Genomic DNA, 72,089 nt, shown 5'->3' with positions numbered 1-72,089 from the left:
GATCTTATCTCCAAGCTGTTCTAAATGAATGCTACTTTTGATTCCACCAATGCGGCGATGTAAGAATTTATGTAATTCCGCACTATCTGTACTCTGATATTACATTGTATGGATGTGATATTCGACTGGAATTTGGGTAATATGATCTACAATGGTCTTATTACACTTTGACTCTATGGATTTTCCTTTGTGAAAATCAGGTCATTTCAATCATTGCACTCATTACAAAGATTCAACTCAAGCATTATCATAAAGACAATTCAATCTAGCACTAAAGGTTCACAAGCCACACATAAGGACTATTGACTTGACTCAACTTTGACACTAGCACTTTTATTCCATAGGGACACAAACTCCCAATTCTTAAGAATGGCATGATTATAGGGACATCTGGGTAACATATCTTGCAATGGAGTGACACATCATCCACTACATCAATTTCATCATGGGCTTCCTTTGTATTGTGTGTCACTATCACTTGCTAGTGGTAGTCCTGTATTGACCTGACTCTGGCTACCTCCATGGTATAATGGTTGATTCTTCCATGGACAAGATTTAACATAATGTCCTTCCTATGGGCAATGATGACACCTTCTCTTAGCTGGATCTTTTGTGATGTCATACTCGACGGAATTGTTGCTTGGTGTTGTGTTAGCTTTCTGACTTGAAGATTCATCTTGGTTTGACTGATTTGTTTTCTAGCTTGCTTGCTCTTTCGAGGTTGAAACTCCTTATAGGTGATAGTTCACCCATCTATGCATACCTCATGTGAAGTAGTTTTAGCTTGAGAAGCTTCTAACTCTTTATAGTTTAGATTCGTCTGACTAGGGATCAGAGCTAGATGTGATGAATCCAAATGTTGATTGCTTCCCAATATTTGCTCTAGTGAATTTGCCTTCCTCTTTTTATCCACATTGGTCTCACAGCTTGGGTTCACCTCAACTTTTCCTTGATTTGGCTTGTTTTGAAGATAGGGAAAACCATAGTGCATGCAACATTGACATTGATACTGACTTCCAAGAGTCTCACTACCAGCACCTTCATTGGACTTCATTTTCTTCCAAGCTTCTGCCACTTGTCTCTTCACTGGTCCTTTTGGTATGTTGGTTTGACCTTGTGGCAAGCACTGTTGAGAACTCCCACATTGAGTCATTCCTTCAAGTACTTGTTGCATAGCTACAAGCTTCTCCTTGTCAAATGCAATCAAAGACAACATAGCTTGGTCCTCCTGACCTCTGATGCTAGTGGTCTCCTCATTATGACCCATCTATTTAGATGAAGAGAGAAGATTCAGAATAGAGACAAGGTTTTCATAACAGAACAGAGGCTGAAGTGAGCATAACTTTTCACAAATAACAAGGTTAGAGAGAAAGCAAGAACTAAGCAAAGATGAAAGCATGCTAAAATGTCTAGTTATATCTAGGCTTGCGTCTTACAGTTAGCATTGCTCTGATACCACTTTGTAGCACCCGGTTTTAAAGATAAAACTAGATACACACTATATGTGAGCCTAGGAAGTCAAATCTCACATATAGCCACAAATAAGGGTAATATCAAAATACAATACTTATTACATAATGTATTAGTATAAGAAATATAACCTGAAAGTATAGATAGCGGAAACACAAATCTGATCTTCAGGCAAAGACTCCAAATCTACAGGGACAACTGACTAGTTGACCACAAGTCTAACTCCTCCAGACTAGCAATCTGGTACCCATCTAGGACTTTTATCCTAAGTATAGAAAAGTAAAGCAAGCGTAAGTACATATCATACTCAGTAATATAATATGGGGTTCATGAGGCTCAAAAGGTTAACACTGATTTACTGCGATTAGCTTTTAATAGGTCATCGTTTTAAGAAATTGAGTAGCAACGAATTTATCATAAGCCCATAAATACATGATCAGGTAAATATGAATAATGAATAGCATAAACAATTAACCATTAGTGATCATCTCTATTCCATAAGGGTTCCAAGGCCACTCGTGTCCGTGAGCACGGCTAATATATCAGTTTTACACTCTACAGAGGTTGTATAGTTTTACTATGAGTCATGATTTACCCTTTCGCCCAAGGTGATCAGCCTCTTGACCCACTACCAAGAAAGGTCAACAGGGTTTACTATGAAGCCTTTCAAAGGTTCCTCTAACAAGTTAGGGCCGCTAAGGTTTCCCCATCAATAAGCATGAACCCCCCATCCAAGGAGTGAGTAACAAAAGTGCACCCTCTTGGCAGGCCAAGATCATACCTGTCGGAGCCCCTCTTCTGCCATAAAGGTAACCACTAACAAGCTAGAAAAGGTCCTCATACTGAGCTAAAGCTAGAGCCATATAGCCCTCATAGCTGTACTATAAGTCCTGGATGATCACTTACAGATAAGTCCTTAGGGAGAGGAATCTATAGCATTTAGAAAGTAGCTAAACACTCTAGCCCCCTATTTCCATGTTGCTAAAAAGTCATGTTTTAATGTTTATTGCATATACCATTAGTCAAGTTACAAGATCATGGTTTTGGTTGAGCACTAGCAAAAACTACCCAATGCAATAACCCAAAGGTATCAAGGAATCTAGGATATCAATTAGCTAGGGAAATTACTATAGTTGCCAAGGTAGACACATACAACCTGAATTAAATGATTAAAGGTGACAAGGTATCAAGGATGGTACTATGCTATACTTGCCTTAAACTCAGATTAGATCTTCTTCTGGTCCAAATCTTCCAAGAACTACTTCTGGACTCACCACGTATAGCTCACCGACTGGACTTGATCATAGAACACCACACAAGCATCCAAACATACATACATAGCCATATTCGAACAATACACCAACTAGGGAACCTCTATGAAGCTACATCAGGCATTTCTCGGAAACAAGGAACACCATCCCCAACATTGGGGATAGTGAGGCCATCTTTGCTTTCACAAGAGGACTCCATCACCATCAGGAGCTGCGCTCCAAACTTTGCCGTAAGAGACCCCAGACCATCGGTGAACTCCTCAAGGTGGCAAACTCGTACGTAGACTCCAAATAAGTTGATCAGCACCTCAAGGATGATGTTGCTCATGCTTCCCCCTCAAATCACCACCCATGTTGTGATGATGATTGCCGTGAAGAATGGCATGATGAAGATTGTGGCAGGCGCTATGACGATTGCGAATGCTGTCATAATGATTGGATAGAGGGATCGAGGGCTACACAACCACGTCGTCGCTGACCACAAAATTTCATCAATAATGTAGAGCAGCCACATGCAAAGCGTAATTTCAATGTTGCCTATGAAAAGCTCCTCGACAGTTCGTGCCCAATTCACAAGAATAGCAAGCACACCATGCGGTAATGCTATGGCATGGCCAAAGCTTTCCGCGATGAGGAACAGAAATGGCAGATGCGTAAGGACGATGAGTCAAATGACGGTAAGGGGAGGAGCATCCTAAGGATACATGACCTGCTTTCCAAGATGCCAACAAGACTATCGCCACAATCTTTGGAGGGTACGCCGCCTCCAAGAGCAAACGCTAGCAGAAGCTCGCTGCTAGGCAGGTCATGTCGATCACCAAGTATGACACGGTCGCCGATCCCAAATATCTGGACTAGTCGAAACATCCTATCACATTCAGTAGGGTCGACCAGCGGGTGGATATCCCATACCTAGGGCATTTCCCACTTGTGCTGGATCCAATCATCAGCAACATGTAGTTAAAGAAGGTCCTCATTGATGGCAGGAGTGTCCTCAATCTCCTTTTCGCCGAAGCCCTAACTGAGTTGGGCCTCACAAAGGACGATCTTGTCCCTATTGACTCTCCATTCTGGGGGATTGTACCTGGCAGAGCGTCCTAACCTTTGGGGCAGATCACCTTGCCAGTCTAGTTTGGCACCGTCGACCACTTTCGTACTAAGTACGTGAACTTCTTCGTGGCAGACTTCGACACTGCCTACCACGCTATCCTTGGCCAACCAGCTCTCGCTAAGTTCATGGTCGTACCCCATTATGTCTACCTGGTGTTGAAGATCCTGATGGAATAGGGTGTTCTCACCCTGCCTGCCAATGTCTCCACCAACTATGATTGCGAAAGAGAAGGACTCGCCACCATCGAAATAATGGACATCTGAGCCAAAATGGTGACTTGCATCGCTGACTCTAAGAAGGTCCATACATCATCAAGGTTGTGACCCAACCAGGGTCACATAGGTTTTCTGATCAAGATGGCATAGACATCCCTAACTCCTGGCATATCAAACACCTCAAGCGTTTCTATCCTTGAGACGTCCTACTAAGATATGTACCCCTTATGTATTTATGCATTTCAATAATGATTTTCTCCATGATGTTTTCTCTATTTGTTGTTTTCTCCACAATTTTCCTCCAATTATCTTTTGTTTTTCTCCATGATAAACATCATTAAGATGATGCAAACTATCACCATTCAAATTGGACTATGGCCTTGCCTCAGTCGGACACGCTCAAGGGTTTCACCTCCCTACGCAAATTGACTCTATCAGGCTCTGATTACGCCCGTTTGCCTACGACTCTATGAGCCACCCAAGCCGCCTTGCTGCCATACCGCCATGCCACCGAGCCACCGAGCCACCGCGCCACCAAGCTGTCGAGCCACTTGAGCCACCATGCCACTGTGCCGCCAAGACACCATGTTGTCGTGCCACCGTGCTGCTCGAGCCACTGGGCCACCGAGCTACTCGAGCAGCCGAGCCACCAACCGAGCTGCTAAGCGAGCAGCCTGAGTCATAATCAAGCCACGTTGGTCTCCAAATTTTGTCACAGTCTCCATATTTCGCCACGGTCTCCATATTTTGCCACGGTCTCCATATTTTGCCACGGTCTCCATATTTTGCCATGGTCTCCAAATTTCGCCATGGTCTCCATATTTCGCCATGGTCTCCAAATTTTGCCACGGTCTCCATATTTCGCCACGGTCTCCATATTTCACCACGGTCTTCATATTTTGCCACGGTCTCCAAATTTCACCACGGTCTCCATATTTTTCCACGCTCTCAAAATTTTGCCACGGTCTCCAAATTTTGCCATGGTCTCCATATTTCGCCATTGTTCTTCATGTTCTCCAATGTTCGCCACCGTATAGTGCTAAGCACTCTCCACATTTTACTCCAAAGTCTAGTGCTAAGCATGGGGATTTCATTCATTTTACAAAAATGAACAAACTCCAAATAAACATAAACTACTCTGTAGGATATAAAATTCACTGATATATCGCTCCTGATAAACTCCGCTCTGCTTTCTTCATCACTATGTTCATATATTCTGTTATCATCCAACATATTTGTATTGCAGGATTATCGAGTAGATGGTCGCACCACCTAGCCTTCGGATTTATCCACCGATCAACTGGTCAGACCGCTAGGTTCATGACCTTCGTCGCCAACTAGTTGGTTGGACTGTTTGGCATTCAAATCTACTCGACATCACTTTGCCTTCGACCAATTGTTTGGGCTGCTCGGTACTGGATTCTTCTCCAACCAACTAGTCGGATTGTCCATCCCTTCATCATTAGTGATGCTAGGGGGCTGCCTGCTAGGCTAGGGACTCTTTGGTGTTAGGATTCTTCATGCAAGCGTCGCCAGCTAAGCTAGAGACTCCCCGAGCGATTGGATTTTGCTATGTCTCGACTGTCGATTCGCCTTTTGGCTCGCTACATTTTGCAAAGGTTGCATGTCATATGTGCTATCAAGGTGCTCCATGCTATCCAGATCAGGGTGCTAATCCTAGGTGGCACTTCAGGAGCCTTGATAAGTACATCTATCATAGCAACCTAGTGCTAAGTACTTTCTGTTTTCTCCATGTTTTACTTCTTGGTGTTATCGAATTTTACTACCCAATGCTAAGCATGGGGACTTCGTCCTTCACACTAAATTCTTCGATCCTGCTACAAGATGTTTCTCTCTCTTACAGCAGGCTCAAGGACTAAGTGTGTACACTTCACCTTGTGGTGACTGTACTATTATTCCTTCTTACTAATTTTCAGCTAAGCTGGGGGCTAGCTATGTGCTCGGCTACACTGGGAGTTGATTATCCTGATTTAGTGATTGTTGTAATTGTTTGATCCTAACACCAGATGATGATCATCTGACTTCGCCAATGAAGCATAAGTGTGTACACTTCACCTAAGGTCGATGTCTCTGGCAAGCTCCGCCGCTGCTTTCTCCACCAATCAACTAGTTGGACCGCTAGGTTCATGACCTTCATCGCCAACCAGCTGGTTGGACTGTTTGGCACTCACTTCTACTTGGCACTCACTTCATCGCCGACCAGTTGGTTGGGTTGATCGGTTTTCGTTTCTTTGCCAACCAACTAGTTGGATTGTTGGTCGCTTCATCGTCAGTTATGCTGGGGGCTCGCCAGCTAAGCAGGGGATTCCTTGGCATTTGGTTTGTTTGTCGCTTCATCGCTAGCTAAGCCGAGGATTCCCTTGGTGGCCAGATCTTACTACGTCCCATCGGTGTGCCATCAGCTCGCACCATGCTATTTGGATCAGGCTGCTGATCTTGGGCAGCATATCTAGGTCTTGATACGCACATATCAAATGATGTAGCAAGCTTTTAGATTTATTTTCTTTGACCCTGCTACAAGATTCATTCTTCATCTTCTAGCATGCTCGGGGACTAAGTGGCTACACTTCACCTAGTGATGAATGTAGTACACTTTTCTTGATTTACCCTCCTATTTGACTAAGTCATAGATGATTCCTCGCAAACAGAGTCTAAGTGGCTACACTTTGCCTAAGGTGGAGAATTTTCAAATTTTTATCTTGAGCCCCTTACATCCTTCTGGCAAGCCTTACCTGGCTAAGTCCGAGATCTGCCTACCAGTTAAATAGGCCGGCTTCGATTTTCACCACTCAGTTCACCAGTTAAACTGGTCGGCTTCAACTTTCACCGCTCGGATCACCGGTTAAATTGATCAGCTTCATGTCAAACTGCTCGGAGTTGCTCAAGACGATGTTGCTCAGCGGATACAAGGCGCTCGAGGACTAGGTGTGGGTATAACCCCAGATACCCACAACAATGTACATGGGCCATAGCACCAGGGGTGGTCCAGCCCATAAGAAGAAGGCGTGTGATGCAAGACACTAATCGGCATGCATCACACAGTTTTAGGAAGGAATCTTGAAGATATAGAAGGATATGTTCAGATATGATAGATATCGTATTCCTTGTAAATACTTACCATATACCCAAATAGATCTAGATCTAACCGACTTGTAACCCTACCCCCAGACTATATGAGGCGAGCAGGGACCCCCTCGAATTTATCTCATATATAATACAATACACCAAAGACAAAGAACGTAGGGTATTACATCGATCAGACGGCACAAACCTATCTAAATCGATGTCTCTGCACCTGTGTCACCATCCGGTTCCTATTACGCGCACCTCTACCAATTCATCTACTACCGTGGGCATACCCCTTGGTAGATTGCCGACCATATTTCATCGACAGAAACATGGAACTAAAAAAAGTTGGACACATGAAGGTCCAAGTAAAAAACAAAAAAAAATGGGCACATGAAGGTCCAAGTATATTATAATAAATATTTGTATAAAAAATAATAATAACTCCATGATCTCAAATGTTATCTTGTGGGGGTCAATCATAAGGAGATCCACTCACCACATTGCTTTGGTATGATGAATTGCACATATCACATACTATTCAATGTGAGTTTATTTACTCCTTTTCCATCATATATCATTTCTTCCAATGATTAGCTTGAGAAGTGTCACAACTTTCACTAGGACCATTTGTTTAACATAACAATATACATGGCATAGGTATGTTTCTACTTCAACTTGATTTCCCCTTTGGCATGACAAATGTTTAGGCGCTCTTCTTTCATTTCTAATCATGCTATGCGCCTCTATTGCTTTTCAATAAGAGGAGTGAAGTTTTTGGTTCACTAGTACATTTGTACTAGTAGAACCCTATTGCTTTCACACTTTGTGTCTTTGAATAAGCACAAATGCCGAAGGAACAGGTGTGGGGGTTGGGCAATCCAACCCCAACTTAAGCAACTTCTCCTCCAATGAAAAAAAATAGCGAGCCTACACACAGAAGCACTACACGCATCAACATCAACTCACTAGACTTCATCTCAATATAAGATGCTGGTTTGAATCTCGATACCCCTCTCCTACATTTATCTCCCTTAAAATGAATGCTTAAAAAGGCCAATTTTTTCATGTTATTAAAACTTGATCAACTCTAAAACATGACCCCAAGATTTGATCATGACTTATCTTGTGAAATTGGTTTGCATAATCTTTATTCCTTGTCTTTCACTTAATGCTTGTGGGAACCTTACTCATTTAGGATAACTTTACCTAAGTTGTTGTGAAGTGTGATATAGTGATGAGAAGACTAGTCCCTCTTTCTAATCAAGTGTTTTAGAGACTTTTGTTTTGAACAAAATCTAAAACCATGGCTTCATAACTCCTCTATGGTATAACTATCCTACTAGATCCATATCCAATATCTTTACAACCCATAGATTCTTGCTGCTTAGATTTTGTTTTGAGTTTTATCAAATTGTGTGACCCTAGTGAGTGATGCACCATGCTTACATGATCAAGATCACGTACATTGCACCATATATGCTTTACTCTTACACTGAGAGTAAGCAAAAACATGATTTCCACACTTAGCTATGCTCTTACACTGAGAGCTAGCATAGATATGGTTTTTTACCTCGCCACAAACATGCTTTTACACCTCTCCACAAAATAAAGACTCCATGTATCCAAGATCTCTCTCCATTTTCCATACAAGTCTGAAAAGGGACATGGGCTATATGTTATGAAGAAAGAGAGAGTTAAAAAAGAGAGTTAGAAAAGATGATAAAAAAAGAGATGATGAAAAAAGTGTCGAGCAAAAAAAAAGAGGATGAGCCTCAAAGATAGCCCATGATCTCAATCATCTAGATTTGGAGAGAGAATCTTTAAGGAGTCAAACTTCCACTCATATCCACACACTTACACTCTTGATCATGTTTGTATGTTGTTTTCCTTCATGGATCCATGCTTTGATTTTACAATATAAACATTCTAAGTTTGCCTTTCAAGTTCTCCTACCCAAAACTCCACATAAGCCATAGTTGTAGGGCCTTAAGGCAATAGCAAAAGATCTTGGTGAGGATGCATACACAAATATCATTGAGGGATTTGAGAGAACCATATGAGGAGTAACATGAACTATGATTTGTTTTGAAAAATACTTTCAAAAACTCTAATCTTACTTGAGAAGGAGAAAGGATCTATGTCTTCAAGTTAGAACTATTCCATTTCTCAACTGCCCAAGGTGATGTTCTAGCCACTTCAAAACCCACAAGTATGAGTATGTGACTTGGAATATCTTTTATGCTTGCATCATACCTTAAGAAAGTTGTGTATCAAATCCACCTGAATCTTTGCTTAGTACTCTTTCTTGTTCGAATCCTTTACTCGAGACGAGCAAAGGTTCAGTGTGGGGGAGCTTGTTGATGGTCACTAACACCCCATTTTAGGCCATCAACTATGCCTAAATTGCTGATGTAAATACATAAAATCAATCAAAAAGCAACATTTTATGTTTAGATTTCATTTGGTTCCACTTGTACTTGGAGAATTGTGCTTGCAGGGTAAAACATGGCAAGATTAAGCAAAAGGAGGCCTTCTAGAAGCAATCCAAGTGGCTAGGAGGGCCAAGGGCCACCAAGTGGCGTCGCTCGATGCCACATGGAGTCAGCCAAGGGCCAACCTAGCCCTTCCACATCACTGATTCATGGGAGACCCAGGTGGCACCCCTAGGAGTGCCCATCCACCGTTGGTTTGAGTCGGTTTGATCCAAAGGTGGAGGTGGAGCTCCCTTGGATCCCTAGGTCCACTGTCATCCACTTGGAGGCCTCCATCGACTTACTTACCACCTTCTTGACCAATAAAACCCACGTGACACTCCTACAACCACCTTGGGAAGTCAACCAAGGCCCTACAATCAAGAAACGGTGAAATCTAACATTGACCGACACCATCCCTCATCGCCTGACGGTCCAAGTGCACCAAACCACCTCAAACTTTCATAGATGCAAACTATCATATTTTGGAGCACATCCACGCATTGGTTGTGGTGGTTCAAGGTCGGTTGCATCCATGGGTGGAGAAGGATGGTCATGTGGATCGCTGACGTGGTGCTGGAGTAGCCCCTACTCCACCTCAAGCTATAAATAAGACCCCTCTCCCTCATTTGTAAATACACCATCTCACTCCAAGTGAGAGTAGTAGCTATGCTTTGTAGTTCTACTACTTAGAAGTAGAAGATAGGGAGAGAGTGAGGAGAAGCTTGGAGAAGGGCCAGGGTTGTCGGTATCCTCTCCACTTATGCTTCGATGGATGAAGCTCTTCGTTGAGTGAAGTCCAACATCTTCTATGGTAACTCTATTCTTTTGCATCACTTAAGTACTATTTATATTATTGTGTTTACTAGTTTCATTACTTGATTAGAGTGCTCTAGTCTCATTTCATTGTGTACAAGATTAGAGTAGTAAGTTTATAGATTAAGCGTGGTGCTTAGGCTATATCTTACCTGTGTTTACGGCTAGGCCCTAGATAGATTGTGGTAGTTGGCAAGAGGTGAAAGCCCTATCCATCCTCTATATTCCAACACGTTAGGCCTAGTTATTTAAACATAGGGTTCATTGTGCTTTGTGCCTAATCAAGCCTTTGGGTGAGGTTAGGGCAGGTACGCCCCGTAGTAAACAACTGTGATATAGTATTCTTTAGTCTTGCCTTAGTTCATACGAACCACATATATCCTCTCTACCCATTATTATCTTTACCCTTGCTCTATCCTTGGACAACTTAGTTCTTACCCTAGTTCACTTCGTGTTCCTCGTGAAAATTCGATACCCTAGAATACTCCTGGGTGAAAGCTACATTGACATCCATGCGCTTGCGGATTTATCTATTTGTCATATCTACTGTCAACAGCATTGGGTTAATGCATCAGCCGACACTTATGAATTCCTCATCACCATGAGATTGCAGCACTGATTGATGGTGACCAAATGCTCATCACTGCCGAAGTGTAATTCTGGTCGGCGGCGACCAAATGCATATCACCGTCGGATCATGCTGTAAACCGAAAGTGATTATAGGATTATCAACACCGGATAAAACTTTGAACTAACAGTGATCATGCCATTATAATAGCCAGATCGAACACCAAACCGGTGGCGATGGCGTATTATCACCACAGGTTTTGAACCGGCGGTGATGACCATGGCCATCACCATTGACATTTCACTACCAAGGCCCAAAACTAACGATCATGGGGATTTTGACCCAACGGCGATGACCTTTCTATAGTAGTGCTCTAATTATAGAGTGGAGGGGAATGGGAGTGTAGGCCCATCAATTCTTGAGAAGACCACCTCCCCACCATTAGATCAAACCGCCATTCCACAGACATGTAGGATTAAAGGAAATTTTGTTAGTTTGCATGGGGTCGAAGGGCCTTGTGAAGACCACCTACTCCCTTGGCTTTGGCCGACCTCCATTGAGGGGTGGGCCTCCCCCTTCAGTGTGGCTATACCTCAGGTCGTACATGTCACCGGTATGAAGTTTCATCGAAGTTGGAGCATCGATGTTCTAGATGTGGGTCCAAGGATCCTTGTATGCATCCATTCAGACTATAGATTGTGAACGGACCTTCAATCAACAATGGATAGCATCAAGGGTTGTTCTTCTTTGGAGTGGACCTATTGGGAGGCCTCCTAGGGGCCCATGGCCCAGATCGGACGACCCTAGGGAGGTTTGGATGACCCCCTTGTGGGCCTACTTTGGCCCATATTTTGCTCATTGCCTCCTGTAAAGGTTAATTCTCTGAATATTGAAAGGGAGTGACTACTCATCACCCGGTTGATAAATAATACAGTTATCATCCACTTTTCAAGCCAATCATAATTGAGCACGTCATCTGTAGAGTGGGGTTAAGGCGAGCATATGAGCGACTAGAACTCAGGTAGATCTCAAAGAAGCATCCCTCGCACCCGCACACGGCCTGTTCCTGCAACATGCTATGGATGATTGACGCGTGTCCGCATGGCAAAAATCCTAGTTGTTCGCTTCCGTCAATAGCAGCTGGAGTCGTGCGGCTCTTGCATCGAGTGCTTGTTTGCATGCATCACAGAGACACGTGTCAATCCTTTATAGGATGTCGCAGGGGTGTGATGTGCTGCACCATCACATAAAATAGACAATCAGGCCTTTCATGAGGCGCGGGATGGCACTAACGCCACATGCGAGCTCGAGTGGAGGGAGCCACAGACTAAAACTGACTGAATTTTCTCTCAACGTGACATACAAATGGGCCACAACAACTAATGAAATTGAGCCCACAATACACAAACAACAACCAACTAATGGTGGATGAAAACAGAAAAATCCATCACTCAGATGATGGATAGAAATTCTAATATTGAAATTTGAACTTTATTTGAATATAAAATGTCATGAGCATGTTATATCATTCACATATTTCTGAGATATTGATGGTCGAAATTAGGGTTTAATGACCATCAACACCAAGTCATGCTCTAATGGGTACCAATCGATGTATTCTTGGATGCCTTCCCAAGTCATGCTTCATTGGATACGAGTCGGTGAATTCTTGGATGCCTTGCCAACTAGAGTTCTAATGGAAAATAGTTGGTGAACTCTTGCATGTCTCACCAACTCATTTTTAAACAAACATTGGTAGGTGAATTCCTACATGCCTTGCAAACTCATGTTTTTGTTGGTTGGTGAATTTTGCATGCATTTCCAGCTCATACTCTAATGGACATTAGCTAGTGAATTGTTGTATGTTCCATCAATTCATTTTTCAATGGACAATAGTTGGTAAATTCTCGCACACAATGTAGAATCATGTTTTATTGGATACCAGTGAATGGATTCTTGTATGCCTTGCCAACTCATGCTCTAGTGGATCTTAGTAGGTGAATTCATGTATGGCTTGCCAACTCATCCTTTAATGGACAGTGGTTAATAAATTCTTTAATCCCTTGCCAACTCATGTTGCAATGGGTATAGTTAGTCTCACCAACCCATGCTAACGGACACTAGCTGTGAAAATATTATTCCATATCCTCACCAACTCATCCTCCAACTACTACAATTGTTATGCATTAAGGCACAACTTGGCATTAGGTCATTGCATGCATGAGCCTGATAGGTGGTGTGTTGCATGAGCATGGCCCCTTTACCCTATGGAATGAATACACCATGGTATGAGGGTATCCGAGGCTCGAAGCCTATAAATGAGACCCTTGACCACAACTTCATAGGGAACAATCCATATACTAGGTAAGAGGGACAAAGAAATTTGTGCTCATGGAGGCCTCCTCAAGATTAGAGCTTCAACAAGCGCATGCTGAGCTTTGGAACCTCACCTTTAGCTACCTTAAGTCCATGGCACTTGAGTGTGCGGTTCAACTCAACATCCCCAATGTTATTCACAACTTTGGTGGCAGTAGCTCTCTACCCAATATTCTCTCTGCCATCCCAGTTCCTGAACATAGGAGGCCCTATCTTCTACGCCTCATGAGGTTCCTTGTTGTATCAGGCATTCTTTCCTTTGATTCTCCCACCTCAGGTGAGGGTATGTATCAACTCACCCCATTATCACGCCTTCTCGTGGATGACACCCACATCAATGGGTGTGGGAGCCTTGGGTCATTTGTGCTCTCCCAAACCACAAAGTACCATGTCTCATCAGCCACATACTTGTCTGAGTGGTTCAAGGGTGAGGACGGGGTGGGGCCTATGGCTGTGGAGATGCCATTCAAGATGGCTCATGGCACAGGGCCATGGGGTGCCCTGGGGCGTGACCCACAATTCAACAAAGTCTTTAATGCTGGGTTGGGATCTAATAGTCAGCTTGTGCTAGACTTTGTTGTGGCCCAACATGGTGATGTATTTGATGGCATAACCTCACTGCTCGATGTTGGAGGAGGGGATGGTAGCACAGCAAGGACCATAGCAAAAGCTTTCTCACATGTCAAGTGCTCAGTGTTGGACCTCCCAATTGTTATTGCTGACATACAGCAGGGTGATGGCATGGTTGACTATATTGCAGGTTATATGTTTAGCTCAATCCCACCAATTGATGCTATTATGCTTAAGGTATGTATTTATAATGACTCATCACAATTGGAATCTGGTCAGGCTCTATTTTTTTAATGTTAACCTAAGTACCTAATTGGTTGATTCTTACTCTTACCACAGTATGTGCTGCATGACTGGAATGATGATGACTGTGTCAAGATCCTAGATCAATGCAAAAAGGCTATACGTTCTCGCAAACCAGCCCGAGGAAAAGTGATAATCATAGATGCAGTCGTTGGATCTCCTTCGAAAGAGATGTTCGAAGCACAAGTCACGTCCGATTTGTTGATGATGGTGATAGCTGGAGGTAAGGAGCGTGATAAGCAAGAGTGGAACAAGATATTCATGGAGTCAGGATTCAAAGACTACAAGATAAGGCCAGTTCTGGGATATCTGTCAATCATCGAGTTGTGCCTGTAGAAAGAAAAATAAGCGTTATTAGCTAGGGACAAACATATCTCGAACAAGGGCCCTGTGATCCATTTGCTTGCAAATGCCCACCTATTCAGTCTGTTTCACAAATTAAGTTATATGTATGCCTCAGTGGTTTATTGCCAAATAATAAGGACCTAGTTGCATGGCCACAGATTTGAGAAACTAAATATGGTGTCGAAATTATTCTATTTTCTTAAGTTATTTTCTCTTTGAGCCAACATTGATCGATCACGCATAACAATAGCTCGAGGTAGTTTTTTTTTGTGACTAAAAAAAGCTCGAGGTAGTTGACAATGGGCTCGGCACTGCACAAGCCCAAATTGAGCCTGACCCATTGCCGATCTATCCATAGAGGCAATGCCAACTCCCTAATCCATGAAAAAAAATGTTTCTCAAAAAAGATCTCACTAATCCATTTTGGAGCGTCTCATTTCATGGCTGTAACTAAGAGATATTCTAAATTTCACACTCTATATCTTCGTTTGGCTAGCCACTTCATAAAAATTCTCTCTATATAATTCATCACACGCGCACGCATCACGTGCACGCATCACCAAGCAGAGAAATGATGTCGGCTCCACGTGCGCGCCTCACCCAGGAACGATAGCGGTGCCATCGACGAACCAGGTCACCTAGTGCAGCAGCTCTCCATATGCCATGATCCCTCGTGCACTTGTCTCACTGATTCAGGTCTGGCTCGGTGGAGGCGCATCTCCATGTAGGCGAGCGGAGGCAGGTCAGCAGACAGCAGGACATTGTGGCCATGGCATTCCATGGCCGCATCGACATTCGGGAATGAGTCCCATAACCTTGGTCTGTTGTTCTCACTTCTTTAGTCCATTCTTCAAACCCGTGTCAGATTTGCTGTGTTGAGGGCCGAACACGACATTGTTGTAGTCATACACCAGCAGCGTGGAGACTGGGAACTCGTGGCTGGTGCTGCCACTTGGCGTCATCCATCGTTCCGAGGATGTCTAATTTCTAGGAGAGGATTATTTGTGCAGTCAGATTAAACGACAATAGGATGCTGTTTCATCATTCATTAGTTTTGGTCATACTGTTGTAGCACTCACCATGCCCAGGACTAAAATAAAACAACAAATTGGGCACTTGGTGTTTCATTGTCAATTTGAAATTTCCCACTGAGCAAGGACATATGATTGCATTTTTCCCATAAGAAGACATGTTCGGTTTTCAAGTGTGAGTGAGAAAAATAGCATTTTGCCAGAGTTTAAAGAGTCTGCCCAATTCTTCTGTGAACAAACTGAATTATATAGTTTTTGTATCGTTGTACAAGATGACTGTTATGCTTTTGTGGATAGGAGGCTGTAATTTCCTATGAACTTGTTGATCAAGGATAGGAGGCTGTAATTTCGTCCACCCATTTGTTTTGGTCATACAACTATAGCATTTGATTTTGGTGCCTTTTTCTTAGTTGCTAGACGAGTTGGCCTCTGGGTGGCATCTTCCATGACCAGAGTTCAAATCCTTAGTCAGATGAATTTCTGGTTCGTGGCATGAAAAAAAAATTCCCTCACCTATCCCATGTTCCCAAAACTTAGGTAAAATGGACCAGCTCTCTCACCGGGTAATGGGTCCGTGTGTGCGGACGTGACATGGAGAAATCCTCTACCTTAAGCTATAATAGTTCGCGATGTCTACCCCTACAGCTCGAGTTTTTTTTAGTTGTGCTTTTGTTTTTTTTTTTTTGTTAAGGATTATTTGCGGGAAGTCAAATCAAATAAGTATAGGTCCAACTGTGGTGGGACTAACAGCCAGACCTTAGATAACCAAACAAACCATTTTACTATGGTTCGTGACCCAATTATTGTACCAGCAAAGGTGCACCAACAGAAAATGCCAAAGGTCCAACTATATTCAGGCCCTATTTAGATTCTAAAAATTTTTACCTCAAAGTGTCACATCGAATTTTGCGGCACATGCATGAAGTACTAAATGTAGACGAAAAACAAAACTAATTGGATAGTTAGGTGAGAAATCGCGAGACAAAACTTTCAAATCTAATTAATCTATAATTAGACACTAATTGCCAAATACAAACAAAAATGCTACGGTAGCCAAAACCAAAAATTTTTACCAACTAATCGCGCCCTCGGAACACAGATGCGGTGAAATGCTCTGACCTTTGTTCTGACATGTGACTCTGCAATCCGGCCTGACAGGTGGCTTTGCGATGGAGGTACGGGGGACCGGAAGCGCCCAGAGAGGTCCTGTGTCTTCCCTGGCTACTGTGAGCGCCATGCGGATGCACCTCTCCTCCACTTCCTCGTCGGCGGCGGGGGCGGCCACTGCTAATGCAGTGCGCATCATTTCGCCCGCTCACCGCGCGACATCTAGTCGGAATTTAGGGAGGCTGTCTTCCCTTTTGAAATAACACTCCAGAAATATGCATTTCTTTGGAGGTTTTTAGCAACCGTCAAGGTTATATATATATATCCTTAGGGAAATTGGTGACCCTCAAGGGTATTCTATTTTGTGGTAGTGAATTAAACCCTATGGCTTATTTGATCCTTTGTGTTCTCCTTTTTGATTCGTCCCAATAACAAGCATGTATTCATGATGATCATTACACATTTAGCACATTTAAATGATTGTCATTAGATACATAAGTGTAGAATATACATAGAAGATAAATTTGAAACACATACGAACCAACTATACATAACAAGGTGTAAAAGCATCGATTTATTTCATCCTTATGTATGAACTTGAGGCATCTGAAGGTCTGCCTACTCAGTGGGGTAGGAAGGCTCCATGGCCAGGCCACACATGCCTCTCTTGTCTGAAATATCTTTCTCCATCCTCAGATAACCATTCTCTCCCCATGTGGTGCCCCATGAGTTCTTCATCAACCAATACTTGGTGCCATCACTGGTCTTTCCATAACCAATGGCGGCAATCCCATGGTCCAAGTCAGTACCGCAGGAGCCAGTCATCACACCGCCAGAGTAGAACTGAAATGTCATGTCTCCACCATCGACGGCCACCGACACGGGCTGGTTCGCCACTGCCTTCATCAGAGCTGCCTCATCATTTGCTGGTACATCCTCATAGCCTTTGATGGTTGCAGCACTATTTGATCCGCTCTTGCACTTGCCATCGGCAGCTGTGTAAGGATAGCTGGACTCTGTGGTTAGTCCACCATTCTTGATGATGAACTTGAAGGCGTCATCCATCAAACCACCCTCACAGCCCTGGTCCTCACCATGGACATCACAATCTACCAACTCTTGTTCCGAGAGTGAGGTGAGCTTGCCGGTGCTGATTTTCACAATGCCCTCTGTGGCAGCCACAGCTGAGAATGCCCAGCAGCAGCCTACAATTGATTAGGTTTGAACATATGTCATCATTACACAAAATATATAGTTGCTCAAAAGTATTGTTAGCTACAATATATACTTACCACATTGCCCTTGATCCTTGATGGGAGTGACGGCACCCTTGGTCCTCCAGTCGACCGTTGCCGGAAGCGCATCGACGCTAACATTCTCGTATCTAAATCCAGTAGGGACCTTCACCGGGCTAGGTTTGAAGCCCTTGTCAGTCTTGGTAGCCCTGAACTCGTCATTGGTGAGGTCCGCGAATTGGTTAATGCCGAGCCGGAACTTGCGGTTCCCGGCAGCGTTGAACGACTCGATGAACTTGACATTTGCCTTGAACACCTCAAACCTCTGCGCCTTCTCGGTGGCATCTTTGTAAACGCGGCTGTACCGTGCCATCCACTGATCATGCCTCTCCATCATTGCTGAGTCGTCGTCGTTCAGGTCGCGAGCAGCGAGTGCTGCACTGCACAAGAAGGAGCCGATGAGGATTGCAAAGATCAATGCCTTGGGGGTAGCCATGGTCGATCAGGCCTGTCAATTGCTTGCTGCTACGGCTTTTGATTTGGTGACCGGAACTGGGCGTAGCATGGGTATATATAGCTGCCGATCTCTCTGTATTCTTGGAAGTACGTACGAAGATACGGTGCTTCTACGTTATATCGTGCGGAAAGGGACAGGTCCGTGGCCGTGAAGCTTTATGTTTTCCGACGGTATAAAATACTTCCAGACGTGAATTTGCTGCTCTGCTGTGGATGGCCTTTGTGGCTTTGTTTATGCTTTGCGTTCCCACAAAGAATTAATATAAGCCCCACCTTTGTTCGCTGGCATTCAACATATATCAAATAAAAATTGGAAAAATACCAAACTTGTTGGGGGCTTGGGGCTGGAGCAAATGTGATTTCGACGCAATATTATTGTATTGGCAGCAGTTTGCTACGGAGTTCTTTGGACGACGTACTCTGGTTCTGCTATGGTAATTCTAAATCCGATTTCACACTGTGTGAACAGAATTGGAAATAGTTGACATACTGCTTGATAGCACCCTGAATTTTGAAAAAAAAAGCATCCTGAACGCTTAAAAGATTGTTAATTCAATAAAATCTTTCAGGTTCAGAACTAAACTTCACATGCTATGTAATTGAAACTTTCTAATTCAGGTGTATTTTTTCTCTTATCTTTGAACCATGCCGCTCATGTTAGGCTTTCCAGTTCTGCGGTTACTCCTTGCTGTCTAGCCATGGTTGTGCCCCAAGCTTTGGTGTCGCTCGGCGGGTCGTCGTGTTTCTTCAGTACTTGTCAGTGGTTAGTTGGGTCGATTCGATCAAATTGGAGCTTATTGTGGCGTGAGTTTTGATAGTTGTCCGGTTGTATCAAAGTTGACGAGTGAAACACTCTTTTCAGCTATATGGTTTTGGGCTTAGTTTTCATTCAAAAAACTGGACGAGCACTTGCCTTTTTTCTTCCTTCGTCTAATAGAAATCGCGGCAAAGCTTTTGCCGTCCTTTCTAAAAAAACATTTTTTAATGCAAGCTCTTTTAATCTGACTCAGCACAAAATTCTTCTACAGAACTGAAGTTTGTTAATGGGCCATTGCTGTTACTTAAGCAATAAAAATTTTCACTATGGGTTCATATGAATGAAAAAGCTAATAACAGTCCTTTTTCTTTGGAAAAATATAATAATAGCACTAATAATTTGTCAGTTGCCTCTCTCTCCTCTGTACCACACACCGTCGCCCTTCTTGTCCCTCCAAATAGGTGGGATATCCTGGCGGGATGGCGGTGGGTACCCAGCTGATATACTCCCTCCATATCGTAATTAGAAGTTGTTTAGGACATGAATGTGACTACCAAAGAGTCATTAATTAGAGAGTATTTTTTCCTGTCTGCCCCTATTAAATACACCTATGGGTGCATTGTATATGAGAACGAATCAGAGTTGGAGTGACTATCGCAATGCTGTTAGTGCCCCAAGGTCCTAGGTTCGATTTCTGGTGGGTGCACATATTTTTAGATTTCGCTATTTTGCATGGCTATTTTGCATGCTACTGTGCGGAACGAGTCTGCCGTGCGCGCTCGCGCCTGGGCGCGCGTTTGCTTCCTGTTTTGGCGCGGTACCATCGAGTTTGGGCGCTCGTGCCATTCAATTTTTCATTTTTTTCGGCCTGGCGCTCGTGCATGCGATGTTTGGGATACCTGCAGACAGCTTAATAAAGTGCCGCAGTCCTTCAGTTCATCACGCCACATCTATTCTTCATGCCACTTCGTTTGAGTAGTACTGAGCCATATCTTTAGCTTAGCATGGCTGATTTGTGGACTGGGTTCGATCTGAATGAGCCCGGCGCTGAAGATGACGACGACGCCGCTACGTTCGACCTCGACGAGCACGAAGATGGCGACGGCAACGCTGCGTTTCATCTCGACGAGCCTCAAGATGACGACGACGCCGCTGCGTTCGACCTCGACGAGCACGACGCCGCTGCGTTCGATCTCAACATGCCTCTGATGGAGGATCAGAATAACAATGGTAATGGTCTTTCCTTTTATGATATTCACAGCAGCCATGCAAAAGTACTCCGTGCCTATTAGACAGGGTTTGATTTGAACTATAATTGGAGTTGTTGAATTGGATCAGAATATGGAGCTATTGATTTTGATTATTTACAGAACCATGCTGGTACGTACTACAAGTGCTTGTTAGCACAATCTTTTGAATAGAATATGTCGTCTGTAAGTTGCATGATTGTGCTTGTTTTAACAGATCATGCTGCGGGAACTAATAAACGTGCTTGTTTTAACAGAACATGCTGTTGTGGAGAACCCCACCGTGGAAGAACAAGTTCAACGGACTCACCAAAGGAAAGAAATGTCTGGACACCTCCGAAAACAAGTTTATCAAGCTTTGTTGGCTAGGAGCAACAATGGGAAACTAGACAAGAATGACACTGCAGCGGTTGCCGAGCAATTTGGGCTTAATATTAAGTCAGTTCAGAGGGTATGGCGGAGAGGTAAAATACAACTTGCAAACTCAGTTCCAGTTGTGGTTTCTAGTCTAAAGAAGGGTAGAGTAGGCCGTAAGCACATCCCTGTGGATTTAGAAGCATTGAGAAACATTCCTTGTGGACGAGACCACATCTAGGGCATGGATAGAACCACGAGTGCGCACGGTTCCATGCTTCGCGATCCTCATGGACGAGACCACAGCGACCGCATACAAACGCCCCCGGCGGCAAGGAATCCGACACCACCTCCATGGAGTCCAGCAACTCCGGCGTGATGGAGTCCGGCGGCATCTATGACTCCGGCACCGCCTCGTCCAGCTCCTGTGAGTCCAGCGCCACGGCGTCCGCGGGGACCAGCACGTTGCCCTCATCCGGCTCCTGCGAGTCCAGCGCCACGCCGTCCACGGCGACCTCCTGCGAATCCGGCACGACGCCGTCCGCGGTGAGCAGCACGATGACCTCGTCTGGCTCCTGCAAATCCAGCGCGACGGACAACAGCAGGTCGGAGTCCACGGACAGCAGCGGGTCGACGACGTCCTCTGCGGCGACCTCCTCCGACTCTAGCCCGGTGTCCTCCGCGGCGAGCACCTCCGACTCTAGCCCGACGCCGTCCGTGGCGACCAGCACGCGCGCGCCGCCGGTCTCCATAGCGACGAAACGAACCGAACAGTACTAAACCCTAGCCGCCGGAATCCACAGGCGAGCGTGAGGGAGATGAAGTAGGCGTGCGGACAGGCGGCGAGCGTGCTGTGGGCGGTCTGTGTGCTGAGGCGATCTCTTCAATCGAGGAGTCCGCGATTAATGACGAGGAGACCATGCGAACGGGCGGCCATGCGAACGGGCGGCGCGCGCGCCTAGCTAGGGGTAATCGCGTCTAAAATCGCCCTCGTTATCGTGAACGACTTCTTTTGCCGCAACCGGCCTGGCCTCCGGAACGACACCTAAATACGATATGGAGGGAGTACTTTACAAGAAACTAGTGACCAAATTAATGTTATGATTCCGAGAATGTACTGTTGTTTAAAACATTAAGTATTCATGACTAGTCTAGGAAGGAGCGCTTGCTCTCCAACATCAAACAAGAAATACAGGAACAACTGAAAAGCAAAGAGGCAAACTTATGACAATGTACTGAGCAATAGGCAAAATCTGCTGGTTTTTCAAGTTGCTGGTGCTGGAGTATTATTTGATCAATGTAACCATATAGTCAATATGATATGTTCAAGTCCTTTACTATCAGATATAATCACGCCGACATCGTTACCACACCTGAGCCGCCCCTGCCATGCTGCCAACCTCATCCACTATTGCGACTCCAGCCATTCACACTTGCTGCTCTTTTTTCTCTGCAAGATTGGTTTTGCCCCGGTGTGTACGGGTGTAGAGGTGCAGAATCATGCTGTCCTTGTCGCAGCCATGGACGCCGCACAGGTCGCACGAGAGCCTGCCATTCTCCTGCTGCATCACTGTGAACACCTTACCCTGCTGGTTCCTTGGCTTGGGGCACACGAGACCTGGATCTTGATTGGCTTGACAGGGGTACTGGTGTAATTAGTGTTAGAATTGATCTCATTCGTCTTGACCCAACGGTCGAGACGGACTCCTTGACCGCGTCCTGATCGGGGACGTCCAGCCATCTCGTGGCTAGTGGGGCTCCGTCGCACAGTGCCTATAAAGAGGAGGTGGGGCAAACAGCACACGGTACGAGGTTCGCCGCCACCACATCCCACTGTCCTAACCCTAATCCGATCTAGAGGGTGGCACTGCCAGCGGCGGGAAGCACCACTGCCTCCACCACCACCACCGGTCTTCACACCTACACCAAACGTCGCTGCCTAGCGCAAATCTTCATCGACGAACCAGTGAAGGCAGGGAGCTCCTCCGACGGTCAGATGCTTCTACATCTCTCTCTCTGTCTCCTACCCCGAAGCAAACTCATGATTCAACAGGAAAGAACTAACCCACTGGATCCACACCTAGACAATCCATAGTAAATGACATTGGTATCGGAGCCAGGTTCTCTAGTATGTGGATCCGGATCGGGGCAAAGAAAAGAAGAAGGGAAAGAAAAAGAAACGAACTTCGGTTCGGAGGAGAAAATGAAACCCTAAAGATATTGGACGGTCCGGGGAAGTTTTCCCCACCGCCGTCATTACCGCCTCACGCGGGATGGAGCACCCGCCGCCGGTTTGCTGACACGCGGGAAGAGATGGATTAGATCCTTTTGGATCTGAGCATACAGACTAGGTTTTTCCCTAAATCCGTGAAAACTCATGGGGAAGAAGAACAGTGAATCGAATCGGCCCTAACCCTAACTTGCCGAAATCCTAACCCTAATTCCAATCCCCGTCCCCAAATCGGATTGGATCCGAGTAGAAAAGGAGAAACACAGAAGGGGAAAAGAAAAGCAAGGCCGGTGGCTTACCTCACCGCTGCCATCTCCGCCGTCATGCGGGAAAGACCAGACCGCGCCGGTGTTCGTCGCCGAGATGCATCCGCGCGGGTACGGGTACAGGGCGCCGACACAGAGCCGCTTGACGGCGGCGCGCTCTCCCGATGGGGAGCGCGCTCGCCGGCAAGAGGGCCTGCGGTGGCGCCGTCTTCGTCTTCTCCTCCGGCGCGGCTCGCTGTTGCTCAAGATGCGTCGTGCTGCTGAGAGAGAGAGACGCACGAGAAAGAAAGGAAGGGGAGCCGAACAAGCTCGGTCGGCACCACCCCTCATCGGCGCCGACGGACACCACGGCTGCCGCTGCTGTCGCGTGCGGCACGAGAGAGAGAAGGGGAGGGAAGGAATGAACTAGGGTTTTTAGGGGAACGGCGGCCGTGGGTGCCTTTTGATCCTCCGCTGGGCGCGGACGGCCATCCGATCTCCATCGACGGCTGAGCACGGTCGGGCCGAATAGAGCTCAGGCGGGATGCCACTTTCCTGGCCCAGGCCCAGGTTGCGGCCTGGGCGCGGGTACGCGCTGCGCGAGCGGCTGCTGGGCCGAACAAGAGATCAGGCCTTCGGGCCAAGCAGGCCTCCGGGCCAAATGGACAAGAAGGAGAATTTTTCAGTTTATTATTTTATTTTTTTCAGAAGCTATTTTGAATGAATAAAGTTAAGTTTAAATGTTTTATCTCTACTCAAATTTGATCCAACGTGATAATTTGTTTAGAGAACAGATGAGTAAAGTAAAATGCTTCTGAAAAGTAGGAAAAGAAATTTTGTCAAGTTTCCGCTGCAAAGTTAAAGGTTAATTGTCTTCTAATTTGAAGAGCAGTTATAGTTATTCAGTAAATGATGAAAAGTTTATCCTCCAGTTAAAATTAGAACCAACTGGAAATTTTTTAATTGGAGGAATAGTCGGTTGATAGTTAAGATAAATTATAAGTTTATTTATGAGTTTAAGTTTAAAGTTAAATTATGGTATTGTTATTTTCTGACCAACGTTGATGATAACAATATTATAATTCTATGAGTTTTATGTTTAAAGTTTGAATCTCTGATAATTTTTGCATCAAAATGACCAATTTTCAGAGAATAGATAAAGTTCAAGGAATGCTCTTAAACTAGATAAATGTATTTTCATGTTTCCGCTGCAATGAAGTTGATTGTCTTCTAATTAAATTCGAACCAACGGGGGAATTTAATTTTAAGGAGCAGTTCTATGTTTTATTCCATTTCTGCCCAACGGTGATGTGGAATTAATGTAGAAGAATGATGTTTTATTCTATTTCTGCCCAACGGTGATATAGAATAGAACATAAAGTTTTCAAAGTTTAATGAGCATTATTGTTGAATATTTTTCAGACAAAAGACCTCCATGCTTTCATTCTTGAAGGCAGTAAGAGAAATGAGCTGGGTACTTATGACTCAGATGATGAAATACCTAAGGGCAAGTTATGTATGAAAGAATACCATTGTTTAAGGGACTGTGTTCTCTTTAAAGAATGGCTTCAAAAGAAAAGAATTCTAGGATATTGATCCAAGAAAAGAGATAAATTAATGAGAGTCTTCATTGAGAAATGTCTTTTATGTACTCTCTGTGAAGAAGAATTTATTTTCAGTTTCACTTATGAGAGTTGTAAAAGTCATATACATGTTTAATTTGACTAACATTGGATTACACATGTGTGTTAAAGAATATTCAGATTTATTTCTGAATTTGATGATTGAACACGAGCCAACCCTGGCAATTATGTCTGTTCAAGAGAACTATCTTGCATGGCGGGAAAAAAAAAGTTTGTGATAGTATCCGCATGGCGGGAAAAGTTTGAGAAAATACCCGCATGACGGGGTAAAGTTGGCATAGTACATATGTTAACCAATCCTGCAAGGCGGGAGAGTTTGGCATAGTACTTATCCTGCATGACGGGAGGAGGATGTGATGATTCATATGCTCTAAAGAAATATCCCGCACATGGAGAGAAGTTTGGGATAGCTCTTATGCTATTCTAGTATTTACCGTACACTCTGATTGTGTCATGATCATAAGTACTCAATGAGTTTGAGAACAAAAGAAAGTTGCATGTGAACCAAGAGATAAGAAAGATATGCAAGTGTGACTTGCAGAAGTATTGATAATAATAGACTATGTTGAGTTTTGAAGTGTAATGAGGAAAATGTACTCCCATACGAATTTTGTTTGCATGATGTAATCATGTGGATGAAGTAAGTAATCAAAGTTTCCTCATTCACAAGAGTTCTGAATGTTTCGAAATTGTGGTAGAAAAGTTCATACCACATTTCGAGGGGGAGAAATGTAAGATTAAGAAAGATACTTCCCCATACTTCAGATAATGCAATGCATACTATGCATTGAAGGTAAAAGTGATCTATAAAAGATGAATGTGATCATTGAGGGAGTAAGACGGTCATAATAGCGATACCCCTAAAATAAAGAAGTAGCTAAATTCCTAGACTTTTTATAGTTCTGATGGGAAGATAGCATAGTCAGCTAGTATTTATACTAGATGACGCCATATGAGTTTTTAGCAGATTAAACCCAAAATAAGAAATTTGAAGATACACCATCTTTACAGAAGATGGAGTAATCTGGAGGAGCATGGTATGTAGATACCTAAGGCTTGAATAGAAGTGGGATTACATATCCACTACAGTGGTTTTAGAGCAACAAATTGCTTTATACATGCTGATGTTGTATGACATATACAACACCAGATGTTAGCTCTTAAAGAGGATGAATAAGTAAACAAGGATCTTATGATACAGGAGGCTATAGAACAATTGCCTTTTGGCAATGAAGAGTAACAATAGCCTCATATGAAAGAAGTGCCACGAGGCCCTAGAAGGTCTCAAAGAATAAGAAAATCAGATATTTATGGTGACTAAGAAGTAAAAGTTAAGAAAGAAATTCAAATAGAGAGTGATTCCACCTCATTTAAAGAAGCCATGATAGGTGTTCACTCGTCTAAATGGCAAGTAGCAAAGGAAGATGAAATGAAATCGATAAATACCAATGATGTTTGGAACTTAGAAGAAAATCCTAATGGAGCCAAAACAGTAGGCTATAATGGGTCTACAAGACAAAGGTGACTCCAAAGGGAATATAGAAAGATATCCAAAGGGAATATGGAAAGCTATAAAGCGCCACTTGTGGTGAAATGATTTACATAAAGAGCAGGAATAGATTATAATGAGCATGCAAGGATTCTTTTAGAATCATAATGGTATTAGTGGCACATTACGATTTATAGTTACATCAGAAGGATGTAAAGACACATTCCTCAACGAGGATTTGTATGGAAATGTTTACATGGCATAACTCAAAAGGTTTTGTCGTGGAAGAAAAAGAACGTAAAGGAATGTTGCCTAAAGAAATCCATTTATGGATTAAAGCAAGCTTCAAGATAGTGGTTCTTGAAGTTTTAACAGTACAATAAGAAAGTTTGGGTTTTAAAGAGAATATAGAGGACAATTGTATTTATGCAAAGTTTAAACAAGAGAAATTTATTTTCCTAATCCTGCATGTGGGTAGCACCTTACTCACTAGTAGTGGTGTTAATCTACTGTTGGAGAAGAAGCAGTTCTTGTCCTCAAGTTTCAATGAGAATGATCTTGGTAAAGCATCATTTGTTACAGAATTTGGAACTTACCAAGATAAAAGGAAAAGGGGTATTAGAACTATCTTAAGTGTATACTTAGAGAAGATTCTAAAGAAATAAAGTATATATGTGAATAAACCTGCGCCTGTTCCTATAGTCAAGGGTAATAGTTTTCGGAACTTTCAGTGTTCCAAGAATAAATATGAGATCGATCAAATGGACGTCCTATATGCTTCAGCTGTTGGAAGCTTATTGAATGCTTATAAGCAAGAACTTACCCTTACATAGTTTATGTATCCGGGATATTTTGGCAGAAGTCCAGTCCAGATATAGATCACTGGAATGGAGATGAGAATGTTTTGCAATTGTGCAAAGATTTATAGGCCTCATGGTGAGTAAGAAAGAATAAGTACTCTCAAATAGTTGTGGGTACAAATGTTAAATTTTGGCGAGATGTTTAGTGAAACCCACATAGTAGCTAACACTCGCAGTTGGAGTTTTATTGTGGAAAAGCTTCAAAGAAACAGTTGTGGTGTCATCAAGGATGCATACCCACAGTATAGCTTGATATGAGGCTTAAAGGACAGGCGAAGTGGTTAAAAGAACTTACACCCGGAATTGATAATGGTATACAACAGCAATAACCATTTAAGTAGTTCGCTCCTATAACAACGGGTCAAGTGTGCTGCCAAACACATTGACGATAAAGTTGTACGTTGTGAAGGAGAAAGTCCAGAATCATACTAAAAATATTGAACATAAAAGTAACAAGCAAGTGCTTGCGGATCCGCGTACAAAAGGCTTACCACCCAGTGTGTTTAGATAACACACAGTCGACATGGGTTTATGGTATAGCCTATGATTTCCGGACAATAAAGGGCCCAAAGTTAAAGAATCTGTTTCAGAAGAGAGATGTGTATTGTAGCTGTTAAGTCTATCGGCGATTGACCGTGACGATGAAGCATGCTCTATACACTAATCTGTGATGGAACAAATAAAAGCGAAAGGGATTAAAGTCAAAGTTTAAGGTTAAAGTATGAGTTGAGATCAAGGGGGAGAATGTTAGAATTGATCTCATTCGTCTTGACCCAACGGTCGAGACGGACTCCTTGACCGCGTCCTGATCGGGGACGTCCAGCCATCTCGTGGCTAGTGGGGCCCCGTCGCACAGTGCCTATAAAGAGGAGGTGGGGCAAACGGCACACGGTACGAGGTTCGCCGCCACCACATCCCACTGTCCTAACCCTAATCCGATCCAGAGGGTGGCACTGCCAGCGGCGGGAAGCACCACTGCCTCCACCACCACCACCAGTCTTCACACCTACACCAAACGTCGCTGCCTAGCGCAAATCTTCATCGACGAACCAGTGAAGGCAGGGAGCTCCTTCGACGGTCAGATGCTTCTACATCTCTCTCTCTCTCTCTGTCTCCTACCCCGAAGCAAACTCATGATTCAACAGGAAAGAACTAACCCACTGGATCCACACCTAGACGATCCATAGTAAATGACAATTAGTTATTACGGATTCCTTGGCTTGGGTCACAGAGCCATTGGAGTCGGCAGCTGCATGCTCTTCTTCAGCTTCCTCAATAATCTCGCCTTCCTCTGCTGGTTCAGTAATGCAAGTAGCAGGTTGAGCTTCTACTGGTCGATCTACTGTCATGGATGCCATTGCTTGTGGTACTGCCAATGGCGGGGCTGCTTCTGCATCTTCATTGGCAGCGGTTTTTGCTTGTGGCACCGCCGATTCTGCCTCCACATTGCTTTTGATGGACTTTGAGCCATTGTCTTGTGCCTCATCAGCCCCGGTGACAAGGACAGACAAGTCATTGTTTCCTCGTGCAGCAGCGAGTGCCATCTTGCGCTTGTGCTTTTTCCCATCCAGGTGAGACTGCATGATGATCTCAGATGATGCCTTTGCGTTGCAGCGCAGGCAGACAAGGAAGCCATCCACCCGCCGTAGAGGGTGCATCAGACTGTATACTTCCATTGGTCGGTGAGTCAGAATCACAGACATTATTGAGTTGAGCCCCAGCAGAAGTTGCATTGCTTTTCATTATTTCTGTTCCAGGAGTCTTTGTACTATCCCCAATGGCAATGTCTTCCTTTGGTGGTGCCACAGTCATTTCTTGCAGCTCATTATCATCACCAAGCTTTGGTTGCAATGACTTCTTCGCTAGTGGTGCTTCCACCTTTGCTGCCATGTCGTCAGAGATGACAGCCGTGTGATCCGTGTCTATCAGTTGTGCTTTGGCTACTTCCTTTCCTCCTAAGGAAATGTTGACAGACGCATCAGATGAGCTGGTGTTTACCTTATTCTTGTGCTTCTTCCCTGGTAAGTGTTGACGCATGCCATTCACCGACGAGGCCTTCACGTCACACTGCTCACAGAGCAGAAAGCCTTCCAAGCGCCGCACAGTGTGTGGCAGCGACGCACTGTAATCCTCTAGAACCAGATTTTTATTAGGATCAGCAGTGGCAATAGCCGCACCCGATAGCTTGCTGGAGGGTCGATGCTTCTTCTGATCATTAGAGATGTGTTTGCTCCCTTGCAAGTGGCACGTCATTGTAATACGGGCTGCCGTCCGCACATTGCACAACTCACAGAGGAGGTACCCATCCATCTGTGTCACTTCGTTCAGTGCTCCTGCGGTCGTCGCCATCATGAACTTGGTGGGTTTGTAATCTCCTAATGTCTCCATCGCCATTCCCGGTTCCTCACCTGCCTCGAGCCCTATCTCCTGCTCTGTCTCATCTAGCACTAGCTTTGACAACTCCGGAAGTGCTACCACCTTCTTCCTGTGCACCTTCCCATTGAGGTGGTCTTGCATGGTCTTCTCGCTGTTTGCGCTGATGCCACACGCTGTGCAGGTTAAGGTGCTCTTCTGCTTCTTGCTGCTTGGAGCCAACGATACTCCGGATGCTTCGGCGGCATGATCAGAGCTCTTCCGCTTGGTCATCGCGGTTGCTAGTGCGCTTGCTTTTGGGTGGGCCTGCACACATGAGTTACTATAATCAATTTCTTCGAGATGAGTAAAAAAAAGTAAACACAATGTCAAATCATAATGATGCAAGATATTATCAGATACGTGCTTCAACTGGGAATCAAGTTTAAGTCAGCATTCAAGTATAATAAGCAAGTTTTGCGTGTGTCCCAATCAAGTTTGATATTTGAGACCAAGACAAATATGAAGTTTCAAAGTGTATTTAGTTTGGATTTTCATGCTAGCTAAAGATCACACGAAAATAAAAGGAAATTAATCTAAATTTTAAGTTTAAACAAAATAATGTTTTTTCAAAAAATAAATAAAAGGGAAAATTATAGGCGACATCTGCAAAGTTTTGTCAACGATGAACGTAGTGAATGAGTAGATGACTAAGCATGAGAAAAAGTATATGAAAGTAAAATACGACTAGTGTGCTCTAAGTGGGGCCCTAATGTACTCCTTGTAAGAGAAAAAACGACACTCACTATATCAGAAATTAGACCTATGCAGCATAAAAAGCATGTTATCTGTACTATGGTGGTGACATGTATGTGTATCTTGATTTGTTTCCATTTGACGTGTTTTTTACTATAACATGTATTTTCACAAATGCTCGTTCGGTTCGCATATGTAGATGGCCTAAAATTAAAATAAAGAAAATTTTAATCAACAAAAGTTTGAGTAATGCATCGAGTTGTGACAAACCCGGAGTGACAATCTATCTTAAAATCAGTAAAAAAATCTATTTTAAAATCAGTCACTGCTGCTGCGATTTAATCTAACGTTCGTAGAAAACGTGAGGCGATACCTAGGGACAAACGAAAAGCTTGATCAAACACAAAATGCCAAAAAGACAGCATACCTCAAGCGCAACAACTGGCAGCAGCGATGCACTACGGGAGACGCGCTCTTTGTCGAGTGCACGGCGTTTTGCCGAGTGTCGAAACACGGGCACTTGGCAAAGAGGCAGTTTGCCGAGTGCCACACTCGGCAAAGGCCGTCTTTGCCGAGTGGCAAACACTCGGCAAAGAGGGACACTCGGCAAACGTCCTCTTTGTCGAGTGTCAGGCACTCGGCAAAGAATAACCCTCGGCAAAATACCTCAGGCGACGCCGATGGCCCCTCCGTCATCCTTTGCCGAGTGCTGGCCGTCAGCACTCGGCAAATGTGTTGTCTTTGCCGAGTGTCTGGCCTGGCCTGGCACTCGGCAAAGAGGCCTTTGCCGAGTGCCAATTCCGACACTCGGCAAAGTATTTTTATTTATTTTTTTTGTTTTCAAATTTTTTCTGTGGCATTTATACAGTACCTTGAAGCACATGTTCTAATTTGGAACTTTTCTATGACTTTTTGGTATATTTTTTAAATTATTTATGTTTACTTGAATTTTTCTCGAAAAAGTAAATTTGAACTGCAGGTGCATGAAATATTGGAATTTAGCGATTCAAAAAATGGTATTCATGTTTTTGAGTGTATTTTGAGGCCGTGTGCAGAGACATTCGTGAAATTTCGAACATCTGTTTCACGAAACATGACCACCAACTTGTTAAAAAAGTGTTTTTTAATTATATAAAATGCAAACGAAGTCCGAAAATCACGAAACTTGTTGAGGTGTCGTGTACTCGTATCATCGCATGTAGAGGCTGTGGTAAAAAATTTAGAAGTTTATGAGCAAGTTGTAACGTACGATGCCTAAAACTCAGACATCTCCACATGTGATCTAGCCGCGGCTATCAGGGCAGCCGCAGCCTCAGCAAATATGGAAAGGCATATGTAAGTCTCCGCCATTGCTCTAATCTAGCCACGCTCAATTCTGCATCATTTCTAACCACATGTTGTTGTCTTTCTCGTAGTCGGATGCACACGGTGGCCAGCCAGTTGGTCAACTGAAGGCATATGCTCTGGCTCACATGGGCAAGGTGACGGCCGACATCGAGTACGACCTAGATGCCCCGCTTGAGGCGTACACCAACTCCAGCGTCCACACCCGCCTCTCTTCGTACACGAAGGCGGCAAGGTCAGTCCATGGGCCGGGCTACGATCCTAAAACCGAGGAGCGCCTTGATCCTCAGCTCGTGATGAGGGTGGGGCAAGGCAAGAAGCATGGGCGGTTCTGGATTGGCGACGGCGTCCTCGACATGGCCTCTACTCCTCCTCTCCACTAGCTCCGAGCAGCGAGCACGAGCTCAAGCGTGCCCATACGCCAACGGCCGACCGCAGTATCGGCACTCCAGGTAAGCATTCCTGTTTCATTCATCGTTCTTTGACTTTTACATACCTTACCTATGCATTATTGAAACATTGGGGTCAAATGCTGCAGGCCCAGGTGCAGGAACTGTAGGCCGAGCGGGAGGCCGAGCGGTACAGGCTACAGGCTTTGGAGGCCCAGCGGGAGCAAGATCAGCGGCAGATGGCCGAGATGATCAAGTTCATGCAGCAAATTGGCTAGCAACAAGGTTGGGCGATCCCACAAACGTTGCTTGCTCCAGATCCACCTCCACAACGTCCTGATTCTACCCCGGTGAGTATAAGTATGAAGTTTTACTTTCTATGCTGAAACTTAGAGAATCCTAGTGAAACCTAGAGAAACCTAGTGGTGGTGGTGGTGGTGGTGGTGTGGTGGTCATGGTGGTGGTGGTGGTGTGGTGTTGGTGGTGGTGGTCACGGTGTTGTGGTGCTCATGGTGGTGGTGGTGGTGGTGGTGGTCATGGTGGTGATGTGGTGGTGTGGTGGTGGTGGTGGTGAAGTGTTGGTGGTGAAGTGTTGGTGATAGCGGTGATGTGGTGGTGGTGGTGGTAGTGGCGGATATGTATCTTGCATATTTATCTCTTCTCTTGTCGCTCACGTGCAATCTCTTCTATTTTGTGCAGCATCAATCGGGGGCGGCGTCGAACCACCTCGGAGGGTCGCCGGGATCGCACGTTGGGCCATCCCAACTTGGACCATCGCCGTGAGCTTCAAATGGCAGTCGTTGTGATATAATGCACTTGTGAACTTTGTGAACTATGCTTGTGTGTTTGGACTTTGGACTTGGGAGTCGAGATTGTGATACTTGTATGCTATGTTTGTGCTTGTGGTGGATTGTGCTATACATTTGTGTGATATATAGTTGTGTTATATATATATATATATATATATATATATATATATATATATATATATATATATATATATATATGATGTATATCTTGTTTGCAACGATGGAAGACTAAAAACCAAAAAAAAAATTGAATTTTTTCACTTCTTTGTCGAGTGTCATGACCATGACACTCGGCAAAGCTAGGAATCTAGGACACTAAGCTTCCCAGCTTTGCCGAGTGTCATGGGCAAGGCACTCGGCAAAGAAAATCCAAAAAAAAGGAAACAAGCTTTGCCGAGTGCCAGATTCAGGCACTCGGCAAAGCATTTTTAAAAAAAAATAAAAAACACATTTCTTTGCCGAGTGCCGACACGTGGCACTCGGCAAAGGGGCCGTCACCGTGACCTGGCCATCACGGCGGCTTCTCTTTGCCGAGTGCCCGACATGCGACACTCGGCAAAGAAGCCTTTGCCGTAAAGGGATATGCCGACAGCTCTTTGCCGAGTGCAGCACTCGACAAAGGCTTTGCCGAGTGCAAAGCCTTCTTTGCCAAGTGCAATTGCACTCGGCAAAGCACGCGTCTGCTGTAGTGACGAGTTGGTTGTGGTAATCGTTCCCGGTGACACCGCCGTTGGCATGCCGGATCCTCTCGCCGGCTGCCCAAGCGCAGGCCATGACAGTTGCAGCATCTGCTCCCTTAACTCACTGCACACCTCCAGCTCGAGCTCCCAGTGCACCGCTTCCTCCCTCACGATCCGCTCCCTGATCCTCGCCTTCTCCGCTTGCCGCCGTAGCTCGTCAGTGTCGACCGCCGCCGTCTCCGGTGGAAGCAGATCAGGCCACCATAGCATCACGACAGAATTACCCACACGCTCGGTCGGACCATTGCTGCCGTGGCCGTCTGGTGGGATCGCACGACATATGCATGCAAAAGCAGTAGCCAGGTGAAACAGGAGATCGATCGATCGATCGAATATGAATCGGAAGGATAGGGATAGGAGTCTAGGGGATCTCACCTGCCGATCTAGAGCCAGGAGTACTCGGCGCCGCTAGAGGCGGCGGCGACCGGCTTCGACGCTCGTCGACGGTGCGGTACCAAAACTCCATATCGGTTTTGTGATAGAGAGAAGTGGAGGACGTTTTGGGTTTTGGAAGGTTATATAAAAAGGGGATGCATCGCGAAACGTGGAAAGTGTTTTGGCCATGCCTGTTCAGGTTCCTCAAACTGCCACAACAAGCCCACGGTTGCAATCTGAAACCACACGAATCCTACCTAAAGGCTTTGGATGTACGTATATCCATCTCAATCCACGTGTGTTGAAGTGGAATGGAATGAAATGCATCCAAACAAGGCCGAAGAGAGATCAAGCCTAGCTCTTTATGCCGCCGGCACTAACACCATGCATTCCCTATTTCTCCCTTTGGGATGTGTGATTTACTGGATTAGGGGCCAATTTTTGTGGAATTGTTTTTTTTAATTGGATTGGAGAACTAAAATCCTCCTCCGATCATGCAAGAAGATTGAATGTTGCTGAAGCTACGGGGTTCATTGTTCGTTATTCATTCAAGAGACTTCTCTCCTCCGACTCCGAGCATGGGTTAGTTAAACCATGTCCCCTCTCTCAAGGCCAAAAAAATTACACGGAACATTTCTGGCTCAGGCTGCCTGCTGCCGTCACCCATCCAATTATCGGCGTCGGAGGTGGTGGTGCCTTCTGGACGGGATGGGCAGCACGCCCCTTGGAGCCGCGGCCAGCCGGGGTTACCCTTTCTTCTCCCCTCCTGATCGCTTGCTGCCGCGTGCCTGCGTCACGTCCTCCCCGTTCGTCCTGGGATCAGGCAGCGAGTTGTACTGCCTCTATTCACCGCTACTACTCGCCATCGTCGCTTCGTCATGCCTCGCCACACCCACTGGTTTTCTCCCTAGCTGACGGTAGGCCGCGCCATCGCACCGTCGCTTCAAGCTGCTTCCAAGGTGAGCAACTCTTTAGGCCTATTCGCGTGCCCTTAAACCCGGCTTAGATCCGTTTTTTTTTTTCATCCGAAACAGTGTTTTCCTCTCACAAATTCCTCCAGATTCATCCGGATTCCTCTAAATTCGTCCAAGCGAACGGAGCCAGAGGCAAACCTCTCATGAGTTCTTTTCCTGAATTCTTTTTTTTTTTTTGAGGAAAACTCTACTTTTATTGAAAGCAAGAACATACAAACAAACTTACCAGCTTTTACAAAACAAGAGCAAAAGATAAACTGTAAAGGTTACTAGCACCGCCAGCAACCGAGATGAAACTCCAACACCTCCTAGAACAAAGCAGACTACCAGCCTCAAGTTTGAGAAACAGGAAAAAGCAAAAGAGGCTTAAATCACTCCTTCAATCTCCATGCCTTCAAGTTGCTTCCAAAATTCCAGGAACCATTACCGAGCTTTATCTTTGCTGTCCATGTAACTTATTCATCCTCCACCTTCAACAGTATGCGCCACTTCTGTAACAAGGAGAATATTTTGAAAACAAACTTCATTAGATGACCATAGAAATTTGTTTTCAATACACATTTAATTGAGGATTGTACACAACCCCCATATAACTACTGATAGCACGAAGAACTTAATGTGATAATGCAGATCCTTTAAAGAAGCCACCAATCAAAGACCCCTTGAAAGCTTTCAGGAATTTTGTCCCACCCTAGCCTCTTCTAAAGCATGCCCACATAGTTTTAGCCAACTCACAATTAAAGAAAATGTGTTCTCTTGTTTGAGGGATTCCATAGAGACAACAGTTTCTATTCCCCTTCCATTTCTTTTTCTTCAAAATTTACTCCAGTATGTAACCTATCTTGTATAGATAGCCACATCAAAATACTAATCTTCATTGGGGTCTTATTTTTCCAAAGCTTGGTCATTCTTTTACTAGTGATGCCTCTGTTGGTATTTCTTAACGCATACAGAAATAATCCGCAAGCGCACGGAATTATCGTTGTAGCATTTCGCCCAGAAGTATTCAGGGTATCATATTTCCATGAGGAACGGATGTGTAAAAGTCTCTTAGCTAGCTCACCTAATGATAACAAGAAGAAAGATAGCTCGGGTAGTGAAGTTTTCTAGGGATAAAGATCCTAAGCTAAAATAGCTTTGCCACTATATACATACTTCGGGCACCAAAGCACACCTAGTCTGTCAGGCGATCCCAGCCTACGGCTCTATGCCGTACCCGGATGTGGGGGATTACGAGGGACAGACAGGGCTGTCACCACTTGCCGCCTACCCCTCAACCACAGGGTACGAGGATAACGAAGGTAGCCTCTAGTCTAAACACCACGTCTACGCTATCGACTACTACTCTAGCATGATCAGGGTTATCCGTCTTCATCAGGGCCCTCTACTAGAGCATCCACCTCGGGGACGGATGATGAACCAGCAAGTAAATAATGAACAAAACTAACTTAAAGTTGAACTCACCACCGAAGACAAACATGCCCCTTATACTCCAAGTAGTATTCGGATCGTAGAGGTACAAGTGGAGAGGAGCAGATGATTCCCGGCATTCCTAAGCTAAGATAGCTTTGCCACTATATACTTACTTTGGGCAGTGGAGCACACCTGGTCTGCCAGGCGATCCTAGCCTATGGCTCTATGCCGTACCCAGACATGGGGGATTACGATGGATAGACAGGGCTATCACCACCTGCCGCATACCCCACAATAGTAGGGTACGAGGCAAACGAAAGGTTGCCTCTAGCTTAGACACCACGTCTACGCAATCGACTACTACTCTAGCATGATTGAGGTTATCCGTCTTTATCAGGGCCCTCTACTAGAGCATCCATCTTGGGGACGGACGATGAACCTGTAAGTAAATAATGAACAAAGCTAACTTAAACTAGAACTCACCACCGAAGATAAACTTGAACCTTATACTCCAAGTAGTATTCGAATCGTAGAGGTACAAGTGGAGAGGAGCCGATGATTCCTGGCATTCCTTCCGCTAAGTGTACAAGGGGGCCCCGGTACACAAGTGGAGGTATCTGACAATTCCGGTACTTCTCCATCTCTTTATCTTCCTCACTCACTCCCTACAGTAAACTTAGCTAAAACTAAAAATAGGAGTGTAGCTCTTCACTTCTTATCACATGGTGTTGTCTCTTGTGTTGTGTGTTGAAGAATGAGGAGGCCTCCCCCATCTATATATAGTCATGAGATGGTTGGTTTGGGGAGGATTTCCTTGCATGCACCCATGCAACCGTCATGGAGGGATCACCAGGAGATGACACGTGGTGGTTGGAGGTGGTTGGCATAGCTAGTGGTGCGGCCACACCCAGGTGTGGCCTCCCCGCCACCGCCTTCCACATGATGGTTTGTTATTGGGCTAGGAGCGCAACCACGTAGGTTTTGGGCCCAGGTTCTTCAGGCAAGTGGGTCTCCTTCTTATTCCTTTGTGTAGAGTCTGCGTTTACAATTTCCTGGTTGAAAGGATCAAGATGGCCAAGAGGGGGGGTGAATTGGGCTAATTCTAAATTTCTTTGCAATAATTAAGTCCTACGGTTAGCCCAATTAGCCCTTGTGCCTAGAAGGTGTTTCTATTGATTTACCGCACAAAAGTTTAGCAACCTATGTTCCAATCCTACTCTAGCATGGCAATTCTATGAATGTAAATGACAAGAATTGAATTGCTCAAAGTAAAGAGAGAAGGAGGAAGGGGGCGATGTTTTGCTAAAGTATCAGAGAGTCGCCACTCCCCACTAGTCCTCGTTGGAGCACCCGCACAAGGGTGTAGCTCCCCCTTGATCCGCGCAAGGATCAAGTGCTCTCTACGGATTGATTTTTTGACACTCCATCTCGGTGAATCACCCACAACCGCTCACAACTCGAGTTGGGTCATCCACAAGCTCCGTCGGATGATCAACAAACTCCCAATCACCACCAAGCTGTCTAGGTGATGGCAATCACCAAGAGTAACAAGCACGAACTCTCACTTGACCACAACAAGCCTAATGAGAAGGGTGGATGCACACTTTGCTACTCTTGCTTTCACTAATGAGGGCTCTCTTTGGGATTCTCAAATCTCAATCACCTCACTAGGACCTTGCTTTTCCTGGCAGTCTCAAGGGTGTTTCTTAGCTGTCGGAATGAGCAAAAGTATCCCCTCACACGAATGGAGGAAGTATTTATACACCCGTGTTCAAAATGAACCGTTATGTGCCTCTGCGGGGTGACTGGACGCTCCGGTCATGTTGACCGGACGCTCCGGTCAGTTCTCCCCAAACTCTAGTGTTTAAGTTGTGACCGGACGCGTCCGATCACGATTTTCCCTCTCTAGAACCTTACTGGAGTCGACCGGACGCTGGCACCCAGTGTTCGGTCGCTCACCTCTCAGCGTTCGGTCGCACCAGACGAAATCACCTTGATCAAATGAACTGACTGGACTCTGCGCCAGCATCTGGTCACACCAGAATCAGCATATGGTCCGTATTTGACCCTCCATTCACTTCCAACTCTCAATCATATGTGAATGAAGTTTGCTCCAATGGATCTATAGGCTTTTTAGGAGCTACCTAGTGCAAGATTTAGCAAGTGTGCATGACACCTAACTTACTAGACTCACCTAGGTCAAGCTACCCATCCATACCCCCCTTAATAGTATGGCAAAGGAAAAACAAAGTCCTAAACTACTCTAAGTGTCTCCTCAACACCAGACGATACTTAGAACTAGTTCATCCTTTGAAAACTGAAATGATTTCCATCGTAGGGGCATGACCACCATGATAGCCCAATCGATCTCCATTACCGTGACCTAACTTAATTGCCTCTGCAAAACACACATTAGTCACAGTAATCACGTATTGTCATTAATCACTGAAACCCAACTAGAGGCCTAGATGCTTTCAATCTCCCTATTTTTGTGATTGATAATAATACCACCTCGAGTATGTGAAAGAGATGAGGTTTTTAAGATGCTTGGATCATATAAGCTTTTGACAATAAGAAACAAAGAGTTAGGCAAGCTTATATGAGCTAAGCCAACATGATGTACTCAATAGATATAAAATAAGCTTGAGTACAAGTAATAAAGCTCATTTGCATCGGAGTAAAATGCGGAAGCAAAGCAAATGAGCATAACACAAGTGATATGACATATAAATAATTCAAAGTAGAGAGCACACATGTCACATATCACATAAATATCACGATCACATTAATATCATGATTATGATCACACTTAAGTAGTTCAATGCATAATAGTAAACATGAATGCATAACGTATCACACATAAAACTCCAAATGTAATAGATAAGCTATAAGCGAATAGATAGACTCCCCCTAAATGTATCGCTCCCCCTAAGGCTAACATACTCGATCCCTCTCCCCCTTTGGCATCAAACACCAAAACCTAAGGGTCAGTCGGTGGGGCTGCAGCGGACGAGTCGGGCACTAAGGTACAAGGAGCAAGCTGGAACTGTGTACCATCATCATCTGATCCTAAGCTCTAAGCAGTCTGACCCTCTATAGATGGAAGTAATGCTGAAGTGGTCTAGGTCGGATCTAGAACTGGTGTTGCCTGCTCTGATATTGCAACTAATGAAGGGAGCGTCTCTATAGTCCTAGTAATAGGTGCAACTGTGGAAGGACCTGGGACATGTAGCTCTAGTAGAGTAGGTTGCCTTATCAACTCACTGAATGAAGCACCAAGGCTCCTAGAAACTGGGGTGAGCACTGACGAACTCTAAGGCGGAGTAAAGCCCATATGAAGAGGTGTGAACTGTGGGGCTAGCACTAGCGAAGCAAACCATTAGGACACTTGCTCTGTAGATGAAGGAAACTATGGCACTGGTAGTCCCTGACTCTAAAACCCACTGGGCTGGAAAAGCTGGAGTCATAGAAGTGGTAGCAGGCTGACCAAGCTGGGGTGAAGGCTGTGGCGGTGGAGCCCCAATAGCTGTCACAACATGCTGCATAAACCCAAGTAGCTGTTGTTACATGAGAAGCTATTGCTGATGCATGGCCTGCTACTGCTGCTGTATAGCCTGCTGCTGTTGTTGGATTGCCTGCTGCTGTCGCTGGAACTCATCCTGTCGAGTCTAAAACTGTGCAAATGTAGCAGCAGACTTCTGAGCCTGGCGAGCCTGATCCTTCCTCATCTGCTCAAGTATAGCAAGTAGAGAGGGGTATGTCTATGGTGTAGGTGGAGCTAAACTAGAGCTACCAGCCTCATGGTCAAGTCATCGAGGAGGCATCTGAGGGATATCCTAGTAGTCATCATTTGAGCTATCACTGGGGTCGCTCTCGACCATCCCCTCCTGCTAAGCATCAAGCTGCTCCTCCTCTTTAGCTGTTATACCCCTGATGGTCTCATCCTACTGGGCTGTAGTCTCTAGCACCTCTAGACGATGGCGCGGCTGGCTGGGTATCCTCACTACATTATGACAGATCATTTGAGTCATGTTGTATGCAGGGAACTCTATAGTAGCACCACTATACTCTGACAGCATCTTAGGTGGCCTCACAATAACTACCTTATGGATCAAGAATATAATCCAGTGAGCATATGGCAGCTGCCTGTGACCCCTGAACCCCTCTGCAATAGTATCCTCCATCTCTGATAGGAGATCCCAAATGTCAAACATAGTCTGCTGCATCAGAGAGTTTAGTAGTCATAGCTGTATGTGAGTCAAGCCCTCATGATACCCCATCCTCGGAAGCAGGGTTCTCCTCATAATAGCATCAAGCACTCTAGCAGTTAGAGTGAGAGCACTAGGTGTTCTGCTCGACCCCTCGCCAAAAGGCTCTATGAAGCAATGGTGGACCAAGTCTGTAGGAGGTACCAAACCACCATGAGGGCGTCTGGGAGGCGCTGTCTGTCCATAGCAAACCTCATGTAGCCGGATGGGCTGCTCCTAAAGCCTAAGAATCTCCCTGACCCTAAAGCTCATCGGTTTGTAATCTTTGCGTCTGAATGCAAAGTGTATAAATCTGTGCTGCAGGTCAATCTTGGGTGTAGCATAAAACTCACGGACCCAAGAAGGAACATATAAGCCTGTCCATCTAAGTAAATCTGTCAGCCCTGGCAGGTAAGATAGGTAAGGGCAAATATGCTCTCCTGCTGCTGCTACAATGGACTCAATGTTGCACACCCTCTGAGATCTAAAAACTGCCCCACTATTAAGATATGTGTTATAAAAATCTTCCTACAGTGGTGTGTAGAAGCCCTCTGAAGCTCGATCATCCCTCCTCGATGGGAACCACTGCTCAAAGTCCACAAATCTGAGCTGCTGAACCTGCTTAGTCGTGGCGGCCCTCAAATCTAGATGAGTCACTAGAGGCAGACCCTGTGGTCTAGGCAGTGGATGAGAACTCCCTCCGTTGTGTCTCTGGCCTCGGTGTGATTGGAGCATGGGTATGACCAGAGCGGCATAACTGTGGCTGAGGTGCCTGCTTTGTCTCCTCGGCCTGCTCTCCCTCCTGAGTCTGCTCTGTTGGCTATGGCTGCTGCTGTGACTCCCCTGAGGCTAACTCTCATCAATAGCAACATGTCGTCCTCCAACCATAGTTGTCCCAGCTGGACCACCATGATGACACTCAACCTCCTGGACAGCGGCCCTCTGAGCTGGAGAAAGCTGATCTGCAATAACAACACCACTCCTAGCACCTCCTCTCTCTGCGCTCTGCAGCCTATACAACTATGGCTACTCTCGCTGTATCTACATCAGGGTACTTGCACTTCTTCATCGCTAGCTTCTTCGTCACCTTACCTTTTGCATCTGTAGGCTGGTAAGGTGGGGGCCTCGGATCCTCATCACCGGGACCTCCTCTGACATTCTTGACATGAGCCATTTGATGGAGCTGACAAGAACAACTGCCGCTGACAAAGATCAACTGCCAACTGTCACTTTCGAGGCTTGGCCTCAATCCGTACTCGTGAGCTTGGCCCCGAGTTGATTGACAACTGCCACTGAGACCTCAAAAACACTGACTCATTGCACAATGGAATAGATTGGATATATGAATAATTACAATAAATCTAGAGATACGAAACCCTAAGAAGCAAGCAATTAGGTACAAAATTAGAATCGAGGGCTTGCTACCTGATGAACCGGCGATTTGAAAAGCAGAGGAACGACACGCGGGGAACCACCAGGAATCCTAGGGTTAGGGTTGCGCTGGTCGGCATGGATTGGCGGCAGGAAAGATGCAATGTGGGCACTAGAGGCCCTGGTAGAGGCAGCAGGAACTTTGGCGAACTCCGACGAGGATCAGTCGGCAGTGTTAGGGCACTGGCACGGCGGTGGCGCTGGAACACTGCTCGGGCGAGCTATAGCATGGGTGTGGGTGACGCGAGCGCGGCGGTGCAGGCGCAGGGTGAAGCTGTGGCACACGGTGGCGCGCGGGCGGCGTTGGTGCAGGAAGGCGGCGTTGGAGTAGTGCAGGTGAGGTGGCACGGGCATGGGCTAGCGGTGGAGTCACGGCGGAGCAGAGGCACGGGTAGGAAGCATGGCAGCTCGGTGTCAGCGGGTTAGGTCAGAAACACGCGCAGCGAGGGTTCGATAATGTCGACATGGATGCGGGGCTACGTCAAGGCGGCGCTATGGTTATATGAGGTGGCCCACCATGACAGATAAGGAAATGGAGAAAAGAGTTGGAATCCTGCATGTTATCTACTGACCGGACGCTCCGGTGGCAACGACTGGACGCTGCCACCCAGAGTTCGGTCGACTCTAGAGAGGTCCAAAACCTCTAGAGCCACGACCGGACGCGTCCGGTGAACCACGACCAGACGCAGCCAGAGTCCAGTCCTCACTGCCTTGATCACCTTCGCTTGATCGGACGCTGAACCACCATCTGACCAGACATTGAAGAGTAGAGTTCGGTCACTCCATCACAGCAGGTTCACCTCCTGTGAACTAACCGGACATTGGACTTCAGAGTCCGGTGCGACGTCCGGTCACTCCTTTTCCAGCAAATCTTCAAAGTCCTTCATGCTGCCTGTTCCCAATCAAGTCACAACTTCAATAAGATCCAAATAAACACCAATTCGAACTGATGTGAGTGACATCTCTCAAACCCTCAAAATTTTCAAAATATTTTTCCTTAGGCTATAATTCTTTTTAAGAAAATAGGCAATAAGAGGACAATTGAAGATAAACGACAAAGCAACATTCATGCATATGCAACGCAATACTTGAAAGTAAATCTAGTTGCTTGTCAAGTTTGATCCCAGGTTAAGCTTGTTCAGACGCTTTACGGCGGTTATCTTAACCATGTTAGACAAGCCCTAAGTGCATTACCATAAAGTAAACATGTTATATATTACAATGCAACGCAAGAGACAACACAAGCTCATTTTCTAGTGAAGCTACTAAAATCAAGCACATTGAGCTCATTCCACAATCGACAAAAAGTCGCCTCATCTAGCGGTTTAGTGAAGATATCCACCAATTGATCCTCGGTCCTTACACCTTCTAATGAAATATCATTCTTAGCAACATGATCTCTAAGAAAGTGATGGCGGATATCTATGTGCTTGGTGCGAGAGTGTTGAACTAAATTATTTGCAAGTTTTACCACACTTTTATTGTTGTATAAAAGAGGTACTTTTTCTAGAACTACACCATAGTCTAGCAAAGTCTATTTCATATAAAGTATTTGTGCACAACAAGCACCCGCGGTAATGTATTCTGCTTCGATGGTGGACAAAGCCACACTGTTTTGTTTCTTGGAGGACCAAGACACAAGTGATCTACCAAGCAAATAGGCACGCTCCGGATATGCTTTTTCTATCAACTTTGCAACTGGCATAATCAGAATCGGAATAGCCAACTAATTCAAATATAGCTCCTTTGGGATACCAAAGGCCAATGCTTGGTGTGTGCTTAAGATACCTAAGGATTCTTTTAACAGCAATCAAATGAGTTTCCTTAGGATTAGCTTGAAATCTAGCACACATACACACACTAAACATGATGTCGGGCCTAGATGCGGTTAAATATAACAAGCTACCAATCATAGAGCGGTAGAGAGTTTGATCAATCGTGTTACCTCCCTCATCTAGGTCGAGATGTCCATTTGTTGGCATTGGTGTCTTGATTGGCTTACATTCATCCATTTTGAATCTCTTGAGAAGATCATTTGTATATTTCTCTTGAGAGATAAAAATCCCTTCTCTCATTTGCTTGACTTGAAAACCAAGAAAGAATGTAAGCTCTCCAATCATTGACATCTCAAACTCCTTTGACATCAATTCACTAAACTCTTTGCAAGAATCTTCATTTGATGATCCAAAGATGATATCATCAACATACACTTGACAAATGAAGATATGTCCATCAAGCTTCTTGGTGAATAGTGTGGTGTCGACCTTCCCAATGGTGAAGCCCTTCTCAATGAGGAAGTCCCGAAGACGCTCATACTAAGCTCTTGGGGCTTGCTTAAGCCCATATAATGCCTTGGACAACCTATAAACATGATTAGGATATTTAGGGTCTTCAAACCCGGGAGGTTGATCAACATAGACTAGTTCATTAATAAAGCCATTTAAAAATGCACTTTTCACATCCATTTGATATAGTTTCATTCCATGATGTGATGCATATGCAAGGAGGATACGAATGGCTTCTAGTCTTGCAACCGGTGCAAAGGTCTCTCCAAAATCCAAACCTTCAACTTGACAGAACTCCTTTGCAACCAGTCTTGCCTTGTTCCTCACAACAACGCCTTGATCATCTTGCTTGTTGTGGAACACCCACTTTGTTCTAATGACTCTTGCGCCTTGTGGTCGCTCTTTAAGAGTCCAAACTTCATTGCGAGTGAAGTTGTTCAACTCTTCATGCATGTCATTTATCCAATCTAGATCTTGAAGAACTTCTTCTACCTTAGTAGGCTCAAAGCAAGAGACAAAAGAGTGATGTTCAATAAATGAAGCAAGCTTTTGAGATTGAGTCATTACTCCCTTTGATGGACTCCCTATGATAAGATCTTATAGATGAGCTTATAGTAGAGGTGTATTTCTTCTATTAACCACTTGAGGGGGAGGTTGTGTAGCATCAACATCATGTGCTTGTGTCACCATTTGCTCATGGGAGACATGAGTGTCTTCATTTTCTACTCTCCCATCTTTATCACCATCTTGTGGCACATTTGATGAAGAAGGAGGATTGATCACTTGTACATCATCTTCATCATCATTAGGCTTGATGTCTCCAACCGGAATATTCTTCATGACCTCCCTCAATGGTTCATCATCTACATCATCAAGATTCTCATGTGCTCCTTTGGAGCCGTTAGATTCATCAAATTCCACATCATATGTTTTTTCAACCAAGCCGGTGGCATGATTAAATACTCTATATGCTTTGGACTTTGATGAGTAACCAACAAGAAAACCAATATCACAACATCTTTGAAACTTCCCTAGGTGTTGATGCTTCTTGTAGATGTAGCATTTGCAACCAAACACCCTAAAGAATGAGATGTCCGGCTTCTTCCCATTGAGCAACTCATAAGGTGTCTTGCCAAGAAACTTTTGAATGAATAGGCGGTTGGATGCATAGCATACGGTGTTGATAGCTTCCGTCCATAGAGCTTCAGGAGTGTTGTACTCATCAAGCATTGTTCTTGCTAGTGTGATCAAAGTCTGGTTCTTCCTCTCAACTACACCATTTTGTTGAGGAGTATATGTTGCGGAGACCTCATACTTGATTCCAACTTCATCATAATAGGCTTCTATGTTTGTATTGTCAAATTCTTTCCCATTGTCGCTTCTTATCTTCTTTAGCTTCACTTCAAACTCATTTTGTGCTCTCTTGGCAAACTTCTTGAAGCATGATGCAACTTCAGATTTGTCATGAAGGAAGAATACCCATGTGTACCTTGAATTGTCATCAACAATCATAAGACAATAAAGATTTCCTCACAAGCTCTTGTATGTTGTTGGTCCAAATAAGTCCATGTGAAGGAGTTCTAGCACTCTTATGGTTGACATAAAAGCTTTTGTTGGATGAGTATTTGAAACTTGCTTGTCAGCTTGACATGCACTACAAAGCTTGTCCTTCTCAAACTTCACATCCTTCAACCCTCTCACCAAATCATTCTTCATTAGCTTCTTGAGTGAGTTCATCCCAACATGAGTAAGTCTTCTATGCCATAGCCACCCAAGTGTTGTTTTGGTGAATAGGCAAGTCTTCAAATTAGCATCTTCGGAGGTAAAGTCCACTAGATATAGGTTGTTGTATCTAAATCCTTTGAATATCACTTGATCATCATCCTTCTTAGATACTACAACTTCCTTCTCGGTAAACAAGCATTGGAAGCCAAGATCACACAATTGTCCAACGGATAGCAAGTTGAAGCTCAATGAAGCAACATATAGCACATTTGAGATAGAATGATCATTTGATATTGCCACTTTGCCCAATCCTTTAACCTTGCCCTTTGAATTATCTCCAAATGTGATTCTTTCTTGTCCATCTACTTATTCATCTAGTGAAGTGAACATACGAGGATCACCGGTCATATGTTGTGTGCAACCACTATCAATAACCCAATGACTTCCATTGGTCTTATAGTTCACCTATACACAAGAGATCAAGCTTTAGGAACCCAAACTTGTTGAGGGCCCTTCACCTTCTCAACAAGTGACTTTGCTACCCAAATTTTATTAGGCCTATTCTTGTTGGGAGGTCCTAAGAACATGACTTTCATCTTTCCACTAGAATCCTTTCTAAGCATGTAATGAGCATTGAAAGCAAAAGGTCTAGAATGCTTGGGCAAGGGTTGTAGTGGTGGAGTTTGGCACTCATGTGCAAAGTGGCCTTCTTGTCCACACTCAAAACATCTCTTTGGCTTTGGCTTTGACTTGTGTTGTTGAGCTTGAGCCTTCTTCTCTTGGTTTGCCATGTACCCAATGCCACTTCTATCCATCTTCATGATGGTGTTCATTAGTAGCTCACTTTGAAGATACTTGCCTCTTGTGAACTTGCTCAATCCAATCTTGAGATGCTCTTTCTCCAACTTGAGCTTTTTGTTCTCTTCCTTGAGTGCATCATTATTTTTCTCTTCCTTGAGCTTCTTGTTTTCTTCTTTGAGCTTCTCATTCTCAAGAATCAAATCACCATCATGATCAAGAGTTTCTAGCACAATAGTGTTGTGGCTTTTGATCTCTGCAAGATCTTTCTTGAGCTTTTCATTATCATTCTTGAGCTTGACATACTCATTATAACTATCGGTCTCAACCACTTGCTTGCCCTTGCTACTAGAACTTTGCTCAATGCTTTCAATGATCAAATCATCACATGATGTAGCTATATCAATCTTAACAATATTGTTTGTAGCATCATGTGGCTCATTGGATAAAAATTCTTGAGCAATGACAAGATTATCATGATTAATCTTAAGAGTAGTATATTCTTCTTTTAGCATGTTATGGCTAGTGATGAGCTCATTATGTATCCTCTCAAGTTTATCATTTTTTCTTTAAGCTCTTTCTTAGAAGATTTGAGCTCCTTGAGTTTGGATGTTATAGCATCATTTGCTTCTCTAAGCTCAACACTAGCCTTTTTGGCTGTATCACATTTAGCTAAAAGAGAATCATTCTTAGCTCTAGTCTTTCTAATGATCCTAGTATATTTGTTTAGCATTTTGACAAGTTCATCATATGAACATGATTCAAATTCATCATCTTCACTATCACTATCACAAGCATCATTGTTAGCATGATCATCACTACCACTATCATCATCATTTGATACCTTTTGTTCACCCTTGGCCATAAGGCATAGGTGTGTAGAGGATGATAGCGGTGGTGTTGGTGAAGATGATGAAGAGTCAATCACAATGGCGGCCACCTTCTCATTATCACTATCATCATCGGATGAGCAACTTGATGAATCAATGTCCATGAGCCAATCACCGATGATGTAGGCCTTCCCATTCTTCTTCTTCTTGTGGAAGTCCTTCTTGCCATCTTTCTTCTTATATGGCTTGTTTTTCTTCTTCTCATCTTCTTCATTACTTGAGTCATCTTTCTTGCCCTTGTACTTGTTCTTGTACTTGTCTTTCTTGGGCTTTGTGCATTGGTGTGCTAGATGACCAAGTTCTCCACAATTTTAGCAATCCATCTCCGAGATTGGCTTCCTTCTAGAGCTAGTGAAGAACTTCTTTTTCTTCCCATCAAACTTGATGCCACTCTTGTTAAGCTTCTTTAGCATCTTGGCAGTTCTTCTCACCATGAGAGCAAGACTAGCATCATCAACTTCATCATCACTTGAGCTCTCATACTCAAGCCTTGCTTTGCCCTTCTCTGGACTAGCTTTGAATGCTAAGTCTTTTTCTTTCTTCTTTGTAGAGGATGATCCATCTTGAGGTGTGATGTGCATGTACATCTCATGAGCATTGATCTTTCCCAAGATTTGTGTCGGTGTAGCGGTGGAAAGATCACCTTGATGAAGCACGGTCACAATATGCCCATATTTGTCAATGGAGAGGACACTCAAAATCTTTCTTACAACGTCGGATGGTTGCATTTGAGTAAGTCCAAGCCCATTGACTTCCTCTACAAGAACATTCAAGTGTGAGTACATTTCATTAGCACTCCCTTTAGGAAGCATCTCAAATGAATTTATCTTTTCATAACAAGATGATAGCGTTCCTCACGCTCGCTCTTTGTTCCCTCATGGAGCGCACAAATATCCGACCATAGTGCATGGGCATCTTTGTGGTTCCTCACCCGGTTAAACACATCTTTACAAAGGCCTCTAAATATGGTGTTTCTGGCCTTTGCATTCCATTTTTTGTAATTCACCTCATCGCCTTGTAGGTGTGTGGCATCCCAAGGGTTTGGGAAACCTTGTGAGGCGACTCTAAGTATTCCAACATCTAGAGCTTCTAAATACGCCTCCATGTGGATTTTCCAATATGGAAAATCATCCCCCTCAAAGATAGGAGGAGGACCATCCCCGTGAGACATCTTTCTCTAGATGGTTAAATCTAATTCATGAGCACAAAGCTCTGATACCAATTGAAAGGATCAAGATGCCCAAGAGGGGGGTAAATTGGGCTAATTCTAAATTTCTTTGCAATAATTAAGTTCCTACGGTTAGTTCCAATTAACCCCTTGTGCCTAGAAGGTGTTTCTATTGATTTACCGCACAAAAGTTTAGCAACCTACGTTCCAATCCTACTCTAGCATGGCAATTCTATGAATGTAAATGACAAGAATTGAAATGCTCAAAGTAAAGAGAGAAGGAGGAATGCGGCGATGTTTTGCTGTGGTATTAAAGAGTGGCCACTCCCCACTAGTCCTCGTTGGAGCACCCGCACAAGGGTGTAGCTCCCCCTTGATCCACGCAAGGATCAAGTGCTCTCTATGGGTTGATTCTTTGACACTCCATCGTGGTGAATCACCCATAACTGCTCACAACTCGAGTTGGGTCATCCACAAGCTCCGCCGGATGATCACCAAACTCCCAATTACTGCCAAGCCGTCTAGGTGATGGCGATCACCAAGAGTAACAAGCATGAACTCTCACTTAACCACAACAAGCCTAATGATAAGGGTTGATGCACACTTTGCTACTCTTGCTTTCACTAATGAGCAATGTTTTTTAGGCGCTAGGCGGTTCTAGGCGGTGACCCATCACCAAGCGCCTAGGCATGCCTAGGCGCGCCTAGGCATGCCTAGGCGCGCCTAGGCATTTTCTAGGTATTTTCTAGGTGTACAGAGCAAGAAGATAGAAAGGAGCAGCCGAGCAGAGGAGAGAGGAGCAAGGGGCGGGTGGACCTCACCTTGGGGTTCCCAAGAGGTGGAGCGAGGGGCCGCAAGGCAGGTGAGGCGTGGAGCTCACCAGTAGTGGCACCCTGGTGAGGAGGGGGCGCATGGGAGCTCTAGGGGCGGCGGCGGGCCAGTAGACGGAGGCGACACGAGGAGGCCTGCTCGGAGGGAGAAGATGGCTGGTGATGTGAAAAACGGGTCCACGGCGTCAAGTACAAGCTTCGCGCATGATGAATCGGCCGGAGACGTACCGTGGCCGGCGAATCGATCCTTCCCATGCCGCCGCTTTCTTTCCCGCGTAGCCGCCCGCTCGTGCGCGTGCTCTCCTACCTACCAAAACATGCACGCATCCCACCCAGGCGCCGCCTCCTTCGCAAACGCGTGCGCCCACTGCCTAGATGCCGCCTCACCCCCTAGGCCCCGCAGGAGGCCTCCGCCCAGCGCCTAGTCGCGTCTAGGCGAGCACGGAATCGCGCCTTGTTTTTCACTGCTAATGAGGGCTCTCTTTGGGATTCTCAAATCTCAATCACCTCATTAGGAGCTTGCTCTTCTTGGCACTCTCAAGGGTGTTTCTCAGCTATTGGAATGAGCAAAAGTACCCCCTCACATGAATGGAGGAAGTATTTATACACCCGTGTTCGAAATGGACCGTTATGTGCCTCTGTGGGGTGACCTAAATGCTCCAGTCATATTGACCGAATGCTCTAGTCAGTTCTTCCTGAACTACAATGTTTAAGTTGTGACTGGACATGTTCCATCATGATTTTCCCTCTCTGGAACCTTACTAGAGTCGACTGGACGCTGGCACCCAGCGTCCGGTCGCTCACCTCTCAGCGTCCGGTCGCACTAGACGAAACCACCTTGATCAAATGAACTGACCGAACACTACGCCGGCGTCCGATCACACCAGAACCAGCGTCCTGGTTAGTATTTGACCCTCCATTCACTTCCAACTCTCCATCATACATGAATGAAGTTTGCTCTAATGGATCTAAGGGCTTTTTAGGAGCTACCTAGTGCTAGATTTAGCAAGTGTGCACCACACCTAACTCACTAGACTCACCTAGGTTAAGCTACCCATCCATACCCACCTTAATAGTACGGCCAAAGGAAAAATAAAGTCCTAAACTACTTTGAGTGTCTCCTCAATACCAAACAACACTTAGAAGCTAGTTCATCCTTAACCTTGTCGTCCATCCTTTGAAAACTGAAATGATTTCCATCATAGGGGCATGACCACCATGATAGCCCAATCGATCTCCATTATCGTGACCGAACTTAATTGGCTCTACAAAACACACGTTAGTCACAGTAATCACGTATTGTCATTAATCACCGAAACCCAACTAGGGGCCTAGATGCTTTCGCTGGTTGTGCACTTTGACTATTTTTCATATGTATTCCATGCATGTGCCCTGCAAATGCACAACTTACCAAAACCTATGGAAATCATTAGTTTAAAGCCCTATTACTAGGTTTGGTTTTCATTTGAGTAAATTTTATTCGAATGTTGACGGTTAAAATTATGAGTTAAGGACCGCCAACTAGGCTCCCCCACACTTAGTCCTTTGCTCAGTCCTCGAGTAAAGTTTAAGGACTAAGATGGGTTATCTCCTTGATATGATATTTGCATATAAGTTATTCCAAGCCTCACCTGCACCTGTGAACATTCTGAGTGTCTACCATAGAATCTTGATTGATTGGATAATGGAACAGTAAGAATTCAAATCCTCTCACTTCACTTTGCTCAGAAACTTGGGTTTTGTTTGATTTTGAAAACATGAAATTTACCTTTGCTCCTCAAAAGGATTCACTCGATCGGTCAATGTGTTTAGTCCTCACCAAAGGCTTTTGATATTTGTCTTCTTTTCATCCTACCTCTAAAGGCTTTTTGCGAAGTTTTGGGTAGGTAAGAAAAAGAGGCATACTTGCATCACATAATATTGCTAAGTCAAAAACTAGATCCAAGGAGATGCAAGTCATACACTTTGATCAAGATTGTGCAAGTGCGTGGTAATTTTAATTTTTTTTCCTAAAACTCTAAACTCCTTTGTACATGGCTCTGTCTTTTGATGGTTACCTTTTATTTGAAAGTATGGGTTATCTTTCTCTCTTTCTTTTTTTCTTTTTTTTCTTTTCTTCATGCTTTTAGCATGGGATTATTCATGCTCTTTGGCATGGATTTTTTTCTCTCATGCTCTTTTGGCATGGATTTTTTTCTCTTTTCCTAGCATAGCCCATATTTTCTTTTGGCACATAAAAACTTTTGAGAGAGATACTCATGTCATATGAATGGAGTATTTTTATTTGGTAGACCAAAAAAGCATGTTTTGCGTAACTCTCAGGGTAAGAATCAGCATATTATTTTGTGGGTGTACGTGAATCTTAGGTCACAACGATTTGACAAAGCTCAATGTAAAAATAAGCAGCATATGGCTAAGGCTTTGTATCATGCAACATTGTCATCTGGCCTTGGTAGGAATTATAATCATTTGAGAAGCATGCTAATTCGAGATTTTGATTTTATAAATAAATCCCAAGTACTTTGCAAAAGTGAGCAAATTTCATTTCCATCCTATTATATCTCATATTCCAATTACTTAGATAAAATGGGGTCCCTATGATAAGTTGTTCACAAGTTTAGGAATATTGGCGAGGAATAAATAGTATGCAAAATTCTCATCAAAGGATAGCATGGAGATGGAGTGTCATTTGTTTCAGTATTTTTAATTTGTTCAGATTTAGCTTTTCTTTATTGTAGGGAGTTTGAGGGAAATGTTACACAAACCATCGTTTGAAGAGGAAGGAGTTTAGGGATCAGAGATGATTTGGATGAACCAGAGGTTCAGTCAATTCTCTCTAGAGCTATTTGTCATGTCTTTCTACATGTTGGATTGTCCGATGTTGTGCAACATGTTGGTGAGAGATCTCGAATATGTGGTTGTTCTGCTTGAGAGATCTCCCCCACACTTATTTTTGTACCTGCTTTATTCAACAGAGAAAAATGGAAACAAACAAGGGTTCTACCAGCTAAAAAAGAAAATTAGGGAGCCTAAATTCTTATTCTTATTATTATTTGTTTATTATTATTTATTTATTATTTTTATTTATTTTATTTTATTTGTTCACCCAACTTTTTTTAGTTTAACTCAAGCATGACTAAAGTAAGTTGCAGAAATAATCATAGCCATGATTCATCTCCATTATGTTTTACCCCCATTGTTTATGAAATTACTCAAGTTCATTAAACAAAATTAAACACCATGTCTAATTTTGATTAAAGAAGGCTATTTTAACCTAAGCACCCTGCTTAATTTAAAAAGTCTATGCATATACCATATATGAATACACCCAAACTAGAGCATATGGCATAAACAAGGGAAACATGAATTTTCATGATCAAGTTAGATGGAGATAAAAATGAGTGAGGGAGTAGGTGAACTTTTAATTATCTTTGCATACCTAAGTGTTCTTACCGACAGCATAAGTGGATGAAAGCTTGAGGCTACTACAATGGTGGCTTGTTCGTATGGGGTCCAACTCAGACAAACCACAAGGCTAGACCATACATACAATTAGTGTGCATAGACCAGTGGCCTTGGTGGTAGAGCAAAGGTATAGAAAAAGAGTACCAGTGATGCGGCTCCTTCTTCTGTTTATCTTTTTTTAATATATATCATGCATATATTTTTTCACCTTTTTATCATATATTTTTTTCAACTGTCTCTTTTTTTCTTCTTTCTTTTTTTAAACTTCCTTTTTTCTAGCAAGGTAGAGGTGACATTGTTTTTTTGACCAAGATAGCCTTTGGTGTGTATGGAACTTTGTAGTGAGGCTCTCACCATACTCCTCCACACTTAGACTTTTGTGTAAAAGTCAAGTGTGCAGAGTCAGGGTCTTCTCATGAGGGTATTCCATTACCAAAGATCATCATGGTGTATAGTTGATGCAGGTCCCATGTTTTCAGGCATCGTTTTCCCCTATTCTTCTTGTTCTTAACCTGAAATGGTTAGCAAACAAGAATACCCGAAGGTGCACACTATCCTGATAGCATGTTCTTACTTTTATTAATAAGAAAAGTATTTTGTTTTTCATGATAATCCTAGGGTATCTTCTGGTAGTGCATAGTTAATGGTCATAAGCTCGACCGCAGGAACTTCATCTTGCAGTTGTCAATGGTAGTATAGTTCCCAGCTTCACCACCAAACATTTAGCATTAATCTTCAAGCTACAAGGTTAGTGCCACAGTGCTTTTACGAGATTTGCAAAATTTATGGAAAACAAAAGCATCCACAACCAACCTTTTTAAAAGTTAAAGATGAAGATCAAGAGGTGGTTGCGATCCACGTAGAAGCAAGCGGCACTAAGCTGAGGCGAACTCTGGATACTTCAAAAGTGAGCATGAAATGTGAGGGGTCTCTATCAACAAAATCTAGTCAAGTAGTCTACCGAGGGGTATACCCACGGTAGTAAATGATTCATGGGGGTGCACGTGATCAGGAACCGGATGGTAATAGAGACACAAGACATAAGATTTATACAGGTTTAGGTCGTCAATGTGACGTAAAACCCTACATCCTGTGCTCTGTTATTTTGTATTAATTGTGTATTAGATTCGATATATCTCGTCTAGGGGACCCCTGCTCCTCCTTATATACTCTAGAGGGGTAGGGTTATAAGGAAAATATCCTATTTGGTATTACAATATCTTTTTGTAGCCTTGCGGTGCATGTCGACCAGTGTCACACGTCGCACGCCTTGATCTTGTGGGCTAGGCCACCTCTGATGGTGTGGCCCATGTCTTGTCCTATGGATACCGGGGTCATATCCCCCATAGCTAGTTCATGAGCAGCCTTGTATCTGCTTGGCAACACTGTAGATCAAGTCCGAGTAGTTTAACACGAAGCCGACCAGTTTTGCTGACCACCTGGATGGTGAAAATCAAAGCCAACCTATTAAACTGGTGACCTGAGCGATGAAAGTCAAAGCTAACTAGTTAAACTGGTGACCTGGGCAGTGATAGTCGAAGCCGACCAGTTAAACCGGTGACCTGAGCAGTGAAAGTCATAGCCGACCAGTGTAACCGGTGACTTGAGCGGTGAAAGTAGGAGCCAACCAGTTTAACAGGTTAATCAATCTCGGACTTAGCCAAGTATGGCTCAAGATTAAATTGAAAATTTCTCCAGGCGAAGTGTACCACTTGGACTCTGTTTGCGAGGAATCATCCAAGACTTAGTCAATAAGGAGGGTAAATCAAGAAAAGAGCACTACATTCACCGCAAGGTGAAGTATACCAACTTAGTCCCTGAGCCTATAGGAAGATGAAGAAATAAATCTTGTAGCAGGGTCAAAGAAAATAACCCTGAAAGCTTGCCAATGTCATCTGTCATGTGTGTATCAAGACCCCAAACATGCTACCCAAGATCAGCACCCTGATCCGAATAGCATGGAGCAAGTTGATAGCACACCGATGAGACTTAGCAAGATCCGATCAGCCAAGGGAGTTCCTAGCTTAGCTGGTGACTCTTGCACGAAGAATCCGAACGCCAAGGAGTCCCTAGCTTAGTTGCTGAGCCCCCAGTGTGGCTAACGATGAAGCGATGCACAATCCAAACATCAGTGGAGTCCCTAGCTTAGCAGGCGAGCCCCTAGTATAGCTGACGATGAAGTGATGGACAATCCGACTAGTTAGTTGGCAAAGAATCGAGCATCGAGCAGCCCAACCAACTAGTCGGTAGAGAAGTGAGCGCTGAGTAGAAGTGAACACCAAACAGTCCAACCAACTGTTCGACGACGAAGTTTGTGAACCTAGCAGTTCGACCAGTTGATCGGCGGAGAAGTCCGAAGGCCTGATGGTACGACCACCCGGATGACGATGCTACAATAAATATGTAGAATGAGTAGTACATGATATAAAAATAAATATATGAACTCGGCGATGAAGGCAGCAGAGCGAAATAGAAAGACATTATGTTTGTATGAAGTGTTCATATTTTAAATATGAGTAACTTCCTGCTAGTTAGTTCTGTATCACATCACCAGCCCCGACTAGCCCATACTCCATAGCGTAGAGTGCTTAGTACCCGTTTACGCATAAGAGCATAGGCGTCACCGAGGAACCACTACCGACCACCCATAACGCAGAGGGCTAGCGCTCGTGCACGTGTAGGAGTGAGATCGAGAACATGGCTGTTTCTGGTAATGCAAGTGAGAATATGGCTGGTCGGTGAGTTGATGAAGAATATCTTAAATATATTATAAACATTAAGTTTTCTTTTGAAGATGTGTTTATATTTAATATAAACTGCCCCGGGCCGTTAGTTTGTTGGTTGAGCCCCCCCAGCCCCGGCTAGCCCGTAAACCATAACGCGGAGCACTGGAGCTCATGTACGTGTAGGAAGACAAGCATCACTGAGGAGCCGCTACCGACCACCCATAATGTAGAGGGCGGGCGCTTGTGCACGTGTAGGGAGAAGCCAGAGACAAGGCCGTCTCTAGAGAGCACAAGCGTAAACGTGGTTGTTCAGGGAGCCGTTGAGGCGAAAGCGTATGTCATCTTTAAGATGGTATACTTGGAGAAAAGTCATTTGGAGAATAATCATGTATAGAATAGTATGAAGAAACATCATGGCAAAAACTTTATTAAATATTCATATATAAAAAGGTACTTATCTTTAGACATAATGTCTGGTCGGTGATGATAAAATTGCCCTGGCCCTCGAGCTTTCTGGCCTATCATCATGGCGGCGGCCGCGGTCATTATAATGTCGTTCTTTGCGGCGATCATTGTGATGCGGCAGGCGATCGGAACGAGTAGTCCGATTGGTTTGCTTAGCAGCTCGCTTGATGGCTCAGATGGTTCGTTTGACAGCTCGGACGGGTACGTAGAGTCATAGGCGAACAGACGTAATCAGAGCCTGACAAAATCAATCCACATGGGGAGGCGAAGTCCTTGAGCATGTCTGACTGAGGTGAGGGCATAGTCCAAGATCTTCCTTGCATGCCTAAGATACGTGAGGTTGCCTGCATGGTGGTGTAGATCTAGATGCATATGTGTTTGTATATCTCTTCAACTACTCCAATTAGCTTGTATGGCTAACCAGAATCTTTGGTGGAAACACTGCTCCACATCGCGTTATCGCCGGCCGCCTTTTCTGATTGCTGGTTATCATGATCCATGGAAACGATCTAGCGTATCCGATCATAAATCATGAGCAACAACAAGATGTGATTAGGTTTCTCCCAACCGCAATCATCCAGACATACGGATATATCTGACAGTATAATAACAATATTTAATTAGGAAGCGACTTGACTTAGCTTTCTTGGATTGCTTGACTCCAATCTTGTTGTCGTGTGTTGCGTCTATTGGAGGCACATGGCAAGGCAACGAACTCCTGCATGTGCAGCCATTCACCGAGGAAAGTGATCCCACTGCATGCCAGTGTTGAGTTGCCACCTAATGCTGAGTTGCTGGCGACGTTGGTTGAAGAAAAGATTCCCATCTGGTTCACCATAGAATCAGCACGCACATCCCCTACCTGGCGCACCACTATCGATGAAATCTAGTCGGCAGTCTACCAAGGGGTATACCCATGGTAGTAAATGATTGGTGGGGGTGCGTGTGATCAGGAATTGGATGGTAACAGAGACACAAGACATAAGATTTATACAGGTTCAGGTCATCAATGTGACATAAAACCCTACGTCCTGTCCTCTGTTATTTTGTATTAATTGTGTATTAGATTTGATATATCTCATCTAGGGGACCCCTGCTCCTCGTTATATACTCTAGAGGGGTAGGGTTATAAGGAAAATATCCTATTTGGTATTACAATATCTTTTTGTAGCCTTACGGTGCACGCCGACTAGTGCCCCACGCCACACGCCTTGATCTTATGGGCTATGCCACCTCTGATGGTGCAGCCCATGTCTTGTCCTATGTATACCGAGGGTCATATCCCCCATAGTCTTGAAAGAGAAACTCTCATGCTCAATGGTGAAAACCTTCTCCTCGATCTCCAGAGTTGGTGCTTTGGGATTATGCTTTGCTATAGGGTTTTCTAGGTGAGTTATAAATGTGGTGAAAGCAGTTTTCCCAACCTCTTCATCATGACTCCCATTGGTAGTTTTTTTACGATAGCCTATGAGAAGATCAAAATTGAGGCTAGCAAGGATATGGAGGTCAGAATGAACCTTAGTTTTTCTTATTGATTCAAGGTATTTCCAAGATATTTGGCAAAGTTTGTCCTCGAAAAATGAAAAGTCTGAAGGTTGAAAACCTTCCTTCGGAGTGTTTGGTTCGGGTGAGGGTCTCTAGATGGGAGGTACTGGCTTGACCTCAGCCGAAGAGACTTCCTCATGGCTTGATTTAGGTCTACGCGGAGGGATTCGATGGAAAGAGTGTTTTTCTAGGATGTGATCTAAAAGCGCTTTTCCTTTCGCTAAGGTTTTGTGGTCAAGGGACCCTCTGGTAATGATATAAAGCTATAGGGTAGTTTCCTAGTTAAGAATTGACCAAAAGTGTTATAACAACACATGGTCTAGTATAGACAAGGCTGGGCTAGAGTGTGTTAAGATTGAAAATCTAGTCTAGGCTGCACCTATGGTTTCCTTCACATGTTGGTGGGAGCTGAGAATCTCTTGTCATAGGGAAGTGATTTGAGATAATGGGAAGAATGCGAAACAAAATGTATTCCTCAATTCTTCCCAATCTCTGTTTACCTTCCCTACGTTGTGGGTGGAGATTGTTTTGTCCTCTCAAAAGAAGGAAAACAACTTTTACCGAAGGTTTTTCTTGTGCCAGGCCTAAGATTGTGAAGCACACACAGAGCTGCTCAAAACTCCCATAGATGATTGCAAGAGTTTCATAAATTTAACCTGAGAAGGTTTATTCCCAAATCATGGCTATAAAGCCAGGATAGAGTTCATAGCCAGAAGCTGTAATTGGCTTCAATGGTGGTGGCTCCTAGAACTCATCCTTAGGAGCAGAAAGTGTTTTAAATGGTAGGTTGCTCCATGGTGAAAGAAAAGAAAAAGGGAATTTTGTTTTAGTTGTTTGAAAGGTAAAACACAAGGATACATTGGTGAACTAGGTTCGGAGATAATACAGCAACCGTTCCCTGGCAATGGCGCCAGAAATGCTTGTTGGTATTTCTTAATGCATACAGAAATAATCCGCAAGCGCACAGAATTACCGTTATAGCATTTCACCCAGAAGTATTCAAGGTATCATATTTCTATGAGGAACGGATGTGTAAAAGTCTCTTAGCTAGCTCACTAATGATAACAAGAAGAAAGATAGCTCAGGTAGTTACATTTTCTAGGGATAGAGATCCTAAGCTAAGATAGCTTTGCCACTATATACTTACTTTGGGCAGTGGAGCACACCTGGTCTGCCAGGCGATCCTAGCCTATGGCTCTATGCCATACCCAGACATGGGGGATTACGATGGATAGACAGGGCTATCACCACCTGCCGCATACCCCACAATAGTAGGGTACGAGGCAAACAAAAGGTTGCCTCTAGCTTAGACACCACGTCTACGCAATCGACTACTACTCTAGCATGATTGAGGTTATCCATCTTTATTAGGGCCCTCTACTAGAGCATCCATCTTGGGGACGGACGATGAACCTATAAGTAAATAATGAACAAAGCTAACTTAAACTAGAACTCACCACCGAAGATAAACTTGAACCTTATACTCCAAGTAGTATTCGAATCGTAGAGGTACAAGTGGAGAGGAGCCGATGATTCCTGGCATTCCTTCCGCTAAGTGTACAAGGGGGCCCCGGTACACAAGTGGAGGTATCTAACAATTCCGGTACTTCTCCATCTCTTTATCTTCCTCACTCACTCCCTGCACTAAACTTAGCTAAAACTAAAAATAGGAGTGTAGCTCTTCTCTTCTTGTCACATGGTGTTGTCTCTTGTGTTGTGTGTTGATGAATGAGGAGGCCTCCCCCATCTATATATAGTCATGAGATGGTCGGTTTGGGGAGGATTTCCTTGCATGCACCCATGCAACCGTCATGGAGGGGTCACCAGGAGATGACACGTGGAGGCTAGAGGCAGTTGGTGTAGCTGGTGGTGCGGGCACACCCTGGGTGCGGCCACACCCAGGTGTGGCCCCCCCCGCCACCGCCTTTCACATGATGGTTTGTTGTTGGGCTATGAGCGCAGCCGCATAGTTTTTGGGCCCAGGTTCTTTAGGTAAGTGGGCCTTCTTCTTATTCCTTTGTGTAGGAGTTTGCATTTACACTTTTCTGGTTGCGCACTTTAACTATTTTCATATGTATTCCATGCATATGCCCTACAAATGCACAACTTACCAAAACCTATGGAAATCATTAGTTTAAAGCCCTATTACTAGGTTTGGTTTTCATTTGAGTGAATTTTATTCGAATGTTGGCGGTTAAAATTATGATTTAAGGACTGCCAACAACATCTGAACACTAAATTCCTATAGGAAAAAGTCTACATAACCCTCTAAGCTTCGGTACTATGGCTACTTCACCCTCTAAACTTTGAAACCATCTAATGAGCACATTTGTGTGATGTTGTGTGGAATTAGAAAAGGGAGAGAAATTAGGGTGTTGCTGTTGAAGGCTTGGATAGGGCAATGCAACATGGTGAGGAGGTTGATAAGATGAACCAATTCTTGCAAAAGGGGCTCCTAAAGAAGGATGCAGAGCTGGAAGCAAAGCAGGAGTTCTAGAGTGAGATCCTAAAGAAGGATGCAGAGTTGGAAGCCAAGGACAAGGAGTTGGAAGCATTGCAAGCAAAGTTGAAGAATTGATGCACTCATTTCACTGTATGTTTGTGTTTGTGCTAGGCATGTTGTTTGCCATGGTGTGTAATGTTAAGATGGAATGATGCCTTGTACATGAATGTTAGGATATGGCTTGATGGCCTCTAGAGCAATGTTTGGAAATGTTATGTGGAGACATGTAGAATGCAATGAAAGATCTGTAGTCCTTGACTTCCATCTTTTGGCTCTCAGAATTCCATGCACCTGTTGCTTCATCATCTCCTTCCTCATTATCACCTGCCTACATTTCTTGATCATCTGCTCTCATCTCCATACCAACATCCTCATCATACATATCTACTGCCCCACCATTTGTGTGATAATCAATCATGACCTTGTTGTAAGCATCATCTAACAATAGGACCATCCCAGCCCCTAAATCCATCCTAGGTTGCAACCAATACAGCCATAAGATACTTTTTGGGGTAAAATGATCACCCAGGTGCCCCTTGATCTCAAAATATGATAGCTTGTCCACATCAATCCAAGACTCAACGATGTCTCCACCCACATAATGCACATGACCATTTGTAGTATGAAAATAACAACCAAAGTGAAATCGTATTGCAATATTATCAAGATCGTCTGTCCTAATAACAAAAAAAAGCTCACAATTAAACACAAACTAAAAAATCCCACTCCCTATTGCAACCGAAAGCAACCCTAAACCTAAAATACCATGAACCAATGAAATCACATAGTAACCTAACATGGATCCACCATTAATGTTCCACAGTGAACCTAAAATCACATCCGCGATGACTAAAACCGACATCTCAACGAATATGAGTGCTACGAAGTAGTTCCAAAGAAACCCCATTTTCCCCAAATTCGCTCAAATCGCACATGCCATCTCAGGAAACAAAAGGGCCAGTGAGGAGCCAAGACATACCAGGTCATCGTGTAGGAAGCCAATCACTAGAACCTGACACCGATCATCAGCATGCCGCCTGCACCGCTGGAGAGAGAAGGGGGTTCGAAGAGATGAGGAAGATGAGCGAGCACAAAGGGACTATGCAAGGGATGAGTCATGACCGTTTCCACTCACACCAAGCCATCTAACAAGTAGGCCCAAAGACCACCGTGTCCAACCTAGCCACGTTGGATGTCTACGCAAGTAAAATTGGTGTGCAATACCCCAATAGGGGGTTCCTTAACCGGTTTTGACAACTTTAATGTATTCAATACCTAGTTTTGTATTGAATAGGTTAAGTAGACACCATGCTATACAACAGGGGGTTATTTAGACTTTTCCGATTCCTATACATTGACCGAGATGAGTATGTCCTAGATTTTTTTTCAAAAATCCATGTATACTCATCCTCTAGCCCCCTAGTCAGAATCTAGGAACTCCATAAACCTTTCCCACTCCCTCATCTCCTCAATCACCAACGGTCTTCTAAATCTTACATTCTACCCATCTCTAACCCAACAATCTACCACTAAACATTTACTCTCTTCACTGATATCAAACAAATGGGGAGATTCTAATTTGAGGGGTATACTACTAGCCCAGATATCATCCCAAAATAGTGTGTTTCTGCCATTTTTAACTTTAGAGATTAAACCCCATTTAACATAATGTTTTGTTTGTAGGACCCTTTTCTAAAATTGTGACACAGTACCCTGTGATAAGTTGTAACAAATACCCTCTATGTTTGCTTTCAACATTCTCCATACCCATCTACTTAATAAGGCCTCATTCATAGTTCTTGTATTCATAATACCTAAGCTCCCAAAATCCTTAGGAATACAAAGTTGATCCCATTTTACCATATGATACTTTGACTTGTCCTTAGCTCGTTGCCAAAAAAAGTTAGACCTAATTGAGTCCATTTGTTGATGAACCACTTGAATATGGAGGCCTTGGGATTCATAATCTTGATCTTCTGGGCCTGGCACTTAGGATTCGATGGTTGTGGGCTCAAAAGACAAATGTTGAAAGGCCTTGGGCTGGTCTCCCAATCACTGTTCCTCATAAAGCTAGGGCCCTCTTCAATGTTGCAATTGATGCCATAATCAGAAATGGGGAGGAGATCTTGTTCTGGATAGATGGTTGGATGGACATACCATGGCTGAAATAGCACCTAACCTGTTCAGAACTTTCCAAAAGCGAACAACCAAAAGAAGGACCGTGGCTCAAGCGCTGCATAATAGAAGTTGGGTTCAAGATATTAAGGGAGCTCTTATAGTAGAGGTCCTGCTCGATTATCCCCACATGTAGGATATGGTGGATGGCTTCATTTTGCAACTAGAAATTCCAGACCGATATAGATGGAAGTTAACGCGGGGTGGTTCTTAGAGTAACAAGTCCGCCTATGCAGCCTTCTTTGTGGGCACCATCAAGTTCGGCCCATGGAGAAAAAATTGGAAAACCTGGGCTCTCCCCACGCTGTAAGTTTTTCATCTGGTTAGTGTTTCATAACTAGGTGTGGACAACTAGTCGTCTAGCAAAAAGGAATTTGCCACATCCAGAGTCCTGTCCCTTATGTGATCAAGTGGACGAAATAATAAATCATTTTGCAACAGTTAGGGTTGTTGTAGTTGGCACCACAACCTACTGTGTCTCATTTCTCAGGGTGGTGGAAGAGATCAGTTGCAGCTGTCTCCAAAGAAGCACGTAAAAGCCTCAACTCTGTGGCATGTCAGATCTGGAAGCATAGCCCAAACATTTAGGAGGTCTTTAGGGCTATTAGCTCGGAAGGAGGACTCTAGTGCTTGGCTGGAGCCTCCACACTCCAGGAGCTTTTCTCAGGTTGCTGCATGCTGGAGCTTAAAGCTTGGAGGCATTTGGTCGTTTCTGTAGTTTTTGTAGCGAGTCTATAATTTAGTGTCCAGGGGTGGTGTGTGTGAGTTGGGCCTCTTTGACCCGTGTAACATTTTTCTATCTTAATAAAATAATGCGCAGTTCTCCAATGCTGTTCAAGAAAAAAAAAACATGGTTCCTGCTTATTTTAAATATCTTATTATCCGGAAACGGAAAAAATTCAGCACAACCCTTTTCACCCCTGCGGGACACAAAACCTGCAACGTGTGATTCCTGTTAACAAGCGAAATCAGGCATATGGTTTCACTAAAACAAGTGTTATCTTGAGAGATTCTATAGAAAACAAAAGGCGCCATTGTTATCACTGTTCACTTGGACGTTAATTAACACTATCAGTAGTAAAAACAACCACTCCCTACATAACACTTACTCTTAATCAGACTCCTGCAGAGAGTACTGCAGCTATATAAATCAGTATATCTAGAGCAATTCACATGTGACTCACCAACAAGATGAGCTAATTAATGTGCGAACAGGATGTCTGGGTGTTGTCTGCACAAGAAAGACCCTGACACCTCTGCTGTTACAGTGTAACAAGCTCCACTAAATGTGGCTAAGGGTGTATTTAGTTCGCCAAATGAAAATTCTTGGATATCATGTTGGATGTTTTGGGATGTCGAAAGGGGTTTTCGGATACTAATAAAAAAAACTAATTACATAGCTCGCCTGGAAACTGCGAGACGAATTTATTAAGCCTAATTAATCCATCATTAGCGCATGTTAGTAACTGTAGCACTTATGGCTAATCATGGACTAATTAGTCTTAAAACATTCGTCTCGCGATTTCCAACCAAACTGTGCAATTAGTTTTTTTTTGTCTATATTTAATACTTCATGCATGTGCCGCAAGATTCGATGTGATAGTTTAGGGTGAAAATTTTTTGGAACTAAACCAGGCCTAAAAGGGGTACTAGTCATTGTGTTCACGCTTTGAAATATGATACCTTACTCAATACTCATTCAAAGGAATCATACTTTCTTACTTGTTAAAATTCTTTTAAATACATTTGTGTCGATTGTTTAACGTCAGAAAACTTCTTCCAGTTCGTGCAAGAACAGGGATGGAAAGACGGGAGGTGGAGCCATTTACTTCCTATCCAGTTTTGTCTGTTAACATGTGTAACTTAGGTATAATCCATTTGGCCATATCTCATAATAAGGGCTAGAAGTAAGAAATCTAACATAATGGAGGTCATCAAATTAGATTTAAAAGATCTTTTTTGATTGCCGCAGCAATGCATGGATTATAATCCAATACAATTAGGTGGTACCCCTTACTTTCAAGACACAACAAGAAGAGAAGCATCACTACTTTTTTGTATTAGTAGGATAGTTTAGTTTGGAAGTTAGAGTAAGTGAGCTAGTCTCCGGATTTCGAAAATTATCTTCAAGAAAAGTCTAGCACAGCTCTTATATCCTTACCCTTTTTCGAATTTGAGTTATCTTAATATATTCATATCTTCTCTACTTTATCTTAATGCTTTACTTTATTGCAACATACATAGTTATTTTGAAGTCATTAGTAGCGTAGTCATAGTTTATTGGCAAAATTTGCTAGCGGACACTGAAAGTGAGCTCACTTTGTCGGCGGACACCGAAAAAAGATCGATTTGCTGATAGACACTCTAGTTTGTGACAAATTTGCTAGAAGACACTGAACACATTAAAATATTAATTTCTTTCTCAGGAGATGAGAGAACAGCTGTAAAATGTTTGTATTTGCCCCTAGCTCTTTCTTTCGTGGGCGTGCGTTGGAACCTGAGCGAGTCCTCGCTAGCGCCGAGGATGTTGCTGATGGTGCACTTCTCCGTGCCCTACAGCCGGTCCAGGACCCTGATCCCCTCGTCCTTGGTGCCGCACCTGGACATTCGGTTGCGCCAATCATAGATCCGGCGTGTGAAGTCCGCGATGGTGTGGCCCTGGTGCGGCGGGACGGCCTCGCCGGCACGCTGGTACAACAACAGCCGGGTCACCGCTGTGATGTGCGGGAACATGTAGGAGGCGAGGAGGAAGTTGGTGGGGCTGACGTACAGGTCAAAGACACGTCCAGGCGGACGCCCATGGCGTCATACATAACCACTGCGAAGCGGTCGGCGCTGAGGGCGTTTGTCGGCGGGCATACGGTGGCGGCGGCGGCGGTTCCTGGTTGTGGGGTTCGATGCTGAAAGCCCTAGTTTGGTTTTGGCTAATTGATGGAACCTAGTGTACTAACCCTTGTCACTAAGTGTTGTAATTGAGCTAGGGTGGTACACATCAAGTGGTGGAGCTAGATATGGTCATGATGATGGAGGTGACCAAAAGAGATGATCAAGTGCTCCAACTTGGAAAAGAAGAAAGAGGAAAACAAAAACCAAGGATGATCAAGGCAAATGTATCAAATAGGTTTTTGTTTCAGCACTCAAGACACCATAGAGGGTGTGAGTATGTTAAAGATAGATAGCCGCACTATGAAGAGGAGAAAATCATGGCTAAGCGGTTATCAAATGCCACTAGGTGAAGTCATAATTGCATATGCATTAGGACCTAGTGTGCTAACAATTAACCCTTGAAAAATGCTTGAAAAATGCTAACACACGTGCACATGAGTTTTACACTTTGTGGTTAGCAACTTAGAAGCAAGGGTGAAGAGATAGAAGTTGAAAAGGTGAAGAAAACACTGATCGGACCGTGGCTATGGGTGGATCGGACCCTGAGAGGGTGAGTCCGATGGCCAACCCTAGCCTGTGGGTGGTGCGGGCGCTCGGACCAGACCCAACACTGGGGCACGACTAGACCTGCGCTGGAGAGTCTAGTTAGACGGTGATCAGGCGCAGAAGGCGACGTGGCGATCAGGCATGGACCGGACCCAAGTGTTGAGTCCAGTCATGGGGCATCGGACTCAGTCCGAGGATGCTAGGAGCTCTCGGTGTGATTTTTGTCGTGATCGGACTCTGGGGTCTCGGCTAGATCGGACCTAAAGAGCGTGAGTCTGGTCATGGCGTTGGTGGCGTGCAGTAGAGGGTACCAGACCCTGAGGTGAGTCCGGTCACCAAGACCAAACAGAGTCCGATCACATTTTAATGCTCGGGGAGCTCTCTGGAAACGTTCGGACTCACGGGCGCAAAAGCGACCAGACCCTGGCCGCAAAGTCTGGTCCGGAATTGGTTGTACGCGTGCACGGAGTTGACCGTTGGAGATGTGCAGCTGAGGTTGAATGCTTGGATGCATGGCGATCATCTACCGATCAGACCCTAGCTTAGAGTCCGGTCAGTGAGTCCGGTCGTGTCTATGTGTGCCTAACGGCTCTTTGAGCCAAGGGGGCTCTATAAATAGACTTGGGCCAGCTCTAACTCACTCTCTTGCATATTTTTATCAGTGATACATCCTTGTGAGCTAAAGCAAACATCTCCCACTCATCTCCTCCATTGATTCATTATCATAGTGAGATTGGGAGTGATCCTTAGTGCCTTTGCTTGAATGATTGCATCTAGTGGCACTTGGGAATCATTGGAGCTGTGGTTTTCTTATTACTATTGGTGGTTGCCGCCACCTACACGGCTTAGAGCAGCGGAGGGGCATTAGCACAAGTTGGTGATTGTTCGTGGCCATCTCCCGGTGATTTGTGAGGGGTCTTGTACCTTCCCCGACGAAGAGCCGAAAGATAACTCTAGTAAATTGCTCGTGTCATTGAGTTACCCTCACTTGTGGGTAGGTTCTTGCAGCACCCATTTGTTAGGCTAGGTTTGTGAAACACCTATTAGCCGCCGAACCACCAAGTGTGTGGTCCACATAATGGGGACTAGCGTGCTGGCAAGCACGTGAACCTCAGAAGAAAAATCTTATGTCAATTGTGTATTGAACTTCTCCCGATATTCTCTTGGGCTTCACATATTGATTGATTGATCTCTTACCTCAGCCGGTATCACACTCATCACCTCTCTTGCATTACTTATTTACTTACTTGTAGTAGAGGTAGTTTGAGTAGTGTAGCTCTCTTGCTTGCTAGTTGAGCAGCTTAGTGTAATTAGTTGATCTAGTTAGCTAGCTCACTAGTGTAGAACTAGAGACTTAGCCTTGTGTGATCTAGAGATATTAATTGACTAGAATTATTGGTGTAGGTGGTTTGCATCTTTTGTAGAGCTAGAGCAAAATTGTATTTCACCATTTAGTTTACTAACCACTTGCTCTAGTGAATTTGTAGATAATTTTTATAGACTATTCACCTCTCAAACTATTTAGGACCTTTCAGACGCACATGGGGCGGCGGCAGCACTCGGGCGCGGTGCAATTTGGAAGAGAGCTATACTCTTATCTGTGTTTGTGGCTTGCTTTGAGGTTTTTCCGTGACAGCCAGCAGGTGATGACATCCTTGCCTAATATCTGTATTCCACAATGTTTGGGCAAGTTATTAAAACGTACGACCACCCCGTGCTAGGAGCCTTGCCATCGTTGACCTTTCTCATCCCATCTTGCTGTCCGTTCTCATATATCATATTCATAGTTTTGTTTTTGAAATCAAACTTGTTTAAGTTGGATCAATTTTATAGAAAAAAAAATTTATTAACATCTACTCCCTCTGTCCAAGAAAGAATGCAACTATAGCATTCGTGCCGGTCAAACTAGTTCAAGTTTGACCAAATTTATAGTAAGTAGCATTAATGTTTATGTCTCCAATTAAATTTATTATGAAAATATATCCTATAACGAATTTAGTGATACTTATTTTGTATCATGAATGTTAGTTTTTTTTATATAAATTTAGTCAAAGTCTAAACTGTTTGACTTCTCGAAAAGCGAGAATTGCATTCCTTTGTGGATGGAGGGGGTATAATATCAAATAAATACAATTTTAAAATATATTTCATGATGCATCAAATGAAGCTAGTTTGATGCTATAGATGTGGTAATTTTTTCATAAATTTGGTCAATATTAGATAAGTTCAGACTTGAGTAAAGTTAAAATAACTTATAATTTAAAATAGAAAGAGTATGATTTTTTTAATTATTTAATTCAGAAAATGTAGTTAAGGCCCATTTTGAGTTTTGCACAGGGTAGTCAGGGACGCCCCTATCCAAGAGAAGTAATAGATATTGCAAAAGATCAATTATATTTTTATACTGCTATAGAAAATTTCATTAATATTCTAGTAAAAAGAAAGCACAGAAAATTATGAGAAATCTCTTTGAAGGAAGCTCTGAAACAACGGTAATAATCATGGATGTTTACGGCTTTTCGTTAGTATAATCGTATTGGTTGAATTGATTCTCTCATCCGTATCCTCTGTTTCTGCGGCTCACTATCTTGTTCACCGCCTGCTTGGCTGCCCCCCCCAAAGTTCCCCCATCTACTCCACTCTTTCTCACTTCAGTCTCTCTGTGTGATTCAGGGTTCAAAATTTTAGCAAAATTTTACTAATTTCGATAATTTCGGTGGTGGCCAAAAGAAAAATCCCAAATTTTATAATACACTAATATATGTGCTATATAACTTTAGACTTATATTTTCTATTGTTTATATTACATATTCTTCTATTCATTAGATGTGTAGTCATAAATCATACTCATATTTATTTAGATCTATTTTTTTAAACATACTTCATGCTCTAGTCTCTAAACAAATTTCGACGAAATTTCTATCGAATTTCATGAAATTCGGTAATTTCGGTGGTGGTCGAATTTTTTGCGACCGAAATTAAAAACCCTGGTGTGATTTCACCGGATTTGGGGTCAATATTTGTGGAATTGATTTGGAACTGGAGATCTAAAATCCTCCGATCGGACAGGAAGAGTGAATGTTGCTGAAGCTTCTGGGTTCAATTGGTTCACCATTGATCCAGTAGTCTTCTCTCCTCTGAGCATGGGTTAAACCCTGTCCCCTTTCAACTTGTTGCTGACTCGGGCCATTTATTCGGCCTGCCTGCTGCCGTCCTTTCATCCGGTTATCGGCGCCGAGGTGGTGGTGCGTTCTGGACGGGATGGGCAGCACGCCCCTTGGAGTCGGAGCTGCCCTTTCTTCTTCCCTCCCTGATCGCTTGCTGCCGCGTCACCTCCTCCCCATTCGTCCTGGGATCACGCATCGAGCCGTGCTGCCTCTATTCGCCGTTACTGCTTGCCGTCGTCGCTTCTATCATGCCTCGCGACGCCCACTGGTTTTCTCCCAGGGGACGGTGGGCCGCGTCATCGCGCCGCTGCTTCAAGCGGCTTCCAAGGTGAACAATTCTTTACGGTACATTAATTTCGTCAAAAAATTTAAGAGAGATTTTGATAATTGACATCCAATTCTCGAGCATTTCAAGATTTGAGACACATAATCAACACCTCCTGAATATTTTCACTCCTCTATTGCTCTGAGGACATTTGATAAAGTATCTTTGTAGTATTTTTTTTTTTTACTGTCAGTTTATATGTAATGCTTAGCAGAAAATAGATAAGCAAGTTTTTGCCCATTGTTTTCCTACTTATCTTCTCCGACCCATAGCGTGGTTCCTACTTGTTTCAAATATCGTACTGTTTGGAAACACTCATCTTTTTCACCCCTGCTGGAGAGTGTGGGCGCCACCGAAATGCAAATTCCAACATGGCTACTGCTACAAGATAGATTGTGGACCGCGGCCCAGCTGCAACTACGCGTATGAAAAGACTACTTCTATGCATTGTGGGAGGGAAACTTAGGGCGCATTTAGTTCCGAGATTTTTTTAGTTTTTGGCTACTGTAGCACTTTCGTTTATATTTGGTAAAAATTGTCCAATTATGGACTATTTAGGCTTAAAAGATTCGTCTCGCCAATTACAGGCAAACTGTGTAATTAGTTATTCTTTTTACCTACATTTAATGCTCCATGCATGTGCCGCAAGATTTAATGTGACGAGGAATCTTGAAAATTTTTTGTTTTTAGGTGGAATCTAAACAGGGCCTTAGACACAACCCAACACCTGTTTTTCGAGTGCCCCTACTCCGGTCTGGTTTGGGGACTCGTGGGTTCCTGGAGCTCTTGTGATAGCTTGCAACCGTCGCGGTGGAAGGAGGAACATGATATAGAGGACTGGTTCAGCCAAGCCATGGCAAAAGGCGTCAAGAAGGGCCACACGTTAGTGATTCTGACTCTATGGTGCATATGGAACCAACGAAACGCGATTATCTTCAGGGAGTGTCGATAGACAGCACAAGCTATGTTCCTAGAAATAAAGGACACCGAATACTACTGGTCCTTGGCATGAGGAACGGCTCCCAAGCCTCTAATGCTCGCTCAACTAGGTAGTGAGTAATTAGTTTTGTAAACCAAAACCCACCAGCCTAGGCTCACGCATGTAACCGATGTTTGCTACTTCCTCTTATTATTAATCAAAGCCGGGCAACCGGGCTTTCAAAAAAAAACAATTCGGAAAGTACTGTAACCCAGCTTTTATTAGTAACTGCAGTTCTTTCTGGATTTTTTTCCTAATAAAGTGAATTTCCACAGCCTACAACGCAACTGGGCTGCACAATAGTCTAAACAAGGAATCCAATCTGGATTCTTTTGATTCTGAGAGATCTCAGTCTCATTTCTTGAATGCTGGATTTTTGGCAAGATGTCATTTTGGTGGATGAATCCCTTGGTAAAGAAGGGCTACGAGAGGCCTCTTGAAGAGAAAGATGTACCTCTTTTGGGTGTTGCAGACCAGGCGGGCACTCATGGCCCTGTTTGTTTGTCTTGTGAGCTATACTATTTCAATGAATGAACAGTGTTTTCTCTCACAACAAATCAGTGATCAATACTTTCAGCCATGGCTTTTCAGCAAAGCGAACATGACCAATATTCATTGTTCTTAGAGAAACTGAATGCTGGGCAATCATCTGTCATTTGGGCCATTGTTTCATGTTACAAAAGGGAGATTCTAGGGCTTGTTTAGTTGGCGAAATTTTTGATGAAATGGTACTGTAGCACTTTCGTGGTTATTTGATAATTAGTGTCCAATCATAGTCTAATTAGGCTTAAAAGATTCGTCTCGTGAATTTCGTCTAAACTGTGTAATTAGTTTTATTTTTTATTTATATTTAATGCTTCATGCATGCGTCAAAGATTCGATGTGACGGAAAATCTTGAAAATTTTTGGGAACTAAACACTACCCTAGTTTCTGGGTTCTTTGCATTTCTCAAGGTACTCACCCTATCTGCTGGACCATTGCTCTTGAAGGAATTTATCAATGTATCGTCATCAGGAAAAAAATCATTCAGGCATGAAGGTGTTCTTATAGCTCTTGGACTTCTTTTGCCCAAATGCTTAGAATCATTGTCCCAGAGACACTGGTATTTTCACATGCGGAGAGTGGGAACCCAAGTGAGGTCACTCATGTCAGCTGCTATTTACCGAAAGCAACAAAAGTTAGCATACTTTGCCAACATAAAGCATTCTTCTGGGGAGATAATGAACTATCGCATAGTGGATGCCTACAGGGTTGGCGACTTTCCATTTTGGTTTCATCGGACATGGACTACAGGCCTCCAACTTTCATTGCCTTCACAGTACTATACAAGGCGGTTGATCCTGCAACAATAGCATCTATATTTGTTATAGTTCTGAATGTTTTAATGAATGGCCCTCTTGTGAAGTATCAGCAAAACTGCCATAATAAACTCATGCAAGCTCAAGATCTTAGGTTGAAAG

The 72,089-nt window shown here is 43.9% G+C and overlaps 2 protein-coding genes and 2 pseudogenes across 2 annotated transcripts; 2 read left to right on the top strand and 2 right to left on the bottom strand.

The window, feature by feature from the left end:
- Positions 1–13,403: 13,403 nt before the first annotated feature.
- On the top strand, positions 13,404–14,597 carry LOC136499222 (flavonoid O-methyltransferase-like protein Os11g0303600). The gene is made up of 2 exons (XM_066494932.1): positions 13,404–14,195; positions 14,298–14,597. Exons 1-2 carry the CDS (start codon positions 13,404–13,406, stop codon positions 14,595–14,597), a joined length of 1,092 nt encoding a protein of 363 aa, XP_066351029.1.
- Positions 14,598–17,238: 2,641 nt separating this feature from the next.
- Positions 17,239–18,475, bottom strand: LOC136502026 (senescence-specific cysteine protease SAG39-like). The gene is made up of 2 exons (XM_066497510.1): positions 18,037–18,475; positions 17,239–17,949 (listed from the first exon to the last, which is right to left on the bottom strand). Exons 1-2 carry the CDS (start codon positions 18,473–18,475, stop codon positions 17,363–17,365), a joined length of 1,026 nt encoding a protein of 341 aa, XP_066353607.1. The 3' UTR covers positions 17,239–17,362.
- Positions 18,476–22,280: 3,805 nt separating this feature from the next.
- Positions 22,281–34,176, bottom strand: LOC136499745 (uncharacterized; annotated as a pseudogene).
- A 31,348-nt stretch (positions 34,177–65,524) lies between these two features.
- LOC136499743 (ABC transporter C family member 10-like) overlaps positions 65,525–72,089 on the top strand; it is a 15,263-nt pseudogene continuing 8,698 nt past the window's right edge.

Source organism: Miscanthus floridulus, chromosome 13, assembly GCF_019320115.1.
Source record: "Miscanthus floridulus cultivar M001 chromosome 13, ASM1932011v1, whole genome shotgun sequence".
NCBI classification, from domain to species: domain Eukaryota; kingdom Viridiplantae; phylum Streptophyta; class Magnoliopsida; order Poales; family Poaceae; genus Miscanthus; species Miscanthus floridulus.
This window is presented reverse-complemented; position numbering and strand designations above follow the sequence as displayed.

Coding starts and splice junctions, on each gene's coding strand:
- LOC136502026 (XM_066497510.1), bottom strand. CDS start 18,475: ATGGCTACCCCCAAGGCATTGATCTTTGCAATCCTCATCGGCTCCTTC. Junction 17,950..18,036: donor CAAGGATCAAGGGCAATGTG/GTAAGTATATAT, acceptor AATCAATTGTAG/GCTGCTGCTGGGCATTCTCA.
- LOC136499222 (XM_066494932.1), top strand. CDS start 13,404: ATGGAGGCCTCCTCAAGATTAGAGCTTCAACAAGCGCATGCTGAGCTT. Junction 14,196..14,297: donor TTGATGCTATTATGCTTAAG/GTATGTATTTAT, acceptor CTCTTACCACAG/TATGTGCTGCATGACTGGAA.